Source organism: Sinohyriopsis cumingii, chromosome 9 (genome assembly GCF_028554795.1).
Source record: "Sinohyriopsis cumingii isolate HCF-2022 chromosome 9, ASM2855479v2, whole genome shotgun sequence".
Lineage (NCBI taxonomy): Eukaryota > Metazoa > Mollusca > Bivalvia > Unionida > Unionidae > Sinohyriopsis > Sinohyriopsis cumingii.
Genome location: NC_142969.1, coordinates 41,745,189 through 41,806,881, shown reverse-complemented (window position 1 = coordinate 41,806,881; position 61,693 = coordinate 41,745,189). Strand labels below are relative to the sequence as shown.

At 37.5% G+C, this 61,693-nt stretch overlaps 1 protein-coding gene and 1 long non-coding RNA gene across 2 annotated transcripts; one reads left to right on the top strand and one right to left on the bottom strand.

Moving 5' to 3' along the window:
* The first annotated feature begins 1,595 nt into the window (after positions 1-1,595).
* On the top strand, positions 1,596-7,192 carry LOC149791621 (uncharacterized). The gene is made up of 2 exons (XR_016423376.1): positions 1,596-1,768; positions 5,520-7,192. It is a non-coding gene; the product is annotated as an uncharacterized LOC149791621 (long non-coding RNA).
* An 11,226-nt stretch (positions 7,193-18,418) lies between these two features.
* Positions 18,419-33,739, bottom strand: LOC149791620 (uncharacterized). Its single transcript, XM_089969460.1, has 13 exons — positions 33,719-33,739; positions 31,765-31,977; positions 31,293-31,445; positions 30,516-30,654; positions 29,697-29,798; positions 28,947-28,990; positions 27,826-28,243; positions 26,854-26,989; positions 22,899-23,192; positions 21,420-22,015; positions 20,391-20,474; positions 19,856-19,978; positions 18,419-19,347 (listed from the first exon to the last, which is right to left on the bottom strand). Exons 1-13 carry the CDS (start codon positions 33,737-33,739, stop codon positions 19,154-19,156), a joined length of 2,517 nt encoding a protein of 838 aa, XP_089825586.1. The 3' UTR covers positions 18,419-19,153.
* Between the last annotated feature and the right edge of the window lie 27,954 nt (positions 33,740-61,693).

The window sequence follows — 61,693 nt, the reverse complement described above, 5'->3', positions numbered from 1 at the left end:
TGGTGAGTATCAGGATATGTATTTCAACATCCTGGAATACATTTGTGTGGTGATCAAAGAATAGAGGGAAAGCCCAGATGTGCACAACATAGATGTGTTTTATGTGTGCAATTGGTCCTCTTTTTGGCCATAAGAAAGTATTTTTTCTGTCATTCAGAAGTTATTAATGACATATATGCATACCATTAGTTGGTGAGATATTGACATTTTTGGAGGGGATATGGTGATAAAAATTGATTATAATCAACCCTGCAGTGCTCAAAGAAAAGAAAAATTGGACACAGACCCAAGGCTTGTAACTTTAAAAGATCACAAGCCCTGACCAACATTCCACAAGCCTGAACTCCAATTTCCATATACCCAATATTTCCCCTTATTTTAATATTATTTGCCACACAAAATTGCAATTCGTAGGGGGTTTGAAGGTAATACCGGTGTATTTAGTGTTCCCCACTACACTCACTTGAGACTGGATTGTCCTGGTGTTCAAACTTCTCTTTTGGTGTCTCAGACAATCACGGTCAGAATCAAGTTGCCATATGTCAATATATTGTTTAAAGTATGTGCAAAGAATTCATTGTCACCCTCCTGGCTTAATTGTTTTTTTGCTTTTATTTAATAGCATGTTTCACAAGTTAAAACTCCATCTATGAATTCTTAAATTTATTTTTGTTTGGCTTTGTTGATACTATTGATAACAAATTTCTTTTTAAATCAACTTCAGATATGAATCACACTTGAATACTATTCTGACAGTTGAAATGATCATGCTATTCATTTTATATGTGCATTAAAATCTGGCTTTAAATGTTGCCACTATTCACAAACATATCAAGAACCTGTAATACATATGGCTTAAACATTTTCATTTAAAGGAATGATACACATTACCTTTTTTTATATTACATGCATCTAGCATCTCATTGATTTACCTATTGCGTTGTTCCATGTCCTGAGCAATGAGCATACCTATGCAGACCGCACAGTGGTCTCACCCAGTGCAGTGTTCAAACACATCTCACAAGCTATTGTCAGCCAGTTAAGTAATATATGAAATGGTGGTGTATAACCTGATCTCTTAGCCTTTTAATTACCGCTTTTAAGTTTCCCAAAGGATAGTTTTACATCAGCTCCAATTATGACTGTTTACTGTTTCTGTATGCTACTTGTAATGGGCATCTACTGAGAGTTGTAGTTTTTTTCTCCATATTTTATTTCCAAAGACTTCTGAAAATTGTTTTCTCGAAACACATCAGTGTTGGGGGGTTTGGGACTACAAATCATGTTTTTAGCATGACATGTCATGTAACAATTTGATTAAAATCAGATTTAGACTCCACATAGGACAGCAGCAGTCTGATTTTAATCTTTGTGGCAGGTATGTCAGCATCTTGAAAATACATTTCTGCATTTCATCATTTAAGTCAATTTTTTCTTTGAAAATTTGATTACAACTCAAATGTGCACCTCTTTTATAACACTGGACAGGCCTGATCTGACATAAGAGGGGCCCCAGGCATCTGACTATGAGATTTTTTAGCACTGCCTTTAAAACAAGCCATCATGGTGATTTTTATGTACATGAAAGTTTATGTTAATTGAGTACCCACAAACAAAATACATGTATTATGATTTGTACAAAATTTATGTTTTATGGTAATGTTTTTGTCTTAAATTTTTACAGGAAAAGCCGCATATAGGCCAGAAAATCAACCTTCATGGTGGCCAAGAAATGTCCGCTTTTCCTCTCCAAACAGCAATACCCAGGGTAATCCTGATTTTCCTATTGCATTGCCACCATTGCTTTGTTCAAGAATTTCTTCATTTATTTGCCTTTCTCAATTGTACCTATCAGTCAAGCACATGTTAAAGATAGATTTCAATGTTTTAAATTTCATTGTAGATGTATCATCCTCTTACTTTAGAGATTTCCTATTGTTCTGTAGGTGAGAGCAATTTGTTTTGCATCACCATATCATTAAAGCCTTAAAAAAATTTGTTTTAAGAGAAAAAGATGCAATAAACATTTTTTTATTTAAATGTGTACATTGTCATATTGCAAACATGGGTATCAAACCATGACTACCTTCTTGAATTTCCAGAATTGGTTGAAAAATGCATTTTATTTTGCCTACATGCAAGAAAAAAAGTTCTGTTCCTTTATCAATGGCTGTAGCTGGCATTCTGTAATGGTATTGTCTGTAATTTATCTATTACAGTTATCGGGCTTCGTGTTTACACTATGCATATACATTGTGTCAGTATGTTGTTATAGTGTATTTCAAATAAACATGTTGCTGTTTCTAGAGAATAAGCGACTTAGTGTTGGAGAGATGCGAATGGTTCTGAATTCATTTTTAGAACAATGCAGAAATGAATACACTATGTTTGTATACTTTTTTTCTTTTATTTCTTGTTCCTTAGTATTAGTTGATTTTGAATGCCAACACAAGCATGATTAACAAGCCATAGTCCGAATTAGACTCATTCTTTTGTAATGGAAATATTTTTCTGTTTTATTAATTATTTCATTTATTGATTTTGTTTTTGTTTTATTGATAAATTTATTATATAGTGATAAATTTTAAATTTTTACAAGAGAAAGGCAATATTTCAATTTTTATTAAAATTCACTTAACCATTCGTATCAAAGCAGTATTTATCTATTCAGAAGTATGTATAATGTCTTAATGTTCTAAAGCCAATGATTGACAGCTATTATCCAATTGAATTTTGTCTTCACGTTGAATAGACCCATTAAATATAGAAATGTAATTTTGTCCAGTCAGTATGCATTGCAAAAGTTGTCATTATCTTGTTGGGTTTTTTTTGTTTTTCGTTCAATGGTTGCCACCTCATGAACTGGTTATAAACAAATATCTTTATAATTAATAGCTCAAAGTTGAAATAGTTACAGCTATTGAAATTTTTCGTCCCAAGCAGCTTGGAGATTTTTAATACCAAGTGGTTCCAGTCGGTTAATTTGCCTAAAGATGGCGAGTTTTTATAATAATTGTCTAAAGTTTATATTTTATCCTGTTATTGAAAGATATGTGTTCAAGTCCATGATAAATAGTGCTTGTTTCCTGTTTCAAGTTCAGAAGGGACTTTTCACAATTAAGTGAGCAAATTGTGACCAAATTACTTCTCTGGAGACAGTACTTACCAAGTAGTTATGATAAGAAAGTTTAATTTAACATTGTATGTATGTACAAATAAAGTTTCAGTAGTTTCTGATTCATAATAACAACTAATAATCAATAAATACTGCTTGTCATGTATAGCATATCATATGCTGAAAAATGGCATTAAACCCACAACAATAGTAATTCAACTTAACTGTACAGACTCTTCATTGAATTTTTATATTATATTGAGAAAGCAGTGTCAAAAGTGTATCTATATAATCTATAATAGAAATGTTCGGTCTCCTTAGCTCGCACAATATCAGATTTAAAAATGACATCATGAATGAATGCATGTTAATTGCAATGACATAAGATTGCATGTGCATGATAACACTTAAGAATTTTCATCATATTGGTATATATGTGTCTACCTAGTTGTGTTGATTAGTGGACATATCCTGAGGTTTCAGTCCTCAGTGGGTTAATGTAACTTTAAATTTAGAAAATTAAGAAAACCTGTTGAGACTTATTCCTCCATTTTGCTAATGGATTAATAAGTATGTAGGAAAAAACATAGCTGCATGATATTTGATGTTTGCAAGCAAGAAATTTTTACAAGATTCAAAGAAATTATATTTATTTTAGTTGAAATGTAGATTCAAAGCATGATCAGTTGGCTGTGTCATATGGCCAATTGCAGTATCAAGGCTAGGGCAGTATTTAATTGTTAACCTTGTATATCATTTCTGTTTTAAATATTAATTTTAAGAGTTGCCTGGTACTCAGAATAGCAAAGTCTTCAAGTGTATTATTTGCATTTACTGTTAATACTTGCAGGAACAAGTTTATTTCAAAGTACTGTTTGAATGTTGGCATGCCAATACTTCAGTTCTTAGATTTACTAATGTGTTGCAGCATGTTTAAATAGATAGACGATGAACAATAAAAATAATAAAGATGTTGGCAGCTTAAAATATAATATACACGAGAGTACAAAGTGTAAGAAAGAAGGTCAATTAAATCCAGCATCAGGATGATGGTTTCATAAAGAATTTCTAATTAAACGTTTGATGTGATATGCAGGTGTTAATATAATAGGAACAGCTGAATATATATGACATAATTTCATATATATATATATTGTGTCTCTATCATAAAAAAGTATTATATATACTAGTGGTAGGTGAAGCGTTTTCCCATGTAACTTACTGGACTCTGTCTGTATGTATGTTATGAATTTATTAAAGCTTAAGTTACTTCACATTTATATTACTAACACCACCATTAAGAAAAATAGAAAGACCATTACACAACTTTATCGGAAAATAATTATTTACATAAAAATTTCAATCCAAAGCATTTATGGAAAGAATTCCATGAATTTGAATGTGTGTTGCTTGTTACTGTGGTAATATCAGACAGGTTAGTGATGACCAGTCCGCTTTAGCCATTTTCTTTAAAGTTTACAACATATTTAAATGACATGTAGGGTATCACACCTTCCAGCCCTTACAATTTTGCCATTAGTGTTATGAAAATTACCCATAACATGCAGATTTAGGTTATAAAAGCAAAAACTATGGGAAATGATCAATGGCAAAAATTGTGGAACATTTGTTCATCTGTGTTTGATTTGGATCTGGGTTTCATATTTGAATTAGTTAAATTATTCAGCGAACCTGACTAACTTTACAGATGCTTTAAACTGTGTTGCCATGATCAAACTGTTTATTTTCGATTTAAAAAAAAAAGAGATGAATGTTTAAGATAAAAGGGGAAATAAGCCTCTTGAAAAGTGTTAATTATCGACACCGAAGAATAAAAAGGATTATTCAGATTATTGTTAATAAAAAGCTGGAATGGACACAATTACGTTGATTGGACATCACATGCCAGTTTGAGTATCACTTGTGGCAAGAGATGTGATTGCCGTCATCATGTGAAATGGAAAAAGATAAGAATTAGGTCAAGTTGAGAGATAGACACAAGCCATTGAGCTGCATAGGGTTTGGAACTTGAGTATGTGCAACTGTACTAGTAGCAACTAATCTCTGTTTACTTTACAAACTTTTCAGTTGAACATAATGTTTATTTTTGCTGCATGATTCGAATACTTAACTTTTAATTACATTTTTGAGCTTTACAATAACAGCTTTTGATACTGTTTTACACCGTACTGAAAACTGGTCAAACTTAAGGAAAAATCTACTGCCTTACTGAGACGGACTTGTCAGGGCTGGCAGGTCGGGGGTATTGACTTTTATTGTATTTTTTTATATATTAAAGAAATCCAGAATTACTTCCGGTTATGGCTCATAAGTTGTCAAAGTTTAAGAATGTATTATTTTGTTTCAATAGTAGATTTACAATCAGCTATTCTTTTATTTATAGTGTTCATGAATGATAATGAGGCTGCCATGTGTCAGGGTAACATGGTGGAAGAGGATGGAGAGATGGAGCATCCAGCTCTCTCTCCCATCATATCCACCTGGAGAAAGATCCAGTTGAGCAGTTACCTGTCAGGGCCACTAGGATGAAGAAGCTGATATTGTGAATCCTCAGGTGGAATATGTCATTCAGCTACCATCATATGCTCTGTCCTAGTATCTGACAACGGAATTGTCAAACTTTAGTAACTGTGTGCATACAGAATTCAGGATGTTTAATGAGAATATGTCAGTTACATAAACTAATATTGATATCAATTTTCATTTTTACTGTATCTTTTCAGATAGTGTCTAATGCACATTTGCTATTTCCTTTATAAAACTGATATTTTTTTTAACAATACAAGACTTTAAGATGTTTTCAATATTTGTGGACTGAATGTTATGAATCTTGATATGTACTGATTGGTTGTGATCAGTGTGGAGACTTCTGGATTCATTACCAGTGCATGAGAACCAATGATTCTTATAAAGCTGTTTCTGCAAGCAGATATGTTTGTGTATTTTGTCAGATTTAATTTAACAGACTTAAAAATTTAATTTTTAGGTTGAGTGTATTCTGGTATAAGCTGTCAGTGGCAACATCACATGTCAAACAATATCCAGATGTCATAGAGTAAGCTGTGTGATTTGGCAGCTGACATTTTTTATGCCAGTGAAAAATCAAAACCAGTGCTTCGTGCTTTTAAGCTAGTTTCTTAATCAGTTTATTACAAGCAGTAAAGCACTGTTATTGACTGCCAACTAAGATTTAATTTCATTGTGTGCAAGACAGTTTATTTCCAAGTTATTCATAATAGTTGATGAACTGAATACACGTTATGCTTTACTGTGAAAACGAATAAATGCTCTTGCTATAAGAAGTAAAGCTTGGTTGCTGACTTCGTTGTTCTCATAATAGACTGACAACAAACCGTGGCCTAGTGGTTAAAGCTTCCACCTCAGAAGCGGGAGTTTGTGGGTTCGAACCCCAGCCGAGTCATACCATAGACTTACACAAATGTTTTTAACAGCTGCCTCGCTAGGAACTCACCATTAAGAGGTTAGTGTTAGGACTGGTCAGCCTGGTCCGAGGATAATGTGACTGAGTGAGACATTATGCTACATGTCTGCGGCATGATGCCCCGGTGCTAGACATCACTATAAACTGCCATACTGCAGACATCTTAGTGATATGACTGAAATATTGTTAAAGCTGCATCACACACACACTCATAATGGACTCCTTGTCGGACATTTTCATTGGTTAGTTGAAAAACAGCTGTCACTGAAAAGATACTCGTATCGACCTGATTGTAATGTACACAGTGTCAGGTTTCATAACATGGATATGGGGTATAAGCTTTCTTTATTATATCAATAGCAAATGTGTACCGTATATACTCACATATAAGCCGAATAATTTACGAATAAATAAAGGCCTGGAAGGGGGGGGGGGTCGGCTTATCCATGGGCCAGTGTGTAAACTTTACAGTTTTTGTGTCTTTTTTTTTACTGATATAATGGCTGTAAATCTTGGAACATGAAACAATAATTTATTCTGTGTCCTAAGACATATGCATGTAGAAAAATTGTAACTTTCGGTGACCTGACAATTATTAAACTGTTTTAAAGTACTATGCTTGATTTTGTTATTACTTTGCATGTGCATATTTTCTGATTTCTCAAACACAAAGTTGAATAAAAGTAAACAAAAGACTTTATAATTTGCAGGACGGTTGAGTTTACCAGGAAGACCATGCTGAACTATAATGTACAATATTTACACAGTGCAAAGTGTGCATAGCCTCACTTAAATCCTCGCTTATTCCCAAACATAGATGCAGATTTCGCTTTATTCATTGTTTCAACCAAATTGCATTCTTCCAGATAACATTTCAGCTAGTCCTTAATAGCTGTTTCATTTATGTTGAATCACATGCTCACAAGTTACTAATTTTCAATTATATAAGTGATCCTACAAATTGATGTAATATTTTTTAAAAGGTACGCACATTTATTTGTACAATGCACAGAACCATCATAATTTACATGTTCATGAATAGTGGTAATAATAAAGCCTAAAATGCACATAGAGATCAACTAAGATCAACATAAATCAATTTTAGTTTTGTGTTTTAGCTGAACAAACATTCCTTTCCACACAGTGGAAAGCTTGATGTTTTGGCGTCTCCTATGTTGATAGTCTGCGAATTTGTCTTTCATTTTGTGACAGCTGTACAGGCCACTTAATCATTAAAACTCTGAAACTGGCTTGTGATAAAAAGGATTTTTGACCAGTAACTATACCAGTTTAACATTGGTATATACAGTATTAAAATGCCAGGTTTTCACTTGTGTAAGTTTCTTTCGTGGGAAGGAGCTTTAGCATATGGAGTTGCAGCATTGTTAGTAATCATTATTGCAGTTGAAATTAATTGTGGACTATTTTATTGTTTTGGTTTATCTTTTTTTCTAGTTTAGTTTTTTATTTTTGTATTATTGTAGAGGTAAAAAAAATCATTAATTTGTGAATAATGTTTAAACTTAACATTCTATTTAGTGAAGAAGCGAATGCTTTATACTAAAATAATTATTTCGTTATAACAATAATTCACAGACGATACAACAGAACACGTAGGACTTTTCTTGTTTAGAAGAAATGAAAATCGAAGACATGTAATAATCAGGAGTTCTGTACAAAAATCAGAAGATATTATAAAATGGGAGGTAGGCGTTGAGCGACCCCAAAAATCAAGGTTTTTTTCCCTCCCGGCATGAAAGTTGAGAGGTATGGTGTAAGGTCGCTTACATCAAAGCAAAGTACAACTCAGCTTTTATGGTATTAGCATAATTTTCGAAGCATTATTTATGCAGCTTTATAACAAAACAAAATATTAAATAAATTTCATTTCAAAGAAGATTTTACAATTTCTTTTTAGTAATCATGCGCAATAACCTCGAGATAAGTATACATGTAATTTTTTAAATACAAGTTTGCCAAAATAAATGCATTTAGAACTTACCTCATACATCTTGAGATGCCTCGGTGTTGTAAGTCGGCTTATATGAAGGTCATGCACTTTTTGGTGTTTATACATGTTCAGTTTGGGGGTCGGCTTATGTGCAAGTATATACAGTATAGCATTTTTGAATCAATTTGTAGGCTTGGTGTGTTATAAATTTTAAGTGTAATATTATAGTAATAAAGATGTAGCCCAGTTAGTATGCATGTTACACTGATATCTATCATTATGATTTTTTATACAGACAAAATGTAGAATTTATTTTCTGGAAATATGACATTTGCAACAGTTGTATTTATATGCTTCAAAAGTATTATAGTAACAAGTATGGTGCTTAAAAATTTTCACTTTATATTTTTGTTTTTCTATTTAGTATAGTCTCTACATGAAGACTTGATGCAAATAAACTTCAGATTTTTTTTCTTCATGAACCTGTTTCATGTTTTGTTACTTGTTCCAGAAAAGAAAATAAGAAGTAATAAAATGCAGTAAAGGCATATTTCTTTCCTCTTTGTTTTTTCTCTGCCACAAATGTGGAAGGTGCATACATTACTAAGTTCTATCTTTCAATCTGTTACACACTGCTAAGTGGTGTATTTTAGGTCAGTCAGCTTCTGGAGTCCTGCCACTTTGTATGCCATTGCCATTCAACACAATACATAGGCAGAATCTATTTGTATACTTACAGAAATCTGCTTTCTTCTATATTGTGTTATTTATTGTCAGCTTCACTCTCAACTTCAGCAACAACTGTTCTGATGCATGCATCAGCAGATAGTTTCATTCACTCGACACTGGAAAAGTAGATAATGAACTCCTTTTCATTCTTAAGTAAACAATTTTTGCATCTACAGTTTTTCACTTTGCATTGATAATGAAGAATACAGCACAAAACTAATTCCAGACTTGATTTGGTTGCTCTGTTTAACCAAACACCATTGATGTATCATAAGTACATGTTATCACTGAACCCATTACACAGTAGGCAGAAAGCACAAGCTGGATTATCATGTAAATCACAGCCAATGAAGGTTGACTACCTTGAAGCAAAAATATATTATTTAGTTGTATGCCCAAAATGTGCCAGATGTAAACAATAAAGCATTGTATCAAGAGTGCACATAAAATCCTTGCATGTTCCTCAAACCACATGACTGCTACAACCTATTGTCTGTTTTACATTTCTCCAAGTTTGTTTTTGCTACTCCTACTAAACTACATTGATTGACATGACACATATTCACTCGGTGATCCAGTTGGTCCTAAATGAAAATGGTACTACTCTGACATTCACAATAGCAATCTTGACGTTCATCCGGAAATGAGAGGTTAACATGGCTTACTTTCAGCAGAAGACTTAATATGATGTCTCATTGGTCATAAATGGTCATGGTTATGATCTGTTCAGTATGGACGCCACATTGAAAATCCTGTTAATACTACTTTCCCCTGGTATACTGATCATATTGATCTTGTGCTTTTACAAAAATACTTTTTATGATGTGTAGTTGATACTAAATGAAAATAGTGTCAATCTGACACCCAGTATGGCAAACATCTTGAAAATCTTATCATTACTCAGAAAATGATGCAAAATTGACATATAGTACATCTACCAAAACAGTTAATTTAAAAATCGTGTTATCACTAAAGAATATCAGAGATGGTTTCAACAATGGACACTCAAAAGGAAGAAATAGTCCCTTCAATGGAATAATGTGTAAGATAAGTACAAGCATGGATCACAGACTCGAGAATTTTGAACAGATTGCTTATGCAAATAATTACACCAAGACTTGTAATGATGCCTAATTGATCCAAAACAAAAGCGGTGCCAATACATCAAATTTGGTTGTCATGACAGCTATTTTAAACAAATCTTGTTTTGGCTACTCCTGAACTTACGGTTATCTCGACATTATGTTTTCAACAGAAGACCTATTATGGCAAGTTGTTTCTAAAAGAAAATGGTCCTATATCGTTTTGTGTCTAGGTCATAGGCACTTTACTTACCTCGGCACCATCTAACCGTCGTCGTGTTTTTTCCCATAATACACACAAGTACGAGCCTCAAAATACCCATTCGTTGCAGAATAAAACGTGCTTCCAGTTATTCATGACAATATCTACTCTGTGTTTGTTGGTGTGTGCGTGTGTGTTTGATACAACCTTCCAATCAAGTAATCCGAAGAATTAAGAAGAAGAAAAAAATCATACAATAGATGCCTTATTGGAAATGAAGGTCCTCTGTTTGTTTTCTGATTTTTATGCCATGTAATATGAGAATCTAAGAAAATCGGCAACCCAAAGAATGTCTTCACTTAACAAGTGTAACAGTAGCGTTATGTGTTACATTAGATTATGATCTCTGCTATTTAATCACTAAAAATGGTAGGAATTTTATTACTGACAACAACTTCATTTAATTTTATCACGTATGCATCGAGTCTTGTAAATTGACTGCTTTTCTGAAGCAAAATATAGCGAATGGTGCTATGATGTTTTCATGCAATCTCTAATAATGAAGTTCCTGTTCACTCAATACCATACATTTTTTCACTGTAATGCATTGTTCCTGTAATGACGGCGATCAGTTGGAAGAAGGTATGTCTCTTAATCCGTTGGTCGTAGAATCGATACCGGCCGAGGACAGCCGGGGTAGGCTGCCTTGCTGTGTCATTGTAAAAGGAGATTAGCGAATGATGTGATAAAATGCCGTACATACCCAAAATGTCCAAATTTGTTTAATTAAAACCAAAATAAAAAGAAATATACAAATTCGTAACATTATTACGTTTTCTGTACTTAAATTTATAAACAATTGTACTCAATAAATAGGCAGTACACACAGATACGCAAGCCAGGAATAAAAGGAAACGTTTGAAAACCATGCCGACTGTTATTACCTCTAATTGTATCTGACAGTTTTAGGGTTACTTTAAGTAAAAGAAACAATTACTCCTACGGGAAAATGCATATCAATGAAGAAAAATACCAAGCATAACTTCATATTACTTTTTTTTTAATGACTTTATTCATAAGTTAAATGCGAACGTCCCTTCTAAACAGATACTATAGATTATTAGTATATACGTGAGTTGCGGTTTGTGTGTAATGTCTCATTCCTGGGAATATATATTTTGTGACAAAGCTGGGACATACAGCTCCTTCGTTATGTACATTAGCTGAATCATACACTGTTACATGCATTTTAATCTACTGATATTATAAACTATTTGACCAATTTGTATGTCCATCTCTAAACAAATTAGCAGAACATATTCCTTTAGATAGCCATGCTTTTTCGCGCGCTCATCTAGATTTGAAATGTTTTGTGTGTTTCTTTCCAAACGGAGTGAATATTCTACCGTTGTTCCTGGTGAAATCAACCTTTTCCTTTTGGAAAACACTTGTACATTTCATGTAAAGAGTTCTGTTCGTACAAACTGATACCCAATTCACTAAATATAAATTCCTTTTAATAGCGTCAAATGCTCGTGTTTTCCAAAATGACTTTCTTTAGATCAACATAACAAACTTATCAACCATGATTTGAACTTTTTATGTTTCTTTTAGAGTTCCGAAAGTGTCATAAATTATACGAAACATGCATGTCGCCAGTCGTATATAGACTTTCTGAAGGATCATGAAATTTAATATTATTCCAAATCTACTCCGAAACAAACGTGGATTTAAGAGTGGATGTAATTTTGTAGGAGAAAGGACAATGGTAATATGTCAATACTTATTTGGTCTAGTCTTTTTTTTTAAATGTCAAAAAACGCCTAACCTACCGAATTTTCCCCATTGTCGTATTCAAGATCCCTAACCTACTTAACGTTGTTTACCCCGGACAGATATTAACGAACGTCTTAGGAATATAATTTACTCAAATACTATGTTGACAAGGTAATTTCGTCCTATTGTAGAAAACAATCCCTTTAAATTTAATATAACGCTTGTTATATGAAAGAGGTCGCAAGTCACTCGTCAGTCACATGCATTGTGGTTTAAAAAATTATTTCCAAGGTCATGACCTCTCTAATATAACAGATATATTATATTAATCATAGCACATACAAATAGCCAAATATAATTTGCGAGTAAAACTTTTAATTATGAAGAAAAATGAGTACATGATTAAGAATACGTGACTGTTTATCTTAAATTCGATACTTTATATGTTTTTAATTTTCTAACCATTTTCCTGGAATGACTGATGACACTGTTTCATTTTTTAAAATTATCAATAGGTTTCAATATAGTTCTTTGATCTGAGTAGAGCTTAATTTCAGCAGTAGAAAGATAAGGATATTTTGTATTTGGACCGAAAGGTGTAATATGCGGTAATAAATGGATTAGAATATACTTTGATGGTATACTGAAGAGCCAGTTTTATTCGTCTGAGAGAAAGTGATGATTGATTTGCCTCAGTATAGACGTTTTATCAAGTGGAAGTTCTAAGTAATGCAACATAAAGTCGGATTCGCCGACTGAATATCACCAGATCATGCGTCAACATCAGCATCGCAAGATTGCCGCTGTTAATAGTACACAATAGAACCATAAGCAAGTGGCGATGTTATTACTGTTTTAAAATGAGTAACTGATTCTGTCAGCTCTCGAATCGGTCACAGTTGGCACAAAACCCAAGGCTTTTCCTACATTTGTCCTTCATATACCCAATATGCCCAAACTTAATTCAGCGTCAGAAACACATCGCAAGAAAAACTCATCTTCTCCACAGCAGAGGTAAGAGATCTGTCAAGAGTTCTGGATCAAAGTTTATTTTTAATTGGCACAAGCTGCAGCTTTTACTATTAAAATGTTTTTTTATTTAATGTGTCAAATTTTCAGCTCACCCCATTCAATGCATATTTGTATATGCCTTAATTGCCTCTGCAACTCAGGATGATCAAAAGTTGTTGATATATAATGAACAATTCTTTACTGGTCTCCAAGTTGAAATCTTTTGAGACCAAAGTATATATTTGGTTTCTAATGATTATCTGTTTAAAAACATGCACTATTTTAGCTTTGTATCAAGATAAGATTAGGTGTTATCTCCCATTATATATATATATATATATATATATATATATATATATATATATATATATATATATATATATATATATATATATATATATATATATATTATAAAATAGACAACACAAACACATAGAATGTGTAACCAATTTTGCTTTATTGCTTCATCACACTGAATTCAATATCATTGCTTATGTCATTAAATATATTCTGTTTCTAAGTGATCGATGATATAGACAATTATAACATAAACAAGATGACATAATATATTACATTTTTAACCTAATTATTTTATTCTTGAATGAATAACTGACATGGAAATATGCTTATACAGTACAAATAGATGGTATTTCAATGCATGAAACTGGATTGTAAAGATACATATATTTCTATTAATAACTATCTCAAACATTTATGAATAAATAGAGTGAAACAATTTTATTAATATTTTTATTATGTCTAATGCACAATTTAAAAAAATATATATCTTGACATTATTCAAGAATGTTCAATATTTCATCAGAACTCTAATTATATAATAAAAAATTATGGCGTGCATAATACTTATAATCAATTAATAAATATTTTATAGGTAATTAATCATAATATAATGAGAATTTTAAAATACCTGTTCATTTTTAAAGAATTAGTAAACTTATTTGTATGATTTTTGTGGATACTTTTACTAGTTAAATTATTCTGAAAATTAGAAAAATATACAAATATTCTTAACTAATTGTAAACATGGGACATAAAATTATCATAAAAAGTTTGATTCATGAATGTGGTATAGTGTTTTGAACTTTATACCTTTTGGATATACCGTATTAAGACGGTGAATCCAATAGGTTTTCTTTAGCGGATGTTCCATCTCAGCATCAGCTATAATAAGTTGAAAGAAGAAATCTTGTAAAGTAAGGGAACTCTTGTTCAAATGTGTGGCAACATGAGATGATAATGATTGACTGATATAATTTTTTTTATGTCCTATCTATGTTCATTTATATGTTTAAATATTTGTTGTTATATACATATATTAAACATACATACACAAACACACAAAGTCAAACCTGTACTACTAATGAATACGTGTTTTGTAGTCACCGGGTAACAACAGCAATTCAAATTTCATCCCAGCAAATATATAAATGTCTTGTATTTAAAGGTCTTTGCCTTCCACTGAGGTATGTCAGGAGTTTTCTGAACAAATCATGGTTTTACACTGCCTTAGGTGATAACTTTCTTTGTTTCACGAGCTATTGAATGATTTGACTGTCTGTCTGTCTGACTGTCTCTCTCTATATATATGTAATATAATCTAGGTTATAAGGCCTGTTGTCATATAGGGACCTTGAGACAAACATATCGAAGAAAAAGTGTGTCCATCCAGAGACTATAATTAAAAGTAAAGCTGCGAAGCCTAAACATTCCAAAAGAGCTTGATGCATCCCATTTCTACCACAATAGTTTAGGTGTGAGTGTTTATATAAAACCTAATTCCATCAACAGCAATAGGCAGTGCTGCAAAGGTTACCAGGCATGTTGACTTTCCAGACTGCATGATAAAGTTGAAACTGTGACAAGAATAATACAGGTATTACCTGTATCATGATATGTCCTGTACACCCACCCACATCCATATCAAATCAGGTCTGACTTACTGTTTAAATGCATGAAATGGAGATTATTGATTGATATGATGCATGCAAACATGGATGATTGTGTTGAATAACAAGGATAGAAGAAAGAGTGTGTTCTTTAGGTATTAGAACATGCTGGCATGACAGCTCCGTCTTAAATACATTCCTTTATTTGTTCAGTCAGTGAGTCATTTCACTTTAGAATTTTTTGTTATAGATTTATTTTGCTTTTTAATTTCTTTACATTGTCTTTATATTCTGAGAAAACTGTTTCGACCTCTCCATAGGTCTCATCAGGTGGTAATAAATAACAAAAGTGCACATAACATGCATTGTGTTACCTACGGATTTCCCCACGACACTTTTCCATTCTGTATCATGCTTTTCATGATTTCTTTGAGCACAGTCATTTTGCACATGGACTAAGATCTTCATTTCTGTCTGCAGTGTCCACTGGCTCCTGATAAACACATGCACAGGAGTCATCACCCTTGGAATCCAGCAGTACTTTGCAGTAGTCAGACTTCCTTTTGCCTTGCTGAGTTTTGTACCGCAGATGAGCCTGCATCGTATCTACTTGTCTTGTCAGAATATGTTGCCTGGTTTCCTACAACTCATGGAAAGTACAGTTTTTATCCACTGTTTCCATTGATCTCATAGTCCTTGGTGAAAGTATACCTCCCAGGTAATTTACTTTGGTTTTCAATGGTTTTCCCAGTCTGTTATTGAGTCTATGTCTTGCTGAATGCACTCTTGCCTCAAAGTTTATTGAATAGTTCACATTTTTAGGTAATTTAACACTGATTGATCAGTTCACAGCCTCACATTTCTGTGTCATTGTGTTCAGTTGCAATTGTTCTACAACAACACATTACATTTTCAGGACTTCTAGTAGGATATTCTTATCATTTTCTATCATGTTCAGATGAATCACTTGATGAGGGCCCAGGTATGCTGATCGTATCGATCAATTGTTAGAACTTCCTCCCCACTGACCACTGAATAATGCTGACATTTCCTGCAGTACCCAGAATAACAGCACAGAGTGGCATCCAGTACTTGGGGGAGTTGACATTTAATATTTCTAACATCACCACCATAATTGCCTTCCATCATTCATTTGAAGATCAAACTGCAGAGTACTGAGGTCGAGTACTTATCTTGGCTGAGAATTTGCTATCTCTTTAACATTTTCACAGGCAATTCCAACAGTTTGAGATAAACTTTGACCAGGTTTCTTTTCACATTCAAGGCTATATGGCATTGCATCTTGCATCAAAAGCAACCTTCATTTGTGTAGGATCCTGGACACCATGCATGACATTAACTTGTCTGACTAGTTTCAGCTTGTCTGCTATAAAAAGTTTGTATTTAACTCTACAGTAGCTTGCCTACAATGTTGGAGGTCCTTTGCATATATGTTCTCCTAAGTGGTGGAATGGCAATGGCCACAAGCAAATATCTAGCTCTGGTGTTGCTCACTGGTGTATCTTGTAGTCCAGCTTGAAGCATCATATTGGCAACATCAGGATTTGGCCCAGGTTTATTGTTTTTATCTCCTTGTACAACTTATACTCTGCTGACTTAAAGTTGCAGTTCTTAAACATCATTATATGCTTCCAAGCAAGTCTCTGTTTTCTTTCATCAACAATTTGGAACTTGGGTCTCTCAGATATGCTGTCTGGATTGCCATGTCCATGAATGATTTGGTTAAACTTTTCAACATTTTTTCCCCCTACAGATCATACGTGCCCCATTATAATGATTCATTTCCATCTATTTAAGGTCCAGTTTTGTTGTGGATGATGGCCATAGAATTCTAGAAGACCCAAACCATTACTGTCTGGTGCCACAACTGAAAAAAGACCCTCATTTGTCAGCTTTGTCCCTGCTATTCTTCTGGTCACTTAACTGATGCAGCACTGGAATTTGGTAGAGTATTATCAATCAGATATGCGACCACTTTATGTGGAATATTTCCAGGTTTAAAATAAAGTCTTCTTCCTCTTGTTGTACACTTTCATGGTTTCAGTTACAATAACTGCATGTAAAGTACAAGTATCCTTTCTCTCACTTGTATAGCTAGAAGAGGCATGATACCTTGATTTTCAAAGAACTCCACCAACTCTTCAATACTATTGGAAGCTTAACATCTGTGAGCTCCTCCCCTTCATCAATGGAAATGACATCACTTCCTTGATCAGAACCCCTAACTAGTGTATTTCAATGATAAGAGATTTCAGGTGTTGCCTATTACTGACAGGCTCAAGTTTAATTACTTCACACCTGATAAGGAAAACCACTGATGTTCATGATAAAGGAATGGAGACATTTTGTCAAAGAACAAAAATTTTCAACTTTAGGTTATAAATTCTCTAGAAAATATAATTTGAATTAAAGTTGCCATACAAAAATGTGTATCAGTTTTTAAAATTGAACTTTTTAGTAAAGTTTAACAGACAAAGTTAATTTCTAGCAATTTCCAAATATTTGTTATTGCTCAAAACTAATTACAGTTTATTTCCAGTGTTTACCTTGATTAATAAAATCACTTTTAAACTTTTAAGTTTTATGCATTTTTGAGTCTGCCATTTTCCACTTCCTTGTGTTTCTGTTACAATGGAGTCAAATAAAAACCTATGTTATATTCATGGATCAAATTCCTTAAACTTTGCAGCATTATTTCAGACACATTTTATTACAGATGAAAGTTTTTTTTTACATTCAGCTAAAATTTTCTTACCCTATTAGGAATCAGGTCACAATTAGTACTTCCAGTTCAGTGCCCACGAATGTAGTCCTAGTCTATTTTTGGAGTATTTTGTCCTCATTTTGTTGGTGTTACAAGAGTTAAATTTAGTCATTCTTGGCATAGATTAAAAGGTATTCGTTTAGTCTTCAGAATATGAGCTTAGGGAATGGTTGTCTGTGTGTATTTTGTCTGTGTGCATTTTGTCTGTGTATATTTTGTCTGTGTGTATTTTGTCAACAGTGTACAGTGAGTAATAAGGAATTGGTGATGATCCAGAAGTGAAATCTGTGTTCCATCGCACATTGGTTTGTTTACAATCCAGCCTCTCAAAGAAATTCTGGTGAACTTATCACAAGAACTTCACTGTGAGGTTATCTCTGAAGGTATCTTAGATTAATTTTTTATTTGTACTGATTGGTTCCCTGTGGAAATTTCAGTAATGATAACAAAATCCATTGGCTCCAGCTTGGAACAGTGGTATAAATACAGCTATGGATTCCGATCATATAAAAATTCATTATGCTAGGTCATTGCCCACATGGTCAAACCACATATGTAAAGAGGATACACAGTTTGCATGGTGATTAGTCTCGTGTTTGAACCCCAGGTATAGCTTAACAATAAACATGATCAGATGAGATCAATTGGATACAACCAATGCAGGTGTAATCTTCATATCTAATGTTTGTGATGGACAGCCAGGCAAAAGATAACTTAAAATCTGAAGACAAAAATCTGTAACGAACAAAAGGCCAAATTTTAGGGGTGTATTATCTCTATAAATATGAGATGTTTAAAGTCTGAGCTATGCCTCAAATTCCCAAGACCACAAATACATAGTACAGTAAATATTGAGATAATGTGAGAAGTTAAAGGCACTGAAAACCCGTCATTGTCAGCTGACGATTTTGCAAGTAAACACACTATGCTACCCCTTGCCATTTCAACTGGCTAGAACTTTATAAGTAACTTGAAATTCTGTACTGAAAATGTGCATGCTGCCATCATTTACACAGATGTACATATGGAGAAAATGTCATGATAATCAGAGATCACAGCCTGGGGATCTCGGGGTAATTTTTCATGGAATAACCGTCCTGCTTGATGCCAACAATAACTGCAATCTTTAGGTTCATCTGTTTTTAGAAAGGATCTCTTGATTTTGGCCCCACAAGTAAAATTTACAGTGTTTCATGAAATTATTTTGCGTCATGTAAGACAGGGATCCCTTTAACCTCTGCAATCTTGAGTTGGACTGTTCGACCACTTGGGAATTTAATTTACAATACTGTGGATATGCCTTCAACTCGTAACTCGGACCACATGCTGTAAATATAGAGAAAAACAAATCCTTAAATTAAGTAAACTCCAGAATATAAAATATAGAATGGACCCCAAAATTAAGATTACAGTCTCTGTTTTCATAACAAAACAATAGTAAAACTTCAGAAAAAAGATAAACAGAATTTTCCACAAAATCAAGAGTAGTTTGAGTGTGTGTGTGTGATTTGGGTATTTAACGTAGCTTTAACAATATTTGTCAGAATGCTATGATGTTGATAGTGTATCAGTTTATAGTGATGTCTGCCACTGGTGCATCATGCCACAGACATAGCATGATGTCCCACCCAGTCACATTATCCTGACACCAGGCCAACCAGTCCTAACACTAACCTTTTACTGCTGAGCGCTAAGTGAGACAGCTGCTGGTACCAAGTCTTTGGAATGAAGTGTAGTTTGCAATGTACAGATAAAAATAATGCTATAACAGGATGGATAGCACAGAATGTTGTATAGGAATTCAATAAACAAAACTTCATTTAAATACATGTACCTGTATGATTTCTAAAATGCAAACTGTCCACTCGGAATGATGTGTCCTTGAAAAATACTGGATCCCTATTAAGGCTGTAAACATGGAGAGAGCAGGCATTATCGTAAACTACCAGTTTTGGAGCTGAAACAAAAATCACACTCATATACTATTTCTGAATGATACCTTCAAAACTATCATTGCTAATTTGTATATAAAGTATATGAATCTCAAGCATTTCTTTCTTAACTGCTTAACTATGAATGGTAGAAAAAAGGCCGAATATTATAACCTTTGACAATTATCCATATTACATGGTATAAAAATTCAAGGAACTTATCCACAACACCATCTATATTCCCAAACGGCAAAATTTGTTTCATTCTATAATTAATATTGTCAACAAAGAAAAGATTATTGAATGGTTGTTGTTAAAGGTATTATTAAGATATAGCCATCAGCTGAATAATGATTGAAAATATACATTTATATCTTGTCACATGCTCAAAGAAGAAACAAAAGATCTAAGTTTATAACAGCCAATCACACAACTAACCTTTCCTAAATCTGGTCCTCAGGAGGGTGAATGGAACATCTGGTGATTCATGCACTTTCATTACCTGGAACCCGTAGCAAATTCCTATAAATTAAAATAAGACACTTAAATATTTTCTTGACAAAATCATGGGGTAACAGTACATAAACAAACTAAAACATGTACATGCAAGTGATTTAGTTTAAAAATATTTATTAATACAATAACAATTCTGAAGAAATGTCGGCTAAAAACAATGATTAACTGAAAGTGATAAACTTGGTAGCCTTTTGAGCAAATAAGAACTCATTAAACTGGAGTCTGGTGATACCAGTGTGCAGTTAATTTAATGCCATTAACACATTAACCCCTGGAGCTTTTTGTCATTTTTGCCTGAAAATCGAGTAGGAAACACATTTTGAAAGTTATTTCTGAATTGACTCGAAAACACCAAATCCCCGGCCATCTTTCAATAACATACTACCTAGTTGTGTTAAAAACATCGTTATTTGTTGGCTATTTGACTCGCACATGAGCAGAGGAGTAAAAGTTGGAATTTCTTTTTATTTTTATGTTTTTTGCTAAACGGAGCCATTATTTTTGTATGGAGACCACTCTTTATTCCAAATGCCCATCTTATCCTACCTTTTACAAAACTCATCTGTTTGCAGTTCATACTGGTTTGCCTTAGATCTGATACCAAAAAGTCTAAAATCCAGACACAAAATCGGATTCCGACCACAGGCAAATTTTGGGTTAAAAAAATTTGGGTCTAAAAAATGAGGTTTTTCTATCTGTATTTTGAAGTGCAACTAGATATTCCAGATTATTTAGTTTCATTGTAGAGCTACATCTGTCTACCTTTCTATGATACCACCCACTTTAGTGTATCATCCATGACCATGACGCTACAGAGCTCGGCAGTAGGCTACTACCTCCTGCCCCGTAAAGTTGTCGCTAGGGGTTAATGTGTTAAGACAATCTTCGGGTAAAATATACTCTGTTACATGATTCAATTTGTTTTTCTGACAACATCTTACTTATGCTTACCATGTGGGCAAAACAGTGTAAACACTCCTGGCAGCAGATGCGGATGTCCCTTGGCAAACTTGGAGCAAATGTCCTTCAGTCTAGACCCTTTCTTATCTGCAACAAATGTTCCTCTCTTTCTAATCTGTGGAAGCTGAGGAAAAAATGCCAGATCATCGATATCTTCTTCATTTGGTAATTCTGATGGGCATGTTTTTTTAACGAATGGATCAAAAACTTTTTGTTTAAGATAGGGAAGGATGTTTTGTAGCGTGTCAAATGGAAATTTCTCCTTCAAATTTGAAAGAAGGTTGAAAAATACTGGTATTTCTTTCTGAATTCTGGAAAGAGTGGTGTCTTCAAAGATAGAAACATGTTTTGCCAAAGAACAATTCAGAAAATCAAATAAATCTTCTGATGGAGCTAAAAAACTACACGAAGGGTTTGAGGAAGCCAAAGCTTTGATCAGCTCCCTCCAATATCCTTTAGCTACAATTCTGTCTCCTCTGTTGATGCAGTCTTCTAGTATAACTGTTAAGAAAGACAACAATTCACAACTTTGATTTTCTTCTTGAACAGTTTGAAGGAGTTTCCCTTTCTGCTCTAAACTTATTCCCCTTTAAAGTCAAGCAGGAAAGATCTCACTATCCTTGAAAAAAGTGTCCGCTCCTTGGCTCTGTTAAAAAAGAAACGGTAATATATTGGCGCCATTTCTGTGACAAAATGAAAGTGAGGGCACAGAACATGATACAAAAAAGGAATGAACACTTGTCACTCAGGAATTAGAATCACCAATGATAGCATCAGATTTAAAATATATTTTAGTAAAACAAAACTTACTTTGCTATTAGAGTTGAAGTACTTAATGATTCTCAACCACATAATGTCTTATTGACTTATATACTGACACATGCACAATTAGAATCAAGCTTTATTTGTCTTGTATAGTGATAATTGTGAACTTGCAGTGCAAAGCAATATTGCTATTGAAACAATAGTGTCCATGAAACCATACAAATCTGCATATATAAATAATTATAAGAAATGATACTCATTCGTTTGGCTAAAGTGGAGAAAGTGACCGACTAAAAATCACATGTAGGATATTTGTTACATTATTTATTATAATCTTGGTATGTTATAATATATAGATGACACTATCAATCAATACTGGGTTGCAACAAACCATGCCAATAATTTACTCTGACAATTGCCACAAATAACGTGTTAATTATTTTCAAACGATTATTTGTGGAGACACTGTTAAGCAATGATAAGTGAATGAGTGCTCAAATGCTGTAATCTTTGACATCAACTCACACTGACCTATTATATTTCCTAATGACCTCAAATGGCATTTTGCCAGGTCTAATATAACACACTTCACCAATAACAATGCAAGATATTTTTCAAAGATAGGGTAAAAGCCAATATGTCCCTTCCAAATTTCTGGCAGATGGATAAACATCAATAAATGTTAACATACTCTCATATTATTACCTGTGTGCATCTCTAGCATCATATGGTTTATCCACGGTGTTAACTGAAGACAGTATATTTTGCCAAGACATAAGTTCCTTTCGGAATGACACTGACGTTGCATCCATTACTACAGTGTCTGGATCTGGGCCACAGTGTGGGCATACAAAGGCACTGGAATAATCTATATCAAGCAGATCCAAAAAGCTGTACCATGCTGATTTAAATTCACCATAACTGAGTTTTCCCTGAATGTCATGTCCAGCATCTGTGTGCATCTTACACAGGACTGTGTATTCTGTGAAAATTGTTGACCTGTGGAAAATAAAATTATAAACAAATATTCCAGTATTCAATTAAAAAGGAATGATGAAAATAGTTTTTGATATCATTAATTATAAGGAGAGAGCAAAGGACAAGATATTAGCACATAGTTTTACTTTCATCCAGTTTGCAATTACTCAATTGTGATATTAAAAATAATCCATGTGGATCTTTGCTAGCCAAAGTTCCAGGTGTATTTGAGTGAAAGGCATTTGTGCAAACATGGACCAGCACTGGAAAATTGCTTATTTATCAGCCATGCAAGTTGTGTTCTCCCCTTGTCTTGGTCATGTAGGAACAGTGTTAAAATTTTAACAACTTAATTTTGATTGGATACAGTGGCTTGCTGCCATATCCAATGAAATTTACAGACCCGCAGCACAGAAATATTTGCACGATATGCCAAGTTGTAGATGGGCTGTCATATAGGAACCTTGGCTAGCTGAAATGAATCCAAGTGTTACAACTATAATATTGTACAAATTTAAATGTATTTGTGTGTGTGTGTGTGTGATTTGGATTTTTAATGTAGCTTTAACAATTTTTCAGTCATATCGCTACAATGTCTGCAGTGTGGCAGTTTATAGTGCTGTCTAGCACTGGGCATCATGCTGCAGACATGTAGCATTAGGTCCCACGCAGTCACATCATCCTGACCAGTCATAATACTAACCTCCTAATGCTGAGCCAAGCGAGGCAGCTGTTAGTACCATTTTTGTATGTCTTTGGTATGACTCGGACAGGGATCAATAATACGACCTACAGCATCCGAGGTAGCCACTCTAATGACTAGGCCATCGAAGCAGTACTGCATTGTTGTAATAATTGCAAATATTACTACAGAATATTGAGACAATTGCAAGTAAAAGGCAAATCCCCACCCCCAAGAATAATACACTGGTCAACAGTGAAATCATTACTGACTTGAAAAGGCCCTAATCTGTAGTATTTTGGTGTGCCGAACACGAATATAACCGTGAAAAATTTGTATTGGCTCTCGTTTTGAAGATATTCATATACCTCATTTTCTATGTTTCACTGTGTAAATTTCTCCAGTAGGACTGCAGCAACATCCGGAATAATGATGTAACATTGCATAATACCATCATGCTCACATCATCCACAGTTGATTGCATCATTTTCTGATGCAATGCAATACTAATGCCATGCGGCTGCTGAAGTAAGTTGACGTCAGCAGTGTGCTATACATGTGTAGGCCTATTATACTAATGCCAGGCGGCTGCTGAAGCTGACGTAAGCAGTGTACTATAAAAAGCCCAATCAGATAGGTTCAGCATTTAAAATATTTTAGACGTTGTGCGAGACAGTTCAAGCTACTGTTACATAAAACTTATTATTTTATCCATTTACGTACAATAAAGAACAGTAATGCCTCGAAAGTGTGTTAATACCGCGGACAATTTTTGCTATATTTGTGGGGAAGTGACATTTGCCAACCAGAAGAAAAGTATCAATTCTCAAGTGAAGAAGGCATATCATCTTTACTTTGGATGCAAGGTTGGTGACCAAGACAAGCCTTGGGCTCCGCATATATGCTGTGCTACATGTACAACACAGCTTTCACAGTGGTTGAATTGCAAAAGGTCATCAATGCCGTTTGCAGTCCCAATGGTGTGGAGAGAGCCAAGCAACCACCTAAATGACTGTTACTTCTGCTTGGTTCCTCCTCTTTCCGGCGGAATAACGAAGCGAAAGAAGTCGAGAATAGTCTACCCAAACATTCCGTCTGCATTGAGACCAGTTCCACATGGTGAGGGACTTCCTATTCCAGAACCTCCAGCAGAATATTCTCTTGATTCATCTGACGAAGACAAAGGTGAGTCGACCTGTTCTTCTCCTGGTCCATCAGCATGCAGTGATCCAGATTTTCACTGTGGTGCATCATCAACCCCACACAGAATAACACAGGAAGAACTAAATGACCTGATTCGTGATTTGGACTTATCAAAGAACAAGGCAGAATTGCTAGGATCAAGACTCCAACAATGGAATCTTCTAGAAGAAGATGTCACAATTACTGCATATCGAAAGCGCCACCAGCAATTGGAGCCTTTCTTCAGAAAGGAAAGTAATCTGATATTCTGTTCCGATATTGAGGGCCTCATGAATGCTTTAAAAATCACTCATGACCCACAAGAATGGAGACTATTTGTGGACTCTTCGAAACTGAGTCTCAAGGCTGTGCTTTTGCACAATGGAAACATTCTTCCATCTATTCCAGTAGCGTATGCTGTCCACATGAAAGAGACATACGATAACTTAAGGCAGCTACTGAATTCCATTGAGTATAACAAGTACAGCTGGCACCTCTGTGGTGATTTGAAGGTAGTTGCCCTTTTAATGGGACTGCAGCAAGGATATACAAAATACATGTGTTTCTTATGCGAGTGGGATAGCCGAGCAAGGGAAATGCACTCTATGAGGAAGGAATGGACTCACAGGCAGAATGTAGCCATTGGAGAGAAGAATATCCAACACCCAGCTCTGGTTGAGGCTCAGAAAATCTTGCTACCACCCCTTCACATCAAACTAGGTTTGATGAAGAACTTCGTGAAAGCCATTGACCGGACTTTGCCAGCATTCCGATACCTGCATGAAAAATTCCCTCGATTCAGCGAAGCAAAGATTAAAGAGGGAGTTTTTGTGGGTCCTCAGATTCGAGAGCTTTTCAAAGATGACCGGTTCAACAACTTGCTGGAAGGTGACGCGAAACAAGCATGGAATGCTTTTCGCCTAGTTTCTACAAACTTCCTCGGAAATGTTAGGGCAGAAAACTATAAGGAACTAGTAGAAGACATGTTGATGAAGTATAAGAAACTTGGCTGCAATATGTCTCTAAAGATTCACTTCCTTCATTCCCATTTGGATTTCTTTCCTAGCAACTGTGGTATTGTTAGTGATGAACACGGCGAACATTTTCATCAAGATATCGCAACAATGGAACAAAGATACCAGGGAAAATGGTCCACTACAATGCTGGCTGACTACTGCTGGACACTCCTCAGAGATGCTCCCGAACAGCTGTACAAGAGACAGGCGAAGAAATCTAAGATGTAGTCAATGACTTGATTTTTTATAGGTAGGCTATTACAGTTGACCTTTTACTATTGGAATGCATTTCGTTATGTAAACATTAATTTCTTGCAGATTACAAAAAAAATAGAGCCAATTTTGCAATTTGACTGTCATATTCGTGTTCAGCACATAAAAATTGATAAGAATTGACTAATTTTATTTCAGTAACATGACTTTTGTAAAAATTTGTTGTCCAGTGATATTTAAACTGGATGCTTCAAAAAAAAAATTTCTTCTTCATCTGCTTCAAAAATGAACATGGAATCAATACAACTTTTGGCCAAAAGCATGATCTGTATATATAATTATATGTATATGCAAACAATTGAAGATTATATCAAACATGACCAAGAAAACAGGTAGTTAATAGCAATGATAATATCTTAAGCATACACATGCAGTTCAATAAAGGAAATGATTAAGAGGGCTTTCATAAACTTTAATACAGTAACATGAGCTATTTAAGAAAGCTGCTGTGGCTGAAAAAGAAGAACCTAATTACAAGGGATAAAAACCCCAATAAAGCGAATATTTTAATTAATACTCAGAGAATTACTTTCCAGTTAAGAAGTAATACATGAATCTTCTAAGGACTTCATGACATATGATGTATCTACCCATATTTAGCACACACTGCTCCAGGCCATCCAAATGGAATGTTTTCTCACATTCCATGCATGTTTTGGAGAAGACTGAAAATTAAATATCACATAACTCTGTTACATTTCAATAAATACATGAGTCATTAGAGACATGTAAAATGTTCATGTATTATTTACAGTGGTACTGGATAATATAACAGGTTTAAGGATTATATCAGTAGGTAATGATAACATATTCTCAATGTTTACTCTTAATGAAGTGTACCTGTTATCTTTCCATATATCTGTACTTAACATTTCATATTATATTACAAACTTTCTCTGAAAATTTGAACTGTTGCACATGACACACTATTCATTTTCTCACGAAAAAGTCGTAATAATTTAATTTGTGTGTATAAGAAAGCATTTTTCATCAAAACAGATAAAAACCATTCTACCAGTTCTGAGTAACAAGCTAATTATTCAGTTTTATAGTATGATGTAATGAAAGCAGTTAATTTAAGCAACAGGATTACATTTATGATTGGGTTAATTTAGGCACTGTCAAGAAGGAAAAAAACGGGGGCTAATCAAAAGGAACGAGCAAAACAAAGGGTGAGGTGGGGAATTGGGTAATAGTTTTGTCCTCTCAGTGTGCCATAAAAATTGAATTCAATAAGAAAGTGGAACAAAAGTAACTGATTCTGTTTATTTCAATAGTGCAAAAATATAAAAAACGATTGTCTCTCTTTAGCTCGTCTTTTAAAACATTTGGGACCTTTCTTCATATGTAGCCTTAAAATACCATAACCAGACTGCATTTGCACCTACAATCAATCACTCATATGCCCAGAAGAACCTTTTGAGATAGCACAAAATGTTTGAGCTTAACTGTCCCATGAAAGTAAAATTAAATTTCCAGTTAAAATTTCAAGTTTACTTACTTTTAGCACTTAATATCTGCTGGACACCAAATATGTTGGCCTGTATGTAGCTGCTGGTTTCCTGCAGTCTACCAGAGCAAACATCACACAGCTGGTTATCAGAAACCAAGATGACATATTCACCATCGTATATGAATCTCTCTGTGAATGGTTTCTTATACTCAGCTTGCATTAGGATGGAGGAATGAAATGGTATTTTCCTCTTTGACAAACATTTGGGTTCATATGATGATGGACGTGTGCTCCTACTTGTCTGACAGAGTTCTTCATGATGGGAAGAAAATTTCTGTAGGTGTATGCACTTGACCTTCATGGTGGTTCCACAGGTCAAGCATTTAGTTTCTTTAGAGACATCGATTACACCATGACAATGTTCTATAACAATACAGAACAGCCCCTTCCTCACTTCTATTATTTTCTATGAAAAAATAAAATGTGTATATATATATATATATATATATATATATATATATATATTTTTAAAATTCATCGCATTTGAATATTCAACAATTTTGGTTCATATAATTTTTCAGTCTTTTTTTATAAAAAAATATTTGGTACCTACTTATCTGCACTGAGGACGGGAAAATAATGTTATCACAGAAGGTTTACTGAATAATTCAATGTTTGTAACAGACACACAATCATGGAAATTTGTTATTCAACTGAAAATAAAAGTATCATGTAAATATACAAGTTATAAAAGAAACCAAGCCATTATTTTCAGATCTCTAAGTTAAAGAAATTATGTTCAATTTACAAAGAAAGGAAATCATTACTGTATAAACTGATTTTTAAAAACAATAATGTTGTCTTAAAGTCCTGAAGATCAAGATAGCCAATTACCCATATTTTATTGTGACATGTCTTTTGCATTATCTACCGATATTTACTTCATACTGGCTAGATGAGTTTATTGTTCAAAAGCATAACTTCCTGTCATTTACTTTTCAAAGATATTTTCAAATCTTACTAAAAGAAACACAATTATAGACAACAATTTTAAGTGATGCATACCTTTTTATGATGAGGGAAATTTAGGTATTAGATTGGAATGTAAACCATACTCTTTAAGGTAGGGTTGGGCAGGTTATTTAATACCTAACAAAATTTAAACTTACATCTGCGTATGTATCACACTCATTTGTATCTTCTTCATTATCATCTGAAAAATGTGAAGTGACTTAAAAGCAAATACATACTCTGAACAATGCAATCATTTTCATATTTTTCTACATATTACCAGACAGTCCATGATGCAATAATTGGGCATGGTGACAAACAGAAATTTTAACCGGAAATGTAATATTCATAAAACTGAAAATACTACAGTGAAGAATTTGTAAACGAAAACTCAAAAGTAAATATAGCAAATAGTCTTGATAATAGGTTAACTTATATTACAAGATTTACTAAATATCTAAATAAAACAATAACATTAGGCTGAAAAATGAACCATTTATTACAAATTCATGCAGTTGGTAATTATCGAATAAATGTCAATTTTGTCAGCTTTAAATTTTGGCTATTTACTTATTATTCATATCTGAATGTGGAATTGTTGTGAGTTTCGTTGATGTAATGTTAATGTTGTACATGTGTATCACCGCTGACAGAAAACAATTTAAAAGCTTCACTGTTTTACAGAAATCAGATTACCAGAAGTTATTATATCAGTCAGTTATTAATGCTAATGCCTCAGATGAAATGCAAATACATGTGCAACACTAAAATAAACACAAAGTAAGGATGGACTGTCAATTTTGGTCATGACATGACTTATTTATAATATCATTCTCTTTGTACCCTTACAACTTAGGTTTCACAGTAATTTGCAATACTGATTGGCACTTGGAATATTATTTATATACCTGTTGAAAGAGTCGGAAAAATCTGGTTCACTGCATCGAAGGGGTCTAAAATGGTTGTCAATGTGCTTACGTGGATGCATCCAGGCACTCTCCTCATAAAATCTGAAATAAAAAACGTGTCCTTACACAAGTGAACATAATTTGTTATAATAATCCAAGCCACTGAGCTGCTGAATAATTAATAAGGGATGAAACAATTTAACCATGATCACTGAAGTGGGCAATAATAATAGGAAAAAAAACTGTCTGTAATCACATAAATAGGTAATTATAATATTAGATTAAATTTTTATATTTCAGAAACAACAAATAGTGTTGGACAAATAAAACTTTCCATGTAAAGTATGAGTCATCGTACATGGGATAAAACTTACTATTAAGAAAGAACAAATGCAGAAACACCACTTACATAACCAAACTGTAGTGGTACATAATTGTTCCAAGTCATGAACAATGACATCAGTAATGCACAAAGAATTGATTTATACGAGGTTTCTCCAAAGCTGAACAAAAGTTACATAGCCCAATATTATTTTGATTGTAAAGCTACAATTCCTAGTGACACACTGAACTTGACTTTGATGTATAACACTATTTGCAATTGTGAATTGTTATTTTAGTAAAATTCTATGAAACTGCATGCATAACTCAAGAAATAGTTTAGACAGAAATGGGAAAAACAAAAACAAAATGGACCATGTAATTGGGCAAAGTTATTGCTATATCTCACTTTCTTGTGATAATGTCAGAACTGGAATATGCATCTTTAAAGTGGATGATTTGATTGAAATTGCAGAGAAATCATTTTTATTTTTTTACCACTGTATGGTACATGCATCCTTTCTCCACAGCATTCTATAAATTCGGATCTAGTTACATCGCAGGTGCATTTATATATCCAATGCATATCGTCATTGAAAGACATCCCCCTTCTTGTTGCAAAAAGAAACTTCCCTGTCTGTGAAAAAAAAAAAACAGACAGAAGATCTTTGATAACAGTTTAAACTTATAAAAATGAATACATTATAATGAACATAATAACAAACAAAAGTCATATTGTAACAAATCATGATCACAATTTCTTATTGTCATGTGACTTGACTTTGATACCATGATCAAAGCAGTGAGCGGTTGGTAAAGCTCTACTAGGAGGACATGGCATTAAATTATTTATTATAACATATATTAGGGTCCTGAGAAAATGGTCTAATGGCATGTACATTGTGTATGCCAGATATAAACAAGGTAATTTTGCTATATCTTGCAAATATGATGCCTGTACATAAACAATATTTTGTTAGTGAACAATGTTCACATAAATATAGAACAATAATATACAAAGAACACAATCTGTGAATAAACATACATACAGTATTATATAATGTTTTGAATACATGTATAATTGACAAAGTATCACTAGTTTAAAGTAGCCTATCTCCTACTAGCAAAACTCATTTCCAATTATTCATTCTTTTAGCAAGATGTCCATCATAATAGAACTATTACCTAATGTAAGGCTCTGGAAGCAGGAACTTGGAGTATGGAGTGCTAGGCTACACAAATCTAGAAAGATTAAAAATTTAAAGAAAAATTTACCTTAAGGGCCATCCTATCTTTGTCAAAATCCTGCAACATAAATGTTTGGTAGGTCTTGTCAATCATGAAAAGACCATCAGACTCCTTTAAAAGATTACTATACATTTCTTCTGATGTAAGTAATCTCTCAGTAGTTGAATCCTCCACTACTGTCTGCAATAGACATTCAACATAGAAAATAAGACAAAAGTAAATAAAATACAGAAAAATTGGTAAATACACATCATCTATTGATATAACAGTAAATGTTTACATTTTGATGAGATTCTGCAAAAGAAATTTTTATTTCTCACATGGTTCTTGCACACAGTGCAAACACATACGGGAACAGGGCACTTTTATATGTGTAATTAAATTTGTAAAAGAAGAAAATATACAGCAGCAGACATTACTCAAATGGACTTAAACCGTAATGAGTTAAATATATTTTTACAATCCTAAAGCACATTGGGCAATGAAAATAGTATCTTACCTCAGTTTCACATGGTACTGCATCTGGTAGTGTCAATGCAACAGGTTGCACTGCAGTCTTTGACGGCATGCCTGATGTAATACCTGGTGGTCTACCCTTCTTTGTTGAATCTCTACCACCGCCTCCCTTTAGATCAACAATTTTGCTGAAGTCATACTTTTCCTCACCGACACGACAACAACTTTTCATCAAGTCTGATGCTCTGAATCTCTTCTGCAAATAATTAAGATAATCTGAATTTAAATATTTACACACCAAATAAAAATGTGCCTTATGATTTTGTACTGCAAAATAGACTGATACAATTGTTTTTTTTTTAAAACACAAATTCCAAAATATCCAATTATGTCAAACGGATGTGGGTAGGTAAGTAGTGAGAAATTTTTAAGCACTGATGCAATATAGTCCTACAATGTAAGACATAGCACATGATGGTTTTGTTATAGTGCTATGTCGTACTATCCAAATAACGGCCATGTATAGCATGGTCCGATGTTGACTTCGGAACGAGTAGTCAAAGTTTCAGGAATATCTCACACATTCAGCAGCATATATCAACACTCTTCTACTAATTTATGTGTATTTAATATATTTACTGTGCTGTCTTCATCCTGGGGGAATGAAAATATCACACTAGCAAATGGATGCATTTTCTTGTTCCGTTGACATACATTTAAAAATTTTGCAATGCGACGGTGGTCGAGGTATGCCAAAGTATGTTTAAGTAGGTTCATGCGACGGATATGTTTCTTGAACAAAACGAAACGTTGCTTTACAGTTCCAATAGGAATAATATATTTTTATTCGTTTCGTTAAAGAATAGAATTTCAACTTAACCCGACTTCGGCATTCATCGCTGTCCAGTCAATTGGAATGGAGGCCAACGAAACTTGAAAACAGGTCCATTTCTTTTGTGAGAATTTGAATTTATTAGAGAAAAGACACAAAAGTAAGTAAAGTCTGACCAAAACATTATGCCTTTACTTTGTAGAAAAGTGCCGTTATTTTAGTTGCCAGTTGTGAGATATTCCTGAAGATTTTACTTCCGTTACGATGCTAGTCAACATCAAAGCACACTACACAGCCCTGTTAGTTCGGCAGTAAGACCCTGATGCCTGAAACATAAATATCACTGTCAAGGTCTTACACATAGGACTATGCTGCAATACAGCATTTAAAGGAAACATCATGACTTGGGAAAACATTTTGAGGTTATCACCGACTTCAGCAAGGTATCAACAACCAATAACTGACATTATTGTAGACGGAGCCTGTAACTTTATTTTGGTACAATGCAAAAAAGTGAATGATGATTTAATGAACAGAAAAACATCTCGGGAGTAAAACAAGCCATATAGTACGGCCGGTTGTCTTTAAAGACGGAAATAGCAGAAGGAAATCGAGGGTCATGGGTGTAAGTTACGAAGTGTTTGGAAGTTACGTACCTTCTCTCTTATATATTATGATAGAGAGGGTCCTATGTCAGAACGGGTCATGGGGGTAATCTAAGGTAGTTTTGTCACTCTGTATGATGTTTTTTCCTTCAGATTATTATTATTATTTTTTTTTCTCAACATCAATCTCGCGTCGAGCACTTGTGAATAAATGCACAACTCCGGTACTGTTCTGTCAAGACAAATTACATCTAGAAAGCAGATGAACAATTCATGGAGCCATGAAGACAAATTTTGTCCATCAAAACTGATATGCAATTCGATAACTTGAGACTACTCACTGAATACAAATATTGTCTAAACAGCTATACTCACTAACTCAGTTCATTCAGCAAGGACAATTTTGTCAACAGAACAGACACACAATTCAACAAGACAGGTTGTTCTATGAATACAACTTTTTGCCAATCAAAACAGGTTTACAACTTAATAAATTAGGACTGTTTCATAACAAAAAACAAATTTTGTCTCTATTCTGCTACCTAATTTCGAGATGATACCTTTTTAACCGGAGTCGCCATTTTTGTTGTAACTAAAATTGCGCATGCTCAAAGTTAAGAATCAGTTTTGACGTCACTGTTCTGTGCGTTCCGTTCTAAGACATTTTTTGTCCACTAATATACCTCAAGAAGCCTAATACATAAGCGAGAATTGCAGATTTGGGTTCGATACGTTGAAAACGTCTACAGTTGTAAATAAACTTGAGCTTTTCATCTGAAGGTTCAACTTAAAATAACATAATCACTTATGTTTGAATAGATCACTGGGGACTCTGCCCCACTTATGTGTTCTTAAATAATGAACTAAGCAACAATGTAAACATGTCTAGAATTTACTTATAAACATAAGTACCGTCATGGAAGCCGCCATTTTTGTTGTAACTAAAATTTGCGCATGCTCAAAATTAAGAATCAGTTTTGACGTCACTGTTCTGTGCGTTCCGTTCTAAGACATTGTTTGTCCACTAATATACCTCGGTTTGGGGCCAGTAGAATATCTCAAAAACGGCTTGGATGACAACTATTTTCAGTTGCATCAGCCTATTTAGTACACACTGTTTTGCAGAACTGTCATCTAGGAGAAATGCTTGTGTTTGCACTGTAAACATCACATGGTGTCAAAAATGACCTTCGGACATGACAATTGCCGGTAGAAATTTGGGATTGGGATGCATAAACTTCTTTAGTCTGATTTTCGTCTGACCCTTGCCACCCCATTTTTTTGATATACTGTATTGTATATTTATGTTGGGGTGTATTGTCAGAGCGCATTCTTTATCGAATAGTTGGAATTCGCCGACACCATTTGGTGTCGGCATGGGGGTAGCCGCTTTCTAGCCGACCCAGCACACTTGAACGACGTTTCATCGATATATACCTGCATGATATCGATAGGAATATAATTTATTTTCTCAAAAATCGTGAGCATGGCATTCATCATGTCTTTAATCCGCTGACAGACTAGACGAAAGTACGTCGTTGCTGAAATTTGAGCTGGATCTGGCTATTTGCATTCAGAATCACGTGACTACAAATCTCTTTGTTGACACCTCTTAGCTCCATCCCAGCATACATGGCTGGTTAGAACTTGGAAGTGACACCCTGTTTTTCAAAAAGTGTGTTTTGGTGTGGGTTTCCCCTGTCCTTCCGTTTATGTATAATTATTATTGTCTAAAAACAATGTGGTAAAAGTTTAGCAGGGTAGCCTTATTTTTTATCTATCAAATGATACAAATCTCGGAGCCTACATGTTAATTACATCAGAGGTCATATATTGTTACATCTCAGGAATTCCTGATCTGATTTTTTTCTCTCTATCAAATGAATGAGATGCATACATATTCATGGGGTAATCTATTTTTTTTAATTTTATTGAATTGACTTGTTTCCACTCAGGAAGTCATATTTCTGATCCAATTTTGCTCAAACTTGGAATATGTGCTTATAATATCAAGATCTCTTCAACAATGGACGAGATCCACTTATACTGATGATGTGATCTTGCATCTGTGATCTGACTTTTACCAGATGTGGAATTTATGCTTGTATCATCAACGTCTTGAAACGTATCGATAATATGATATATCCATGCGCATTAATGAGGTGATCTTCCTTATGACTGATTTAGCTTTTTCCCCATGCGAGATAGTATTTATGACCCCATTTTAATCAAACACGGTAAATATTCTAATATAGTCCAGATGTAACTATGCTTCTTATCAGATTTTGATAAAACTCCATAAATTGTTTTACATTATCAAGACGCTGGACGAGTTTGATTAAGATCAAGAAAACAATTTTGTAGTTGATTGGCTGAGTTTATTACCACCTAGAAACAGATTTCCAATCAAAGTTTGCTCCACCTTATCATTATCATAGACATACTCTATATACAGGGCCGGCCCAACCATATAGGCAATACTAAACTGTCGCCTAGGGCGCCAGGCTTTAAGGTGCACCAAATTACGCTGGTCATTTTTGTTTTTTCTGTGTGTGTGTAGGGGAGGGGGAAAGTCAAAGTTCGCACAGGGCGCCAAAATGGTATAAAACTTAAGCGCATACTAATGAGATACTTTGCATTTGATTTGGCTGTGCTTGTTACCTCTTTGAACCATGAGATTATGTTCCTCATCCAGTTTCTATAAAACTTGGTAATCGTGTTTGTATCACCAAGATCTTGAATTGCTTCCAGTAAGAGACTGCATATCAACTATGAAATTATCTTTAGAAAAAGAAACTCTTATCAGTATGTAGTAAAATAGGTACAATTATCATGACATCAAGTTTGCGAGACAGTTTTCTTTGTATTTTTAAAATAATACACAAGCCTGATTACTGATATGGTTAATTGCTAAATTATGCAGGCAAGGTGAGCGATATCTCTTGAGCAGTGAATAGGGATAGTATAGCGTCAATGGGACTTAGCATTAAAAACACCCCTGGGACAGTATAGCGTCAATGCAAATTTAACATGGGAAAAAATCGTGGGACAATATAGCGTCAAGGGAAATTTAACATGGGAATATGGGACTGTTGAGCGTCAAGGGAAAATGGAACAGGGTCGGGACCTGATGGGTCTATGGAAATGGAACAGGCGAAAATTGAAACAGGAAGGGGTCTCTAGTTTTTTTTAAATTAAAAAAAATATAAAAAAAGGGGTAGGCAATTGAAAGTCTATCTCTTTTCGAGAGATTGGAGTGGCCCTGAAAAGGGTCTTTGGGTTTCTTCTTCTTCTTCTAACTCCTTAACTTCTTTATCCATCCCCTTATTTTTTCCATTATTCCTTTCTTCTTCTTTTCTGTTTCCGGTATCCAGTCCGGGTGACCCATGGCTCGGAACTTCTGTTGGATTTTCATCCAATTAGCGTTCAGTTTCTCTAGTTCTTCCTTTTTCTTTCTATTTTCTTCTTCTTTCCTATCTTTTGCCCACCTGTCCTTGATTTCCTTCACTTCTTCATCTATCACCTTTCTCATCTTTTCTTCCCCTTTTTTCAATTGTTCAACACTCCTTTTGACAAAGGGCCACTCTGACCTTTGTTCTATCTCTTCCAAAAACCTTCTTACTTCTTCTACCTTCTCCATGGCCTCTTTTATTGTCCCCACTCTGACATAAAGGGGATTTATCAGCCCTCTCAATCTCTTCACTTCTTCTTCAATTAATCCCTCTATCATCTCCCTCGCTAATTTTAGTTCGTTCACGTAGTGCAGACTTGTTCTTAACCTCCAATCCTTTCAACTCCATATTCACCATCCACCATCCAAAAATAAACATGCCTTAAATCATTAAACAGTTGGGACACTTCCATCGTCGTTTTTTATTCCTTAGAATGGTGCGAACGACGAACTTTGTGGGTTCTTATAGTTAAAGCGCGGACGTGAAGGAAAACATCCCCAAGACACAAAATTTATATTACCAATATCATGACCAATCAACGCGCGGACGTGAAGGAAAACATCCCCTACTTTTCTCATTTCATATTATCTACTATCCACATACGTGAACCATCAATAAACAAATCTACTATTCACACACGCAAAGCATTAAAATGAAATCCATAATCTACTATCCACACAAACGTACGTGAGCACTTACAAAACCCATAATCTACCATTCACACAAACCTACTTGATCACTTACAAACACTGATACATACACTCACACTAGGAAAAAAGAGTCGCTGTTTATATTCACACTACTCTACATACACACATTGGCAAATCGATTATTTCTTTTCTAAAGGTTTGGCTAGCCCTGAAAAGGACTGTTTTTGTTTTTTAACTCCAGGGCACCTGGTTAATGATGGCACCTTCCGGGTCTGGCACCACAGATACAACGTCTACTCCAATCATTGGTCCAATTCACTTGAGTCGTTGGAAGAGCAGACGGGTGTTGAGTGGCTTCACTATCCCACTCCTCCGTGTGCGGAATAGTGAACACTTCTTGTTCCCTCTGTCTTCTTTGTCTTCTATTCCACACTCGAGGATGAACAACTGGCCTCCTTACCTCCTGTGGGTCCTGTACTGGTTCTTGTTGTTCACGTTGTGACTGTGGTTCAGCTACAGGCTGGGGAGATGTCCTTCCCTCAGGTGTCACCTTGCACACAGGGTTCATCATAGGGTGACACCTGATCTCTCTCTTTCTTTCCTCCTCTTCTTTCATTTTTCTCTCTTCCTCCTCCTGTTCTATCCTGGCTTCTTCCACAAGGACCTCCGCAGCCAGCTCGTTCAGGAGGCATCTGGCATATTCCAGGTGCATCTGGAGTTCAAAAAGTTTTTCAAGTCTGCTACTCATTTTTATTGTTGATCAATCAACTAGGGTAGCTAGACTGCCTAGCGATTTTTAATTTATAGTGAAAGCGCGGACGTGAAGGAAAACATTCCCCAAGACAAAAGTTAGTTAGTTAGTTAGTTAGTTAGTTAGTTGGATTATAGTGGTTTTCGTTCTTTTGAACATGTACCACTTGTTTATTCACGCACTGCGTGATTTTTAATTACTTCTGGGGGAAGGAAAAGGAGCCTCATCCCCCAGGCTTTTATGTACTCAAAGAGTACTTTTTAATTTAGCCACTCAGGTATAGGACTAACTAGTCCTTAACAACCTGACTGAAATGCTAATAAACATGAGTGGGAAGACAAAAGTTATATTACCTAGATCATGACCAAAAACGCGCGGACCTAAAAGAAACACTTTTTTATACTATCCATTACTAATTTAAAAATTTTCATTAATCACTTCAATGTAATATTCGCATACCCAAAGCAATCAAATCAAACCCCAAATCTACTCTCCACGCACGTCAAACAGCAAAAAAACATGATCATTATCTGCTATCCATACAAACACATACACTCACACCACAAAAGAGTCAGTGTTTATTCACACTACTCTACATACACACATACACACATTGGCAAATTGATTGTTATTTCTTTTCTAGAGATTGCGGTAGCCCTGGAAAGGGCTGGGGTTTTTTTTGTGCGAAGTTGAAGCTAGGGCGATCTTTTAGTTTCTAAGAATGCGACGTCCTCTGACGATAGGTCTGCTTCTTCGGAAAGAGAAGAAGAACTCTTTGGTGTCGATACGACAATCGACAAAGCCTCTGTCAGGTTCAGGTTCCTCCTGCTGCTGTTGTTCTTGCTGTTGCTGCTCTCTCTGCTGTTTCTGAAGTCTGTACTTCTCTGTCCATTCTTCTTTCTCCCTGTTCACTTCTTCTCTGAAGAGCTCTTCTATCAGGTCTTCAGTGACTTTTAACATTCTCACATTCTCTATCTCTTCTGGCTTCGGTATCAGACTGTGTCTGACCCTATGCAAATTCACGTAGGCTTCGTTTAGCTTAGCTAGTTTGGAGCACATCTTCGTAGGAGGATGAGTCGACAATGGATGGTTAGACTGGAAACTACCCCGGCTTTAAAGTCAAAGCGCGGACGTGAAGGAAAACATCCCTCCACGGTTTTCGACCTGCAGCGTTCAATGAGTGTCATGAGAGGGATAGTAAGAAGTCAAAGAGCATGAATCAGGATACCTATAGCCAAATAAAAGACAAAGGCATTTTTTCAAAACACAACATTTTTTATTCAAAATCACTTAACACTAACAAACAACTATAACATTTTAACAATAATTCAACAATATAACATCAAACATTTTTTTCAAATGACAAACATTTTTTGCAACTCACACATTATTTTGGACAGGGTTGACAACGTTGTGAATGAAATTGTGATTTCCACTGTTGGAAGTCATTAGGCCATTGATGGACACTACGTTTCCTAGCTTGAGACAAAAGATAAGCATAATGGTCACAAAACCATAGATCTACTTTCACATCGTTTATAGAAGAAGAACGAGGATCAAAATGAGTCACTAAATGTTCTCAGGAATAACCCACGCTGCGATGATGCAGAAAATACACACAATATTGTCCACACACCAAGGAATCTGTGCCTTGTAATTTCACATTATTGAATCGGGTGGTCTGAGCATTTCTTCTCATAAAGTCAATGATATCGTCTTCCAAAGGAGGCAATCCATACGAATCGAAATATTCCACACATCCTTCTTGATGAAAGTAGACGGCTACCCAGTGGGTTCCTGGGAGATGACTGTCGTCCGTGTTGATCACATAAGCTTGATGGTCTTGAGGTTTGCGATGAGGGAGTTCATCTTTAGCACAGACGACAGGATTCCAAGAAGCCGTGTACGAACTGTGGTTCAAAAGATAATAAAGTTCCCAGGTATCCATGTTTTGTGTGGTTTTTTCTTCACAGGTAATGTTAAGTGATCAATTCGATCCTGACTTTTTGCTTGAAAATGTCTGACAAGTAAAAGGCGTTTAGCTCCGACTTCTTACTCTGGTCCAAGAGAGATTCGATGCGAGGGCACTCCAGAGACGTTAATGGAGGAGAAGAATGTTTATCCAAGCCTTTATACCACTTGTTCAACACGAATTCTATCTCGATGAGACCCCAAGCTTTGTCCAGATATTCGTCCAGTTTTTCTTCTTGACTCAACATCAGACATTTGTCGTGTTGAATTTGACTGGGATGATCGTTGTGACATCCATAGCACTTTTCCTTGATCAATTCTTTCATTATATCTGCAAGGAATGTAGCAAAACAGGAAACTAAATGGGCTTCTTGTTCTGGCCATCTTGACTTCATCATGATAACTTCTTCGTCTTGGGATTCTTCTTCTTCCCCGGTCTCCTCACATTCCATCTCCAAAGTTTCTCCACTAGGTAAAGAAGGATAACAATCTTCCATGGCTTCTAATAGTCTAGAATGACTTCTCTCAAACTGTTGATTTCTATGGTATTGTCAAATTCTGCATACAGGATGACGTTCACTGTGTGATCTGGAGGTGGATTTGCAAACTGAAGTTCCACACGAATCTGACCCGATTTTATAGGGTGGAAATGTCCCTCGTCGCTGCCTTGGTCTGGAGTGAAATCAAAACCCCACAAAGCATAGCCTCCTGCATAATCGTCGTACGAAATACCGTGACTGATGTTGGTTCCTAACTGTCCCGTGGCTTCGTACAGGGACAAGTACGATCTCAAATAATTCTTCGCGACACCAAAGTTAGGCTCAAAGGGTCGGGTACACAAGGTCTTGCCGTCGCGACTGACTTCGATTTTGAACACATTGTAATGTTGAAACTCAAAAGGATTTTGATTCGTGGGTTCCGTTGAAGGCTGAATTCCTGACGATACCAACAATCAAACGTTTGGGTAACTGTCCTTGGAACAGATGATCTTCGATCATAGAACGCTGTCCAGCGGGAATGGTGAACGTTTTTACTTCTACGCGTCGTATCGGATACTTGGCAGTCGTTCTGCTCAACGTATGACTGACGTCGTTTCCCACTTTAGGTAACACTTCCACACGACGCACGTAAAGTCGGGCTTCTTGAATGATAGTTTCGTATTCGTTGGCATGGACCATCAAATGGAAAGCGGCACTGCTACGATTCAGTCTCAGACGGATATCCACCCCGTTGAGCAAATACTTTTCTTGTAACCACATGTCCAAATGCAAACGATCCATCACTTCTAAACTTCGCCCTTGCAGAATTTTCTTACGACGGTCGTTAAACCCCACATTGTGAGGATTGTCATCTTCTGTCAGGACTGTGTCGCTAAACGTGGCCACACCTGCCGTGTCAGGTTTCCATACCACGCAAGCATCCAGATGAGTATTCTTGACTTCTTTTCCGTACGTCAAGAGATTTTCCAGGTAGGCACGATATGGGCAAGTATCCATGCTCCTGCTGACCAGTTTGTTATTCAAGTACATATCCACTTCGCTGAACAAGGAATGCATGAAATTGTTGACAGGAGCTACTCTAGCATCGCCTCCTGGATTGGTGTTGTCCGTTTTGATCACTTTCACTTTCAAATACAGGTAACTGCTATTCAGATCGATGTAATCTTCGGGCTGTCCTTTGATTTCAAACTCGATGGGAGCGGAATCCGTCAAAGAGGAGACGGGGTGAAATTCTACCCACTGGGATTCTTGCATGGTCATCATCGTGGGGGGCATGGCAAACAGATCCAGTTCCGACTTGGAACAGGCGCAAGACTCTCGGTGCATCATTTTTCTCTGTGTCTCAATAATCGAAAACGTCTAAGTCTCGGACGGTTCTTCTTTTCTTTGCCTTTCTAGCTTTAGACGTGTGAAGTCTGGTGAAAGGGCGTTTTCTTCGTCGTCTCTTTCTGCCTTGTCCTTGCTGAATGCCTGACTAGGTAGCGTGCAGGGCATTTATAGGTGTGTCTCGTCGGCCCAAAAGGTCTTTGCCCGTTTGCAGCAAGACATTTTTGCCTGCCCTCATGAAGGCTTCTTTTGGGTTTTGTTTGTCGATGATGACATTTTGGAGAAATTCTTTGCCTTGTGTCAATGCGGCATCTTTCAAGGCGTGCAATCCTCGTGTCACCATCGGTTTCAACACCTGAGGCACCGAACGAAAGGCCGATTTTAACATATCTCCTAAACCGTGTCCTCGCTGTCGAGCAACCCCTCGGTACACTGGATACATGACTTACGAGTCGTGAGAGAACCGTTTTCGAAGATGGAGTTTCACCGTGACTTTTCCTTTGGTGAATGAAATATTTTGTCCCAGATCTCCTTTTATAGCAATGTTGACCGTGTCCAAATACGACTTGCTGACAGGCAAATAGTGAGGATGTACAAATTCGCGGTGAACTTGGTAAGTGTTTCCACCTTCCTCTCAGCGTTCGTGGCAGAATCCACTTTGAAAGGAATGACACGCAGTAACGGCACAGAGGTGTGTCCCACCACGTTATACTCCACCACATCGGATTACACGAACATCAAATTCAGTCCTTGGTTCAGTTCTACCGGGGCACGAAATAACTTGCTAAAAGACTCGTTGTCGTAAATGACTGGTAATTCGTTTTTCTTGAGCATGGCCATTCTCATGTCCACGTCTCCGCCCAACATGTCAAACAATTCAGGACAAAATAAAATGGACACGATTTTACTCCCGGTAAATTTCATCAAGAAGCGACGAGCTGCTTTGTGGTATTCCAGGGTGACACTTTTTGACACTTTCTAAAGCTTTCAGAAACACGACATTAAACCTGGAGGTTATGGTGCTGACCAAATGTTGACCACTAAAAAATAGCCTGGGGGGACGAACAAGTCATAGGTGGTGTACTTTTAATTTTGTGTGCCAGGGTTTTTTATGTTATATTTGCCATGGATATCCAAGTACTGTTGCATTTGCTCGTCATGAACTTTCACATCAAAAAAGTTTTGATTGGGAAGTACATTGAGGACTTGGGTCGGGTGAATGATTTCTACTAAAGCCACTTCCCAATGGGCTTCATGATCTAATGGGATGGTCTGAGGTAATTTGGCCGTGTAACAGCACAACGTGTTCTTGGGAAACACCTTCATGGAACTGTCACTGGGTAAGGTTAAGTAAAATTGGTTCTGGTGACTCATAATTCCAGAGTTCTGTGTCTGTCCGAGGGGTTACTGGACGTCAGAGGAGTGTCTCCGCCCAAAATAGGGTTGTTGTTATTGGAGTGGTGACTGACACTGGCACTGGACACAAGGTTCCCGTTGTTCCCGTTCGAGGAGAATTTCAGGGAGGGATTGGGAAGCAGGTAACCGATGCAGCTGCTCAATAAAATGGTCCAGAATTGTTTGTCTCCTTGTTGCAAACTCAGATTGGCGATGGCTGCCCCGATGACACAATACACCACGAAGATTTGGCAGAAAGAGACGATTTGCGTTTTAGGCACACGTTCTCCACACCACACCCACAAAGGTTGTTTTTGTAAATCTTGCAGAGAAGAACTAGGTGAAGGAGTGGTCGACGTAGCTGCGTCTGTGTGAAAGGGCATGATGGTCACTTCTTTTTATAGTCGATGACTTGCGAAGCGTCGATCCAAGAATCAAAACTGGGTGGATATTCTTTCCAACGTACTTTGACTTCTTTGACACGTCGTTTGCCCACTTTACGGGTTCTGCGTTCGAGAATGCTTTCGATGTCGTACACGTCGTCTTCTTTTTTGGTGACACGTTGTAACTCGGGTAAGTAAAACGTTCCTTTGAGCACTTCTCCGTTCATGTCTTCCAATTTATAGACTGCAGGATGACGGCCATGCACTCGTCCAGTGACAGAAACAATTCGGTAGTCTAGTTAGGTAAGTAACCTTTGTCGAAAGTGCGTTTGGTTTTGCCAATGCGCACCCAATCTCCTACGGCCAACACTCCACTTTTCTTGGGGGCAGCCCTCGTCGGGGACGTACCAAACAGGCGCTCAAACACCAGCACTTCGTTCTCGGGAGTCACTTCTTGCGGGGCACGTCCAATGCTTCGATGGTAAGATTGGTTGTACGCTTGCACCAGGTGCGGTAAGATGTCGATGTACTTCAGAGTGTGGTGATGCGTAAAATATTTCCACATGCGTTCTTTCAAAGTGCGTTGAAAACGTTCCACGATGCTGGCTTTGGTTTCAGTATTCTCGGTGGTAAAAAAATGAATGTCACGTTTCTTTAATTCTTTTTGGAAAGCTTGGTTCAGAAATTTGGTGCCTTTGTCCGTTTGCCATCGAAGAGGGTGACGACCGCTTTGTTTCAACACTCGTTGCAGGGCTCGCACTAACTCACTACTCGATTTGGAAGTCAAGGGCACGACCCAGGCAAATTTGGAAAAGACGTCGATGACACAAAACAAATATTTGTAGCCGCGATTGTAGCTGGCCAAATGAGAGACATCGGCTAAATCGGCTTGCCATTGATGATCGATGCCTTCCACTCGTGTGCGACTTCTGGCAAACTTGCGTCGAATGGGTTTGTGTAAAGTGTAAGTAGCTTGTTCTTGTAACCATCGTTGCGCTTGAGGTAAACGGAGACTTTTCAGTCGAGTTTTGACAGCACGATACAATTTTTGAACTCCTGCGTAACCTGCAGGATGGGAAGATCGTAGTAAATGCTGACTAACACTTTTTCCATTTTTTTGTGTTTGTGTGTTAATAAGGCACCCACTCTTGGAAGATGCTACTCTTTTTCTCTTGGGGTACTTTCTTGGATTGTAATGCTTTGCGTGTGCGACCGGCAATAGGTGTCGAGGAGAAGGATGTCAGAACAGGGGATATCGGTTCTTGTTTCACTTCTGTCTTCACTTTCTTTTTCTCTTGTGATGAAGAAGTAGTCATCATCTTTTTAATCCATCCAATTCTGTAGGTAGGTGGTGTTGTTAACTTGCGTACTTTTTCTGGAGGAGTTTGAAACCCTTCTTCTTCTTCTTCTTCTTCTCCTTTTCTGTCTTGGTCACTGGTAGTAGTGGCAGTGGTACTGGTGATGGTGCTGGACTTTTCATCAAGGTCTTAAAATCTTTCAGAGTGGGAAGAGCTGTTTCGCCTGAGGCTTTCTGTTGAAAGAGTTGCAGTCGTTGCAAGAGCTGACCGTACTTTTGCGATTTTTCTGTTTCGGACAAATCTTGGCGATCCATCAAGGACTGCAATTCGTGTTGTAACTGGGACATTTCGCTCAAATGGGGATTGGGAGGTAAATGCGGAGTGCGTTGTTCTTGCCACCGATGGTATTCCATCCATCGTTTGTAAGGCACTAAAGCTAGTTTTCGTCCTTCCATGGGACTTCAGAGGGCCTTTTTATCTTGCTCCCACCAGTCCTCCCAACATGGTTCCCAAGACTCCTTTCAGCAATGGGCCTAGCAAGAGGGGTAAAATTCCTCCACGTTGGACCAACATCTTCTTTTGACGAATGGGAATTTTCTTTTGAACCATTTGGCGAAGAACGTGACGATGTTTGCCTAAGCATTGTTTCTGGTGTTTGGACAAAGGGATCGTACCTTTGAAGACGTTCAAAGAACATTCGCACACGGTATCGATCACCTCTTTGGAGGCTGATTGAATGAGTTTTTTTCGTAGGGGTGGAGAAGCTTTGGATAGGACAGATAACATGTCCCCATGTTTGACTAAACGAGGAGGCAGTCCTTTCCTTTTCTTTCCTTGGGGTTGTTTAGAAGAGGGATGTTTTCTGGAGGGTGACATCTTTGAGTCTTAAGGAGCACCAAAAACACTGATACCCCGACTTGGTCACACACACCTTTTTATACTGGAACGCGTCGCCACTGATTGTCTTTACGTTGTATCAACTTCAGGACAGGCATGACACGTCGTGCAGGGGTACGCAACGGACTAAATCGAGCCAGTTCTTGCTTGGTCAAATCCAGTAAACTTTGTAACATACCCGATCTTTCTTGGACTTTGGTTTTGGGAGAAGGTACTTTGTGAGCTGCGGCCACTGCCGCTAAATTGTAGGGACCTGCCACTGGGGAAGTTCTTGGGGTCATCAACGGAGACGTTCTTGGTGTGATCAACGTCTCCAAGTACTCTTCAGTTCTTGGTGACATCAACGGAGACGTGAACGAACCTGAGGCTACCGGAGACGCGGTTACTGCCGTTGCTGGTCGTGGTTTGCGAGTGTAAGGTTGCGTCCTGGCCGAAGTTGTTCTCTTACGACTAGTTTTCTTCTGTGGACTTTTCTTTTTCTGGGGACTTTTTCTCTGTTTCTTTTTCTGGGGGCTTCTTTTTTCCGGGGTGGTGACTGGTAAGAGGAGGGTCCCGCCACTGGAGAAGTTCTTGGAGACATGGGTCTCCTTGGGGACCTGGTCTTTTTCTTCTTCTTGAAGCTTCGTTTGACTTTTTTCTTGGGGGGAACTTTGTTGACATTAGGATCCCATCTTAAGAGAGAGCGAATGATCACCCTTCCTAGAGTCCCGCTCCCTCCAGGTTTCAAAATGATTTGTTTTTTGGTTTGTGTGTCGATGCGAGGATCGGCCAGTTGGGTCAAAGCGACTTTGTTTCGATCAAAAAAGCGTTTGGTTTGATGAGGAATCTGAATGATCCCTTGTAGTAATTGACGTGCTGTCACCGTGAACTATCGTAAGACTTCTTTGAGACTAGCTTCTAAGACACGAGCCCGTATTTGTGGATTTTTTGCTCGACTGATGCATACAAGGCACGAATCAATTTGACGGAAAGATGCGACTGAAGGGACGTCATGTTCAAACTGTGTGTGAGACAGACGAAAAGTGTCTGAGGTTTTTATAGATTTTTTTTGTGGAGTGAAGTTAAGTCGAGGACGGAGACGTGTACAGGACAGGCCCTCCGTCTTGGCACCAGTGGTGAAACAAGTGGGTACTAAATCGCAAATCATCGGGGTCGTAGGTTTCAAATCCACGAGTAAATAGGCGTGTGGAGTTTGAGTGGCATCGTCGTACGCCTGAGTCAGCCAAGGCGTTCCTAACTGTTTGGCTAAGACTTGCACTTGCGATGTAACTCGAGGGCTTTTAAACAAGACCACGTAATGCGCATTGAGACTGATGGTGCGATGGGCTTTACTTTGTTGAAACAAATTTTGGGTGATGTAAACGACACTGGCATTACTATGATGCCCTTTGCGCGTGAACCACAGTTTAATTTCTTCTTCGTCTTCTCCTAACATGTCGTCGAAAATGACCAAAATATGTTTGACGGGAGTCAGAGACGATGCCGTCGTCATCTTTAGGAATGCCTTCCACAAACACGATGGAATCGCCTTGACTTTCTCGCAAGAGGCTGTACGCCGATTGCCACTCTTTGTAACACCACACGATGCGTTGAGGTGGTCGATCGATCAAATGATGTTTATGTTCGATCAAACGTTTGACGAATTCGGTTTTGCCTGAACCGCTAGGTCCAGCAATGAGCATGTTAAAGGGATGGCGAAGATACAAAGCCTCCCAACTGGCACGATCTAAGTGTTCGTCGATGACTTTGATAGTGGAGGAAGAGGGAGCAGAGACACCAGAGGTAGCCATAGTGTTAGGAATGTCACTTGTGACACGAAAACAAACAAGACAAGAGTTTATATACTTTTTCAGGACACGTTTATTGAATGTTTTAAACATGAACACGAAAGACAAAAATACATAAAAGCCAAAGTCTTACGTACAACGATAAAAGGCACATGAGAACTATCAGCGTGGAATAAAAACAAGTGTCTGTACAACATGTTTTGGGTAATGTTCTGACCAGTTCTATAGGGGGTAAGGTCACACAAGTGTCCTCCCGAAAGGGTCTTTCAGGCCTGTCCACGACAGTCCTGTCCTGGGTGACGGGTTCTTCTTCTTCTTCTGGCACTGTCACTAACACTGGTTGAAAAGTGACTTTTTTCCTTGAACAACTCTCGTGCATACTGGGCCACTTCTTGGGTCCAAGCCTCAAAACCCCCTTTTTTCCAGGCACGGACATCTGTCCAATAGGGGTGTAAGTCAGAAGCTACACACACATCGTCATACACGTCTTGGGTAGCTAAAAGTTGACGAATCTTTTTTTCCCGTAGAGGTCGAGAAGTATCCAGATGAAAACGCAAGGCTTTGAGCAAAAGGAGTCTTTCGTGACCATTTAACGCCATTGGGGCGGTAAGTACTGTTCGTAAAGAGTCCACAAGGAATCGGCTGGTGAACGAAATCCCAGAAAACAAGTCACTAAGACACACACTATGCGTCGTCCCAAATTGATTGGATACAGTTCTTGTAATAATTGATGGTAATGATCCACGGTTTGAATATGGTCATTGGGTTCCTTCCACGGAATCTGTTCAATCACATGTGATAAAAGTCGTGGCATGGATTCCTGTTTTTATACTCTCTTTGTTTCAGAAGCAATACACGTACGTTCTAGCCAGAGATCTTCGTTCTCCAGTGGGAAATTTAAATGCTCCAAACTGTAACTACAGTTCAAACTTCGTTTAGAAGTTTCCTCTTCCGCCAAGCAGATTCCACGTAATAGACCTTTGTAATCCTTTAACTCGTCTTCAATGCGTTGCACTAGGTGAATCTCGAAGTAACCAAAATGATGAACATTTCGATCATTCACTAACTCAAAGTGTTGAACAAGGTCTGACCACTAAAACAATTTCTGACGAATCAGTTCTCTTATACCATTCAGGTACCAGTGGTTAAACAAATGGTGACGTAACGGATGCAATTGTTCTTTACGTTTGACTTGTATTTTGACCAGCTCTCGGTAAATGCGTTCTCTCAACTCCACAGGCAAAGCACGAATGTTCTCTTGTAAAGTATCCATGAATAGGTCATACTAAATCCTCTTTCTGACACAAGAAATGTACCGTTTGCACAGACATGGTTTTACTTCAGTGTCGAATCTAAATCGTTAGATCACTAATTTACACATTACAATTCGTTCAGGAGTTTCCTCTTTCACTAAGTTGACATTGTGTAAAAGATGTTGGTAATTCGTTAACTCTTCCTCTGGAATTCGATGCAGAAAGTTTACAATGTAGTAGATAGAATCATCAATAGCAAACCAATCCTTTTTAAAACTAGGGGGTCGTTGATGAATATCTGTCCAATGGAACACTTTCAACTGAATCAGTCCTTGTATAGCATTCAGGTACCAGTGGTTCAAACACCGGTGACGTAACGGATGCAATTGTTCTTTACGTTTGACTTGTATTTTGACCAGCTCTCGGTAAATGCGTTCTCTCAACTCCACAGGCAAAGCACGAATGTTCTCTTGTAAAGTATCCATTTAAATATATTGTCCTACTAAGGGTAAGTAATAACAAGTGGGAGACCATCGAGCATGTTCCAGGTAGGCTGAATCTTGCGGTTCCCAGTGGTGAAGTGACACCGCAACTGAAGCACTTGACTTTATCCCCTTCGCCCAAGTAGTAAAATCCGGTTCTGGCTAATTCTTCGGGGGTCGGTCCTCCCAGATACTTAGGCCATTTTCCTTTGAACGATTGAAAACGATTTTCAAAGTTGCAGTATTCAGACAAACGCACAGGGAACGAGTATTCGTCTTTCACAGGTTCGTTTCGATGAGGGTTGGGTGACATGGACAGGAGTTTGCTCAGGGCTGGATGACATCCGTAGGGGGGTATATGTGAAGGTGGACATCCACCTTTAAAACGAAACCCAGTAAAGTGTCCAAGAGGACGAGCGGCATCGCTTTCGCATCCCTCAGGTTTGACACGCACAGCATCACTTTCCATGATAGGGGCAGTGACACTAAAGTTCCCATGATGCTTTACGGCATCGCTAAGGTCACAACGTACAGCATCGCTCCCATCGCAAGGCTCACAATCGCATTCTACTTCAGAGGCCCCAAACTTGAAGTGTGCCTGTCTGAACTTGTTTTGTGTTTCTCTGAAAGTATTCATCTTTTTCGCTTGGTCTTGGTAGTCACAATGAACTATCGATCTTGACCATAGCCCCTTTTTATACTAGTCGCAATGAAGTCTCAAGCTTGTACATCGTTCCTTTTTTATGTCTTGTTTTGGAAGGTATCGTCTCTAAGGTACCGTCATAATTGTACCATAGTGTAATGGGTGGAAAGGCCATAGAAAGGTAAGGGCAGTGCGGAGACCATCGAGTATGTTCCAGAATAGCTGAATCTTTATAGATACATAGATCCATTCGTAACTTCAGGCCACATCTGAAACACTGTACTTCGTATCCCAATCCAGTCTCGGGTCCCAAGTAGACAAATCCTGTTCTAGCTAAAACATGTGAAGTAGGTAATCCTTCCCTATCCGTAGGCCATGCTTGAAACGTGTCCAATCGACAGGCACAATCACAATAGTCGGGCAAGAAAACCGGAAAATGGTAGGGTTTGAACTTGGAATTCTCACTGGATTTCTCACTCGATTCTTGCTGTGGCGAAGTCATCCTTCTGGTGGGTTGCTTTCCTCTTACAACCAATGTTTTATACCGACATGTCCATACGGCAATGTAAAGTGATTGGGAACCCGCACTCGCTTCTGGTACACGATTTGATAGACTTTCTCCAAGGGTCGACTGACGATGTGGTGGGTGGGTAAACGTACAATTTTGTTGGGCTGATAGGTGGTCACTTTAAAGTGTTCATCTTCTCTAGACTGCAAGGCTTCTTTCAATACGTCAAAGTTCACCACTCGACTGGTACGATAATTCAGAGTCAATCCTTTCACTTTACACTTCGTGTGCATTTCTCCTTGTTTGTCTCGGTATTCGTAGCCGTAATTTTTTGGACCGCCACTGACGAAACTTAGAATCTTGTCGTCGGGGTGCTCGTCTGTCCAGGCTCCTAAACGGTCTCCTTCGATGTCAGGGTGCTGTTGACTCGGGTGATGGATGTAAATGCAACTGTCCGTGTCAAAGTACAGGACACGTTCCCCTAACAGTTCTAAAGCTTCGTACAATTTTAAGCGAGCATGAGCTGTCACGTAAGCCGCAATGATGACATTTCCAAAGGGGTCGTCTTGTACAAAGTCCAGATCTTCTTCGTAATTGACCAAGATCAAATTTTCGCGAACGACGTCCACGTGTTTCATGTATTTGGTTTTGTCGTGAATCTTCTGGAAGTAGCGGGAAGGTTCGGTCAAATATTCAGTCTTGGGTAAACACGGTCGTTGTGCCATTTTTCCCCACAAGCAATTTAACATCACTTTGGCAAACGATCGTCTGCCTTCGTTTTTCTCGATGTGATCTAAAGTGATGCCTTCTTGTGCCCAGTATTTCTCTTTGAATGTCTTTTGGTCTTCGGGAGTGTGACACCAGGACGGATAGCCACTGGCTTCTTGCTTCAGTTTCAAAAAGGCATCCACGTAGTCTGCGAAAATGCCTTTCTGAGTAGGGTCACCCTTGTGGTATTGTTGTGTCTTGAGAAAGTGGCAAATTTCGTACACGTCTAACAGTTGGTATCCCATGTCCAAAGCTTTGAACAATTCTACGCTGACCCACGTCCCCGTCAAGGCCCGTTCTTCCTGGGTGTGATGACAAGGTTGATCTTGGTTGCACGTTTCGGCACAAGTACGGCACAAAGGAAACATCAGTTTGCCTTGGCAATGGTGATGTAAGACGGGATGGTACAAGTCCGTGGGAGGCAAAACTTTACACTTGATCAGACCTTCGTGTTGTCGAATGTTTTTCAGGTCGATGTGTTCCGTCAACAATTGTGGGTGCCCTGCAGGAAAGCGACAATATTTGCACACGTAGGGATACAGCGAACACACGTCCAAGTATTTGATTTCTTCTCCTTTCTCTTCGTCGGCTTGGTACAGCAAACAGGTGGCATTGGTCCTTCCTCCGTACAAACTATCCCTCGGGTTCAGGGAGTCCATGAACTGGTAGCTTTCCACGAGGCATTTAAACTCGGGATCGGTTTTCAAACGGTGATCGTATTCGTGTTCCCACATTTCCACCACTTGGTATTCTTCCTGTTCTAACTTTAGGCGTCGCTGACAAGTGGCCTGGTACAAGTCTTCCATGGTTCCTTGTAAAAACTGATTTTTAGTGCCACGGTCAGGGTAACAGACGGGACATCCGTGAAATAAGCAACCGTTAAACTCGTACACGATCTTGGGGTTTTCAAAGTCCCAGTCATCTACCGAATGCGTTCCGATGGTCTTTTCGCCTCCTCCGTTGCGGGCATGCTGAATCCATTTGTCTTCCTTGTCGCACAAGTAATGTAACCAACGTAGGGCTTTGACCGAGTATTGACGTTTGACATAGTTGGTCGTTTGAAGACTGATGACAGCCACAGTGTTTTCAGGCATGAATCGTTGTCGGTACACTAAGGAACACGCTTTGGCAATGGTGCAAGCTTCTTTCAAAGGATCGACCCCTCCGTGTTCCATGAACAGTTCTCGAAATTTTCCACAGCAACGCCGTAAAATGTCCACGTCGGAACGACAATGCTTTAACATTTCTTCCTGAAAGTCGAAAGGGTCGGAGGCATGGACCTAGTACCAAGCGTAGAAAGCTTCTCGTTGTTCGGTACGCATGTTGTCAGGGTCGTAATAGTGAGCCTCAGGCAAATGGGGTAGAACGGCATGTTGATTGGCTTCGGCATTGAAAAAATGTGGAAAGTACCCTTTAGCCATTTCTGTCATTCCAAACGTTTTAGGCATTCGACTCAAAGGCATGGCCAAGTAACTCATCGAATCTTTAAACTGCACTTGTCCCACTTGCATGAAAATGATTTTGGCTCCGTTCAAAGTGACTTTAGGACGCTCGGTGCCTTGTTCCGTATAGTATCTGAGAAGAAACTGTCCAACGTATCCGGAGAAATTGTGGGCCATCACCGTGGCATGACGATGACAATCTCCGTAGCGTTCGATGTCCTCTTGGCTCCACGTCTTGTCGATGGGGTCTAGGACCCATTGTGCGAAATCAGCTAGCGTGTTCGATCCCCGAAAGATTTTTTCACGACCTCCAGGAATCTTACTGCAGTGAGGGCAATGACTGAAAATAGGTTCTTGAATGCACTTTTCGCACGCTCGATGAGCCACGCAGAAATTAGGAATGTGAATGCCGGTCTCTTGCATGCATTCGAAATCGAAAAAGATGAAATTGCCTTTCTTCTTGTGTCCATCCTCTTTCTCTGGTTGGGGTTGGTATTTTTGCACGTAGCATTGGTGTTCCAAGTCCACGATGTGATGACAAATGTGACATTTTTTCTTTCCTCGACATACGTGTGCCTTGACAGTGTTGGTACATATGTCTTGTCCACAGGTAGGGCACAATCTCAGCAGTTGACAAGCACATTTCTTCTGTGAACCTTGCGTCTTCAAATGTTGTTGGTAACAGGCAGGGCTGACAAACGTGCGCAGACAAGTTGAACAATGCACTAGTTCTTGTCCTACGCTTAGACAGGGTGTAGAGACCAAACATCCTGAGCATTTCGATCCACAATGTTTGTGTTGCTCTCGATTATTATAACCATAGTCACATTTCTCACAGTAATAACCGTATCCCAGGAATGCGGTGATACTGGTAATGGTATCGAAATGGTCATCGTGATGATAGAGGTGAATGTATTTTCCATCTTTAAAGTCTTGGCCTCGAAACAACAGAGGCCCACGCACTTCTTGAGGGTGCACTTTCAAGGTGTAGCGTGGAGCTAGGACATCTTGCAATTTTTGCATTTCAGGAATGCCGCAGGGTGTGTCTTTGGACAGGCCGGTTTGTTGTAGCAGGAGTTCTGCTTCACTTCGTTGTTTGGCTCGGTCCGATTGTCGAATGTTCTCCCAGTCTCTTTTCCATTCTACCGTGTCGTTCTTGTTGGTATAGGTTCGTCCCACCACAATAGCCCGGGCTAAACACATCTGGTCTTGAGAATTGCGAATTTGGACGAGGCTACGCTTAATGCTGCGAAGGCCGTTCACCAATAACATCTTTTTGCGTCCAGTCCCTTGAGGAGGATACATGTGGGTCATAAACAGTGTGGCTTTTCCGTCGGTGATGTCAAACTGGTCATTGGATTGTTGTACGTGTTGAATTTTGTCCATGACTTTGGAAGAGGTCAATTCTGCAGGGCTACTAAACTCGATCCAAACAGGGGATTTCAAGCCGTCGTGTTGTATGGAAAGTCTCAAGCGATCGTCTTCTTTGGCTTGACATTGTCGCTTGAGTGTGGTGAGCAAAGAATCCCACATCTCGGTGACGAACCCTTCTGCTTTCTCTAACGGTACGTCGGACTTAAAATTTTTAAACTTCACTGTGTAGGTGTAAGCCGTGGTTCTAAATTTTCTAGAGGAGCGCTTTTCTGTCTCTCGAATGTGATAGTACTTTTCAGGGTTGACTAAGTGTGGTGAACTTTGTTTAGAGGAAGACTCTCTGGGTTTGAATTCTGGTTCACTCATGTCCTCTTCAAAATCACTGGCATGAATTTGTGCCAAGACTTCAGCTCTGGTACGAGGCGATAGATCACGTTTCTGCCTCTTACTTTCTTCTTCTTCTTTCTTCTTGAATGAATTGAATCGTTTCATCTTGACTGCAGAAAGTCAAATGACTAAAATTTAAACACCATGGGTTACTTTATAGTCATGGCAGACCAGCGTATATAAAGGGTATGTGTCTTGTCCTTTCACTATTCATTTCACTCTCAAACCGAGCACAACGATGAAGAGACTACACAGATCGAACATTTCATCAGAGCGTTGCGAGGGGTCATTAGAAAATTTTCTTCAGACCAGTCGTCGGACTACTCACCTTCCTTTCGAGATAAAAGTCAAGATACTTGCTATATCTGTCATAAGAAAGGGCATTGGTCTTCAGAGTGTCCAGACCGTCAAAAAAGAAAAAAAGGGGTTAGAAAAGATAAAAGTCAAGATACCTGTTATTATTGTCAAGAAAAAGGACATTGGTCTCCAGATTGCCCGAAAAAGAAACAAGAGGAGTCAGAAGAAGAGAGGGATTCTGAAGAGGAGTCAGAAGAAGAGAGGGATTCTTCAGAGGAAGAAAGCAGCCAGGTGAAGAAAAAGAAACAGGAAAAGAAAAGAAGAAGGGAAGAAAGTGAGGAGGAAGAGGAGGAAAAGACTGTGACGGTGAAGAAATTTAAAAAACAGAGAGACTAAACAACGAGACAGAAGAAGTGTATGAACTTTTTAAAGTGTTATGTTTTAAATTGAATTGTAAAATTTGTACCAGAATAGAAAGTCTATAAAATGTGTCTTTGAGTTTTGATTTTAAAATAAGAACCTACACTCACGCACACTCATAAACATGTAATATAGGGGTAAAATGTTTTTTTTGAGTTATTGGCAATTGAAAGACTATCTCTTTTCGAGAGACATGGGTGGCCCTGAAAAGGGCCTTTTTTTGGTGCAGGGGTGAGTTTAAGCAATCAACTTTAACTGTCTTAAGCCTTTGCCACGGCCAAGGCCTACTTCTGGACTGCGTACTGTTGATGATGATTTGGTTGAAATCACTAAGGGTGGCACAATGGGCTTAGTCACAGGGTTGGAGTGTTTAGCTCCGGAAGGTCGTATTCTCTTCGGTCGTGATAAAGAAGTCTGATACATTTGTTTCAGACTTCTTAACTCCACTAAAATGTCTAACAGTACCGTGACCGTTTGATTTTCACACCCTTGTTTCTTTGCTACTGCTACTTCTTCTTCTTGTTTTTTTTCTTACCTCTTCTTCTTGCTGCTGTTGCTGTAGGAGAAAAGCTTGTTCCACTTCCTTTTGCTGTTGTATAAATTTCTCCAATTCTTCTTTCTGTCTCTGTCTAAAATTCTCCACGTGCGATAATGAAGGAGAAGGTGGCGAAAGTTCCGGAACAAATTCTTGCGAGGTAAGAAAATCCACAAAATCCCAATTCACCTCTTCTGAAAGTAAGTCCGGGTTCCCTTGGGTCTCCACTGCTGGTGCACCCCAATTTATCGTTTTCTGAGTTTCCGTCATGTTGAAAAAACTGTCGCATGGATTGACTGCACACAGGCGATAGCGAATATATATAGACCACGTGACGTCACAGACTGCTCTCTTCCGATTGGACGTGGGCTAATTGAATTTTGTAACGCGTGTTTGGATTGGTCAATGAACTCAATCCGTTTCAATCCTTCCTCTACCTATAAATAAGCACAGTTCACTGCATTCATTCACCTGTTCTCGGCGCCTCAACATGTGGACCGACGTTCAATCTTCCACCCTTGTATCAATGATGATGTTCAGGACCGACATACCAATGTATGTCCGATCCAAGTGGACAGTTGTCCATAGGAGCGACACCAGCCTGTGGATACGTAGGATTTACGTGGAGAGGCAAGGATGCCTCAAAAGAGTGCTAGTTTATGGACCTACAGTGAGACGAAGTTTAAGGCGAAGATGTCGCAGATGCCCTTTATGTTAAGGGCATATTAACATAAACCCAAAGGCCCTCTTCAGGGCCACTCCAATCTCTCGAAAAGAGATAGACTTTCAATTGCCTACCCCTTTTTATTTTTTTTAAAAAAATAGAGACCCCTCCCTGTTTCAATTTTCGCCTGTTCCATTTCCATAGACCCATCAGGTGGGACCATATTAAAATAGGGTCCCGACCCCTGTTCCATTTGACGCTCAAGAGTCCCAAATTCCCATGTTAAATTTACATAGACCCTATACAGTTCCAGGGTTTTTGTCCATGTTAATTCCCATAGACCCTATATTGTCCCCGCGTTTTTGTCCATGTTAAATTTACATAGACCCTATATTGTCCCAGGGGTGTTTGTAATGGTAAGTCCCATATACCCTATACTATCCCTATTCACTACTCATACATACCGATTGGTACCTGGTATTTTAAACAGATGTTGGTACTTTATCTACAGATTGGTACCTTGCATACAGATTGGTACCTTACAGGCAGAGTGGTACCTAAGATACAGATTGGTACCTTACATACAGTTTGATACATTCATACAGATTGGTACCTTACATACAGGCTAGTACATTCATACAGACTGGTACCTTACCGACAGACTGGTACCTTACCAACGTATTAGTACCTACATACGGATTGATTCTTAAATACAGATTGGTTTCTTACATACAGATTGGTACCTACTTTCAGACTGATACCATCCATACAAATTGGTACCTTATAAACAGATTGGTACCTTGCACACAGATTGGTACTTGAAACAGACTGGTACCTAACACACAGTTTGGTACCTTACACACAGATTGGTACTTGAAACACAGACTGGTACCTAAGACGCAGTTTGGTACCTTACACACAGATTGGTACTTGAAACACAGACTGGTACCTAACACATAGATTGGTACTTGAAACACAGACTGGAACCTAACACACTGTTTGGCACCATACACACAGATTGGTACTTTAAACACAGACTGGTACCTAACACACAGTTTGGCACCTTACACACAGATTGGTACTTTAAACTCAGACTGGTACCTAACGCACAGTTTGGCACCTTACACACAGATCGGTAAACACAGACTGGTACCTTACACACAGATTGGTACTTTAAACACAGACTGGTACCTAACACACAGTTTGGTACCTTACACACATATTGGTACCATTTTTGATTGGTGAGTAACGCAAATAATTATGGTCAATCCAGAGTTTCACAGTTATTAAATTGTATTGTGTTGATATCAATGTTCATGCTAAGCATACTTAAATATAAATAATGAACAGTAATATTGTTTGTTTGATTGAAAAGTATTGTAACTTTTCAAAGCTTTTACAGTTCATATTAATGGATAATATTTGAGATGGTCTATGTATATGTATGCATGCATGTATGCATGTATGTATGTATGTTTAATAGTTATTAATGCATCTAGCTATTTGCCATGTATGCAGACCTATCTTTTTTGCCCCATTTTCTTAATTTCCTTTTTCATTATTCCTTGTTTCTTCCCTACTTCGTAACGTATTTATGTGTTCACTGAACTGCAGACATTGTAGCGATATGACTTAAAATTTATTAATGTTACGTTAAAAATCCAAAACACACACATTCCGTTATGTGCTGGTATTTATCACTCTGATTCGGAAATGAAAGATCGAGGCAAATCCGCATTGCTATAACAAGATAAAGACAGTTTGTCTCCAAATTTCAAATTCTGGTCACAAAGTGTTATTAAGTTGAAGCTGTCTGGTTCCCAAATTCACAATCTGTTTACCAAATTAGATGTGTGAAATAGCTAGCACGAAAGCTTCTCGGACACCGTCATATTTCATCATTTTTAGGTATAGAGTAATTGTAGATTATTGGATTAACGGTGTCGACAGTTGTAGACATTATTTCATTTGATTACGACAGTCACTTGGTCAGAGTCTTTTTATTGTTTTTCTAAAAGGAAGTTATTTGTTAATCTCTTTTAGAGGTGCAACGTGACAATCTGCTGATAATTCCCTTCAATTTTTTCCCGCTTATATTAGAACATTTTTTAAGTATTAACAAGATAACCGATTTTAATGAGGATAAGAAACATACCCTTATGAACACATCTCTTTGTACACATGCACATTCTCTGATAATTATCGTACAAAGTAGCAATCACATGGGCAAAAGAGGAAGTTTGCAGTCTGTTTTACACGTGATTTTTTTCTTCTCATTCGTCAAATTATCTCACTTTTTTTAGGTCAGATGTGCTATCTTCTGCTTAAATTCTCTGTTGAAATTACAACTAACTCTGGAACTCAGTTCTTGATTTACACACACACACACACACACACATGCACACACGCGCGCACACACACACACACACATAAACACACGATCTGCGGTTCTGTTTGGTGCAGTTATAGCAGAGCAACGATTATAGCGATGTACCAATTATAGCGGTGCACTGACTACAGCGCAGTAACGAATAATGTATAAACATGTGTTAAAAACGATTTGAGATGAAAACGTTGAATAATTGTGCGTTAGGAAAACCTTTCACCAGGACGACAATGACACTTTTGCATTGAATTAAGCACTACAGTTTTGATTAATATCAATATTGAGAACTTTGGCATTAAAAAAGTAACGATTAACTTTGATCAAGAGTAATTAGAATAAAGGATTCCATTAAGTTCTAAGCTGATGCAGACGTGCCGTAAATGTAGGTTACACTATTTGTCCACAAATTATGATGTTTAATAGTCATATCGGGTTCGAGTCTCGGCTCGAGTAACTGTGGTATGTGAGGAAGCTTGACAGTAGCTTCCCGTGGATCGTTGGTTCTTCCCAGGGTCTTCCATCGTTCTTCCTCCGCAAAATATACTGTTCGCCATGCATGACCTGTCCACTGCCCTGTCGTGTGCTCAGAAATGGCGTTAACTCTACAAAACGAAATAATTTTGGGTGCCGTCTATACTATCTTATAAAAAGAGACTAACTGCAAGCATCATAGACCATGATCTGCCGTCCATTTCATTTTACTTGGGTAAAGATTTCGTGTTGTTGAGAATTGTCCAACTCTACCGCAGACGATCAGGAAAAAATGGCAATTAGCCGCCCTTGACCTTGTCCTTCTTAACGTTTAATAATACGGAATAGTGATGAAAACTTATCGTAGGAATATTTTGATGTATATTTCTCAGCATTTGGTTATCTGACAGTAAGCACCCGTGGAACTGCGTCAGAGGGTCATGTAGTGCAATGACGGATGGTATGGCAGACTGCGGGCCAACCAACGATTGCTTTCACGCTCCTTGGAATCATTTCTTCTGTAGATTCGAAACACAAAAATAAATCGATTGTTCATAATCAGTATTGATCACAGGTCTCCGATTTTGGTTTTGTTTATCTTGTCCTACCTTTTCATAAGGAAGAAAGATACTTTTGTAAAGCGCGATAACTCTTGTAGTTACTACTTCCCAATATACTGTACTGTTTCGCAACGGTAGTTATTTCTTAGTAGTAACTTGCCGCTACCCTGATCAATGTATCTACTCCAGCAGTAGTACTAATGGCAGTTTTTGCTAATGTTTTTAGTCGTTTTTTGTTGTTAGAAGTAGTAGTGTTAAGTTTAATGCCTTGCAAAATGCATTCCAGTCAAATTAGTTCATGTATTTAAACGCGTTGGGAGTAGTTCAGAATTGTAGACCTGATACCAGTGTTGTCTTTCAAAAATCACCAAAAACAATAACAGGTATTGGTGACACTAAATATCGAATGGAAACAGGTAATTTAAGCTTTAGTGACTGATAATTTTCATAATTCATATGGAGAAATATTGTTTTTATATAAAAAGTTATAACTTGCAATATATTTCTTGATGTTTTTAATTTATTGTTATACACATTTCTAAGTCACTTGCTTTCATCAATGAATGGTGTTTAAACTCTGAGGATTTGTGTGCGAGAAGTGAAGGGGGTGGGGTCCTGTTGCCTAGCGAGTGAGTTCTTAGGCATTTCGAGTCCTTTCCGTCGACTTTGTTCTATTCTTTATTGAGGAGAACGCATGACGGGGTGGATTAGGACTCTGGTACACGTTGGTACATGATATGGGAAAGGTGGCATTATTAGCCGCATGGTATTAATTCCGGTTTAGAATGCATCATACCCCTCTAACCTTGATTATATATGCGCTTTTTGTTCTTGCCTTGTGGATTTGTGCTGAAAACTATACAAATGCCCGGGTGTTAAATTCCGCTAGCCTAGCGAATGTTCGAGTCCTTATCTGCGATCTTATTCTATGCGTTCTATTTTTCGGGAAGTGCGCATGACTGGGAGGGCCAGGGCGCTGATGTATGAAAACTATGTGATTCATGGATTAATTTATTTTGTGCTGAAACCTATTACTGTCGACGAATCATTCTGGCGGTGGCTTACGAATCTGTTATTCCGCACGAATATTTTTCAGTACACATTCAACAACCTACTTATGGTCCTTTCTCCTTTTTCTCACGGGTTCAATAATCTCGCGCTATAGACCATTTCCGTTCTAAACAGATACCTGCACCATCTTCGTTTGTCTATAGCACTAGGTATGTTACACATAATTGTTTGATCTTAACTAAAAACAAATCCTTTCAATAATATTTCCTTCTCTGGAAATAGATAAGAAAATAATGAATCAGTCAAAAATGTATCAAAGATCTCATTTTCCTTTTCAAATGCTGATCTCCGACATCTGATACTGAAACATGTTCTGCTTTGCTGAATAAAATCATCGACTTTGTAATGGATTATAATGATGCACAGTCATATGATTGACCTTTTTTTTCTTTTTACCACGGTTCATGGTAAAACACGCGGCAGACAATGAGGGTCTTTGTATTGAAACTTTGAAGTTGTCCTGGAATATTGCAATCGAGTATGACTCTGTCTTGTGATATGACTGATGACATGCCAAAATATATCAGTTAAACTATGCAAGTAATTCATATTAATTATTACATTACGAGAAAGTCTGTAAAGAATACGTACCATGCAGTTAATTCTTACAACTAGATCGATCTTTCCAGAAAACATCGTAGCTGCCTTTAAAAAGTACATAATGTATTCTTATAAAGGCAGATGAGCTAGTAACACCTCAACCATATACCGAAATTAAGAGAACAACATTTCGCAATTATAAGGTGTTTTTGTTAAACAAATAAACTAAAAGCAAAAGTAATTATTAAAAAACAAAACAAAATAAAATAATATATAAAACACCTGATGCCTTTTGACAAACACAATAACAACTAGTATGGCTGC

What these genes read in the sequence shown, in the direction of transcription:
- LOC149791620 (XM_089969460.1), bottom strand. Translation starts at nt 33,739, where the DNA reads ATGGCGACTCCGGTTAAAAAG. An exon ending in GATGCATGTACCATACAGTG is followed by an intron (nt 29,799 to 30,515) that starts GTAAAAAAATAA and finishes TTTTTATTTCAG; the next exon opens with ATTTTATGAGGAGAGTGCCT. An exon ending in TTTTCCGACTCTTTCAACAG is followed by an intron (nt 28,991 to 29,696) that starts GTATATAAATAA and finishes CACATTTTTCAG; the next exon opens with ATGATAATGAAGAAGATACA.